This window comes from Salvia splendens, chromosome 17, assembly GCF_004379255.2.
Source record: "Salvia splendens isolate huo1 chromosome 17, SspV2, whole genome shotgun sequence".
Classification (NCBI taxonomy): domain Eukaryota; kingdom Viridiplantae; phylum Streptophyta; class Magnoliopsida; order Lamiales; family Lamiaceae; genus Salvia; species Salvia splendens.
In genome coordinates this window covers 14,606,396-14,678,484 of record NC_056048.1, presented here as the reverse complement: position 1 = coordinate 14,678,484, position 72,089 = coordinate 14,606,396, and positions in this window count along the sequence as shown.

Genomic DNA, 72,089 nt, shown 5'->3' with positions numbered 1-72,089 from the left:
ATTAATGTTTTGAGTTTGACTTATCCCTTATGTTGATCCTTTCTATTTGAGACTATTTTAGTCACGTTATAGCTACGCTCGCTATCACTAGGGAGTTGTGGTCGTGACAGTTACTGTAATATTATTGCACTGTCGTTCTGACTTGTCCCATCATTTGTAGGAAGTTAGGGTTTCCTGGAGATAGAATACTAGCTTTGCGAAGAAGCTTTAGCTCGTTTTTGTAACACCGTAAATTAAATACAATTAGTACATTTCTCATTTGAAGAGAAATGACTATATTTTGTAAATGAACATTTAATATCCATCTGATTTATAAATGCACATGGACAATTATTTTATCGCTTCATGTATCTTCTTCTTGCACATCAAAGTTCTTGATCAAAATTCGTTTCACATTGGCACTTAACTATCAATTAAAACCCATCAAGAATTTTAATACAACGAAACATAGGAGTTTAAAATACTACTTGCTTTCATACATTCATTTACTCTATAAACGTTTATTGACGTTAATTTGAGTGGGGTATTACAACTTTCCATTGAAATATAGAATACATCATTATTTTGGACTCTCTAGGGATTAAACACACCTCACTTGGAAGAAAATCAAGCGGTAGTATCTATATAGTAATAAAAATTAAAAAATTAAAATCGAATCATTATTTCAATGAACAATATTTTAATAATCAGCATTACAATAAGAGAAATGGAGTAGTAATTTTAAGATCTTACTAATCCACTTTGAGTGAAGTTCTTGTTTACATGAATGCAGATATCTTCGACCGCACACTAAAGGTAAAACTTGATGAAGCTTCTCCTTCAAATCTTGACATTTTATACTACAAAAGAAGCAAACACTGTTATACAAATAATTAATAGTCTACAAAGTAATACAATATGTATTTCAAGTTTGAATACACCAAACATTTAAGGTTATTTTCGTACAAAAGTTATATAAGTAATCCCTTTGAAATACCAATTTTTATAAAAGTTACAAAATCTTCCTCCAAAAACAAAACCATACGAAATAATACCTCTGTTTTGCCTTACTTTGAGTAGTAACTGAAATAAATCTTGAGAAGCACTATTGACTCTTACATAGAAAGAAAGAGGAGAAATTCAATTGGTCAGATTATACCGATATCATTAAAAGAAGACACAATTACAAATAATTTTAAATTAAAAAATAAACGTAACACCCCAACTCTTTATACCCATTTTATTTCTTTTAGTTGGGACCAATTTTGAGAAGCCCAAAAAAAATCTATTATTTATTTCAAATTTGTAGTCAACTACTTGGTCAAATATATTTCTCCAAACCCCATCACCAAACGATTTCCCCATATCTCCACTCCCTAAAATCTCTCAAACCACCAAATCCATCAATATCTATCAGTTTTGCCTATATATATATATATATATATATATCCAATCAATCCCACGATCTTTCTAAACATAAATTCAATACCAAGAAAAAATCGGGAACTAAAATTTAGAGAAAGAACCGAGTTGGAGAAGAGAGTTTTTCTATCGACTAAGAAGGTAACCACCGATCAATTCCTAGCATTAAATTCCTTGCATTCATTTAGGATAATTTTAAATCACCTTAGCCCTCTGTCTCAACTGAAAAATATAATCCCTGATAATCAAAGCAACATCGATTAAGAGAATTAGAATTAGAATTAGAATTAGAATTAGAATTAGAATTTGAATGTTTTGGGGGAGGAGACTTACCTACCGGAGAGAAAGAAAGAAGGGTAGAGACGGAGGAGGGACAGCTGCCGTTCGGCCGGAGACAGCGGCGACACCTGGAGCTTCTGTGGGCGACGAATCGGAGTCAGCAGCAGCGTCGACTCCGGTGCAGCGGCGATTTGGAGCAAGCGACGGAGTTCTAATCTTTTTTTTCTCATTCTTTCGGTGTTGCGATTTTGGGAGAGAGAGGGAGAGCCGACGGGGTTTATTTGTGGATGGGTACTGAGTTTCAAGTAGAGTTTTAAACTTCTGTTCAATGTTGGGGAAAGAACTCAGTAGAGAGAGAGAATAGCCTATAGTTTTTAGGAAGGAGAGTGTGTTGTTGGTTTCTTTTAAAATAAGAATTTTAAATTGTGTTTGTGAATGCTTGAAAGGGAGTACACGTGTGAATAGCCGATGAGGAATAATACGAGTACACACGTAGGATCCATGCATTCTAATTAGATGTTTTCTTGAGTTTGATGAGTTTATTTTTATTTCAAAAGGGTTTTCTTTCGCAAGCGAGTAAGGCGAAGTGAGAGTTTTCAAGTTAATAATATTAAGAGAACGAGGTGGGCTTTCTTTTTAAATAAGGACTATGTCCTAAGAATTTTATTTCAAGTACGAGTTATGTGATTAAATTTCAAATATATTGTGTCATGCCGTATTTTGTTTTTGAGGATGTGCCTATCTGATCGCCCTAGTGGGGAGTGAGTCCCTACTAGAAGTTATGAGTTTAATCGAATTCGGGTTTGTCTAGGGAGTGAGTCCCTATTCAAGCTAGTGTACACAGAGGGGATCGTGCGCTATCTTTCGAGTTGGCCGGTCCAGTGATCGAGAATGTGGCCACGTTCTTGTTTCACATATGAGGTTCAGATATGGTACGAGGAGAGAGAAAAATAGGCTGCAACCATACTTTTGAGCGAGAAAATGTTTTGGTGACTTGGTCTTTTATAAAACCCCGAGTTCACTTTTAAATGCTGACACAATATTTTATGAAAATTATTTTGGCATGTGTTCACTGGGTACATCAAGTACTCAGCCCTGCATTTCTTTTTAAATTTGCAGGTTGAGCGTGACAGGTGCGGCGGATGTTGAGCAAGACCGTTGAAGAAATTTAAGTGTTTAAAATGTGTCATGTCTTCACACGTGGCATATTCCTTCTCTCAAATGCTTCCGCTGAGTAGTTGTCATTCTTTTAAGTTCTTGTATCGCTGAGATAATATTCATTTTTGAGTTGTTGATTGTTGAGATACTCTGATTTTATTCGAGCTATTTTCATTTGTTTCGAGATATGGTCGATTTGTGTTGTTTTCCCCTTTCTTCCCCGCTTCTTTAACCCTCCCCTAGTCGCGATCAACTGTGTTTTCTATCCTTAGAAAATGCGGGCGTGACAATAAAAATCAAAAGATATTTTGACTCTAAAACTAAAACGGAATACAAATGTAAAAATGAGAAATAATGAACAACCAAATTTTGTAGTACAACCAAAAAGTGATATTAGAAACAATTTAATGTATTAATTATACATTATTAAAATAATAAATAAGGGGAAAAGTCGCTTAAAATTCCTCCCAAAACAACCGAGCTTTTAAGTATAGTATAAATAGATAGATTAATTATACATTATTAAAATAATAAATCGGGGGGAAGTCCCTTAAAATTTCCCCCCAAAACAACTGAGCTTGTACATATAGTACAGATAGATAGATGTATGTTGTTAGCAGAAAAATTAACAGACTTAATTAGCCTTCGGCCTAAATTTCAATTTTTTTATATTTGAATTGCCTTCTCTATTACTTTTCAAATTTGAATTAAAAAATGCACTAAACAATGTAAACCTATACTCACAATTTATGTCAATCAGCAATTAATGCAATACAAATCACTGCAAATGATATTTGTTTTGCATCAATTGGCAATATCCAATTTCTGCATAAAGATAATTATTAATTGGGTGATGATTTAGAGACATAATGTCTCCAAGACATAATACCCCTATGTCAATTTGACATAAACCAAATTATTATATAGACTAACATACCCTTATTTTGAATTAAATAATAATTGAATAAATAAATATATATCAATTAATCATAAAAGGAAAGGCAATTCATATCAAATTACTATCTTTTATCTAAATATACATCAATAAAATTATTATCTAAAGTCAACTCATATCAAATTACACTCTTTAACTAAATAGTAAGTCATTTGCATCAAATTATTTTATTAGTATTAAATAATTATTAAAATTCTATGTCATAAAAATGACTACATGCATATACATACTTAATTTCTTAGTGTTATCGTCCAACGAAATAGTAATAGTCATTCTCATAAAATTATTTTATTAGTAGTATTAAATAATTGTTAAAATTCCAAGTCATTAAAATGACTGCATGCATATACATACTTAATTTCTTAGTGTTATCGTCCAACGAAATAGTAATCGTCATTCTCATCAAATTATTTTATTAGTAATATTAAATAATTGTTAAAATTCTAAGTCATTAAAATGACTACATGCATATACATATTTAATTTCTTAGTGTTATCGTCCAACGAAATAGTAATCGTCATTCGCATCAAATTATTTATTAGTATTAAATAATTATTAAAATTCTAAGTCATAAAAATAATTACATGTATATATGCACTTAATTTCTAATTGTTATTATCCAACAAAATAGTAATAGTCATTCTCATCAAATTATTTTATTAGTATTAAATAATTATTAAAATTCTGAATCGTAAAAATGATTAGATGCATATACATACTTAATTTGTTAGTGTTTTCGTCCAACAAAATAATAATAGTCATTCACATACAATAATTTTTTTCTATAAATAATGTGTAAATTTCTAAATTGTAAAATAGTAGTAGTATAAATATGTTATAGACTTAATTTTTACTAGTTATCATCTAGTGAAATGATAATAGTCATTTGCATCAAATTGTTTTATTAATTATTATTAAAATTTGAAGTCATAAAATGACTACATGTATATATACTTAAATTCTTAGTGTTATTACCCAGCGAAATAGGAATATTCATTCGCATCCAAGTATTTTGTTATTAAATAATCGTTAAAGTTCTAAATTGTAAAAGACTAGTATAACGAAATAGTAATAGTCATTCTCATCAAATTATTTTATTAGTATTAAATAATTATTTAAATTCTGAATCATAAAAATGACTACATGCATATACATACTTAGTTTTTTAGTGTTATCATCCAACGAAATAGTAATAGTTATTAACGTCCAATTTTTTTGTTATTAATAATGTTTAAAATTCTAAATTTAAAATACTTTTAGTAAATAGATGTATGTATATATACTTAATTTTTTACTTGTTATAATCTCATGAAAGAAAGGGTTGTGTATAAAAAATGAAAAAAATTAATTGTGAAATATGACTATTAAATTTATATAGCTAAATTATTTTAGCTTTAGAAATTATTACTTAATTAAATTATTTTGACACCATCTGACAATTTAATTCTAGTATACATATTTAAATTGTTGTTCCCTAACATTTTGTCCATTAATAAATTAAAACATGTATAAATTTCAAATCTTAATTTTGATGCTCTAAGAACTCAAGCAATTAAATTGATTTATTAATTTTATACATATAAATTCTATATTCAATAATGTTTTGTAATGATAAAATTAAGATTGAGTATTAAATTTATTAAGTACATATAAGTTTAGAATTTTAAAAATATAATTGTATAATGTACTATTTAAATAAAGTTTAAATTCATTATTTAAAATTATATTTTAAAATAAAATTCGTGACTTAGCATCATAGGAGTATTTAATACACTTCATACAATTTGAGTATAATTTGCTTAAATCAAGCCATCCAAATAAATACACACAACTTTCCTAATCAAGTAATTGTTATATATAAATAAATGTTTTTATATGCATAAGGGTAGTATGGTATATATACAAAACATTTATTTAAATAAAAATATAAAACAAGCTAAAATGACTACTTTAACCTCATTATGTCTTAGACATTATGTCTCCAAAACATTTTCCTTATTACAAATTCAATCTATACGCACAAATTAACACATACATACACACATCTAAATACATAATATAGATTAACACATCCATACACACATCTCAATATTCTATCATAAATTTTAAATTAATCAAAACTTTAAAAAGTTGTCAATCAACAATAAATGATACCAGCTCAAAAAGAGTGATTTAGATTTTCTATGCAACCTTCAATATATACAAATAGGTATAACACATTCACAACTAACTTGCTAATTATTTTAATTACATAAATAAACTTAGACAATCCAAGAACATATCTGAAAATATATTCAATATTCAATACAAACATAAAAGTCCAAAAATAATACTTCTACTACATAACAAATTATGAGAGTTTGAAATCGAAAAAATAATGATTACAAAAATTAATATATACATACACACATATCAACATTCTATCATGAAATTTAAATTAATAAAAACTTTAAAAAATAGTCAATCGATTTTAGACAAGTACAGCTGATACGCTCGGATTTTGCACTGTTTTAAGGCCTTTATTTGGTCCGCTTTTAATGTCAAAATCACAATTCATGTCCATATTTTGCATATTTTATCTATTTTGGTATTTTGACATGTTTTGTGAGAATTGTGCATATTTGAGCCTAAAAAGACAACAAAAAGTCAAAGTTGGAAATCTGAAGCTTTCAAGACGCCCATCGGTCCACTGTAACATGCACAACGACTGCTGGGGTCCAACGACCTTTGAGCCAGTAGTGGTCTGCTCCGGAGAAAGTTGTGCTGAGACGAAGAACACGCCCAGCGACCGCTGGGAGTGCGCAGCGACCGCTCGAAGAGTTTCCGAAGCTAAGGGGTTATTCACAGCGACCATTGCAACATAGTGTAGTGACCGCTATCTAAGAGGCAGAGGCTACAGATCAACATGCAGCGACCGCTGGCCAAGGCGAAGCGGCCCGCTGGGAAATGCAGCCCATGAATTTGACCTACTTTCTCCCTAAGATTTACCAAACTTAGCCACCTTTTTCCTTATTTGTTGTTGCTCGAAATTTCCTCTATAAATATCACCTCATGCATCTTCATTAGGATCTTCTTTTTGCCATATAATTATAGAGCATAAATTTGAGAGAGTTCTTCATTGTGCAAGATGTTGAAGAAGGAGTCGAGAGAAGATCAAGGCTATAAGGATTCAACATTTGGGTTTTATTGCTTTAGTTCTTATGTTCTTTTTGTTTTCCCTTCATTCTATGTTTTTAGATTATTCAATTATGTGTACCTAAATTCATAGGATTCTAGGGATGTGTTAGTAACTACTTTGGTTATACAATTCCGTTTTCTATTTAATATCCATTTTGTTTTTACTTCGTTTCTTCCTTAAGTTGTTCCATAATACATATGTTTGAGTGACACATTCAGTGATGATTTAGTATAACTTGCTACATAATCGTGATAAGAGGTTGGCGAGTTAGATCCACTTAGTAGACACTACAACTAGTTTCCCTTAAAACGACACTGTTAATTGAGAGCGAGGACTTTTCAAGGGTCTTAGGAGCTTTTAGGAGTTACGAATCTAAGATTGACACCCCTAGTGTTAGTAATCTATGCTTGTACCGCATGAGCATAATTTATGTGGCTTGTTCTATCGAAGTATAAATTGTGCTAGGGTATTGTAGTTGGAATTCGTATACCATAATTGTGAACGCACATCCCTGGAATTCTCTTATCTCTCATATTTTACCTCTTTAATTATTTACAATTAGTTGTTTTATTGCTTTCAAACTGTTTTTAGTTTTCAAAATCTTCAAAACTTTTGGTTTTCCAAATAGTGAATGAAGCTTAGTAGAAGGTAGACAATCTGTGATTATTTTCCCTGTGTTCGATAACCGGTACTGACCTTTAACTATACTACATATACTCTGTATACTTGCAGGTTTATTTAGTGCTAATAAAAAGTGCATCAAGTTTTTGGCACCGTTGTCGGGGAATACATTCACTTTGTGATTGATATCTTCAAACGGACGAATTTGCTACTTTGAATTGTACTACTTTCATTTTCATTTTTATTTTTATTTTAGTCCAATGGATTTCTCCACACAAATGGAGAGTACATACAGTTACAGTGATGATCAGCAAGGAGGGTACTCCGAAGAGTGCTATAGCCCCGACCAAGAAGGATCTTATTATGACCCAGTCTGCTTTGATTTTTCATACGATGCACAAGATCATTATACTAATGAAAATTCTAAAATATGTGCAGGTATGGAGGAACAACCCCGCTCTAAATGGGAGGAACTGCTAGAAATTTGCATCATCGAGGTTCAAGAAAATAGGAAGGTGACTAATCAGAGGTTAATCAATTTGGAAGAAAAACACCGACCTTTTGGAGCAAGGATTGACGAGTCTAGCCTCACAAGTGGGGGAATTAAAATTTAACACGGGAGTTTTGGCCACTGCAATAGGGAGCAAGCACATTCTAGAGATCAATCCAAAGGGAAATTGTCATGCCGTGCAACTCCGCAGTGGTATCACATACCAGCCTCCACAAGCAGCGGATTTAGGCAAGGGAAGAAAAGAAAGGGAATAGGAACCAGTTGCTCACACGCCAGTCGCTGACCAAATCAAGCGGCCCGCTACACATTTCTACAGCGGTCCGCCGGATACTTCCCAGCCAGCCGAGCCTGAGTCAGACACTGATGCAGAGCTGCCGCCAGCGGCCGCTGCACCACTTCGCAGTAGTCCGCTACCCGAGAGCCAACCCCCAGATTAGCAGTTTCCCAGCACTACCACCATCCCGTATCCCCAGCGATTGAAGCTAGACGCCCAGTTTACCAAGTTCTTGGAAGCCATAAGCAAGGTCCACATCAACATACCATTAGTGGAAGCACTGCAACAAATTCCCAACTATGCCAAGTTCTTGAAGGATGTGGTGGCCCAGAAGAAAAAGTGAGGGAAATATGAGATAGTAGGCCTAATGGAGAATTGCAGTGCTATAATTCAGAAAGGATTGCCTACCAAACACAAAGATCCAAGGAGTTTTACTTTATCTTGTGTTTTGGGAAATAATGTAGAAGGTAAGGCATTGTGTGATCTAGGAGCAAGTATTAATTTTTTTTCCTCAAACACCATCACAGCGGGGGGTTTAGGCAGACCCCCAACATGTATATATCAAAACATCCAAGAAAAATACATCAACCAAGTCCAAAAGTGACTCGGTCTGCATGAGAGATACAAATCACAAGAGCTAACAAAGCTACTATGGAATCCCCACAGACCGAGTACTACCCATCTAACAATCGAGAAAACTAACATAATAAGCAAATAAATACAAGGATGATGGCCAAGGGCTGACCAACTCCAAAGGAACACATAAAAATCATAAATCAAAACCACGAGCCAAATGTAGTAGTCATCCATCTTGATATCTGAATCTGAAGTTCGGATAGCCCAAGTGATCCATCCAGATGAGCGACTTCAAATACCGAGGCGCTGAATCCGCATCGAAGAAGGTGATGGTAGGGGTCTGGACCCCCTACCTGCCAGAAAATCGGCTGCCCGGTTGCCCACTCTATAGATGTGAGAGAACATAACCTGCAGCTGTGAGAGCAAAGTGCGAATGCGAGCCATGTGGTGTCTCACATCCGCTGTTCCCCCGCGTCCTGAAGTGAACACCGCGACCACTGCTGCAGCATCCATCTCGACCCAAACCTGCTAGGAGAATTGCGTAGCCAATGTCAACCCGTGAAGAAGAGCTAAGATCTCCGCCTAAAAGGCCATCCCAGCTACGAGGGGCGTACAAAAGGCCCCCAAGAGAGAACCTTCTGAGCCCCGTACCACTCCCCCACCGCCAGCCTGTCCCGTCGAGGTGATAAAGGCCCCATCGGTGTTCAGCTTCACCCAAGGATCGTCGGGTGGATGCCAAAGCACACTCAGGGACCGTAGAACTCGCCGGCGAGGAGGAGCCAAAGGCATGAAGTCAACGGCCGGGGTGCAACCGCGCCAATGAAGGGGGACTAGCACACCCGCCGCCAACAAGATCCGCAGATGCTGTAAAACCTGCCAAATAACATGTGAAGAATGAAAAGAAATGCAGCGGTGCTTGCATCTATTCCTCTCCGTCCAAATAAACCAGTATACAAAACAGGGAATAATGAAGCTGATGTGCATGGCGGTGGCCCTGTGAGAGGACCTCCACCAAAAACCTAATCTAAGTGCAATATCAGTGCACGTGTGAATGGGTGTGCTAATGTAAGGGAACCAGCCATCGAAGTAATCCCAAACTGATCTCCCCAGAGGACTCGACACAAACAAATGCTGAAACGACTCAACTGAAAGAGAAGAGACACAACACAGACACTTGGATGCAAGAGAGATACCGCTGGCCTGAACATAACACTCAACAGGGACCCTCTGGAGGAGGAGGCGCCAGATGAAGACAGAGATGGTCGGGCTCAGCCCAGCATTCCAAACCATGCGAAGTCCGAAATGTCTAGGGGACCGTGTCCGGATGAGCTCCCAAGCTGAGGCCGTCGAGAACTCGCCATCGCCAGTGACGCTCCATCGCATCACATCCCGCCTGCCCACCTCAATCGGAACAGCCCTGATAGAATCCAACACATACAAAGGCACACCATACAAGGCCAAATAATCATGCAGTTTATCAACATGCCAAGTATGATCACGCCAAAACCTAGAAACCTCAGCGGCAGGGAGATCAGTCTACTTCATGTTTGAGTGACACATTCGGTGATGATTTAATATAACTTGCTACATAATCATGAGAGGAGGTTGGCGAGTTAGATAAACTTAGTAGACACTACAATTAGCTTCCCTTAAAACGACACTGTTAATTGAGAGTGAGGACTTCTTAAGGGTCTTAGGAGCTTTAAGGAGTTACGAATCTAGGATTTACAACCCCAGTGTTAGTAATCTACGCTTGTACCGCATGGGCATAAATTATGTGACTCGTTCTATCAAAGTATAAATTGTGCTAGGGTATTGTAGTATGAATTCGTATAACCGTAACTGTGAACGCACATCCCTGGAATTCTCTTATCTCTGATATATTATCTCTTTAATTATTTTTAATTAGTTGTTTTATTGTTTTCAAACTGTTTTTAGTTTTCCAAATCTCCAAAACTTTCGGTTTTCCAAATAGTGAACGAAGCTTAGTAGAAGGTAGCCAATCTGTGATTGTTTCCCCTGTGTTCGATATCCGGTACTGACCTTTAGATATACTATATGTACTCTGTATACTTGCAGGTTTATTTAGTGCTAATAAAAAGTGCATCAACAGCAACCAAAACACAAATTTAACCTATTTAATTTCATAAATAAACCTAGACAATCCAAACACAAATTTAACCTATTCACTAAAACATAGATAAATAAGTAATCAAATGTTGCAATATCTAATAAATTATTTTGAATTTCATGAAATTATAATTTTTGGAACATTACGATTGAACATCGCTTGAAAAATCACATGTTCTTAAATTTATTAGTTAATGTAGTATTTTATACAGAGTATCACATAGCAAAAAGTATTAAATTGTAAACAATATTTGTTAAGTAGGCGCTACAACCTAGCCCTATGGATTAATAAAGCCTTTGGGGATGGATTTAACTTCGATCAATTAGTGAACACTATGCTATGGATATAACTTCACTCACTAAGTAGGTACTACACCCTAACCTCATGGACTACTAAACCCTAGAGTTTTGTGTGTATTAATACATTCACATTAACACTATGAAAATATCGATGCAGCAAACTAATAACTACACTCAAAATAACTTTTGACATTTTTACAATATTATATGAAAGTAGGACAACAATCCACAAAATATACAACTGTCACGAACAAATGAAGTATCTGGTCAGACAAGTTAATTCATTTAATTTTATGGAGTATATTTAATTAACAATATATGCCAATTATATAAATTATCTACAAATGAGTAGTCACTACTTTTATGCGATAATCAATATTGCAAAATAATCACAATACTACACTCTGAAAAAACAAAATATCTTTTGCATTATTTGTAAAAATTAATTACTTGCAATTAAACAAAAAATTATATACTTTATCGCCAAAAATAAAATAAAATTTATTTTGCAACACACAAAATTTCATTCAACAAAATATCATCAAATTGTCATATATTCTAATAAAAGTGAATCTCCCAAAACATTATATCAATCATATAGTTGGATAATCGATGAACAAACTTAGTACATACAAATACATGGTTCTCAATGTTATTTCATTATTTGAACTTCCACTCATTGTTTAACATTCCACAAATTATACAACTGTTACACATAAAAGAAGAATAGAAAAGGCCCATATTCTCTTTAAAAAAAGCTCAAATATAAAATTAGGGTTTGTATCTATTTGTCCTATATATATGTCACGACCGCCCATACTAGGGGTACTACAAACGTGGCGATCGTGACCAAAAATAACGACAACATACAAGGATGACAGTTTATGAAAACTCAATTAGCTTAAAGGAAGAAAATATTTTAGTTTAAAGAAGTTTAATGTTATAAGTGTACTATTAATTAGAAACGACTTATGACAGCTATTTTTAAAAGAAGAAGCGGAGAAAATAAATATTAAAATTCAATTAACTTCTAAAAGAAAACATTTGGTTTAATCCACGGAAAAACCATTTTAGAGTAACAAGGTAAACACAAGGTTAAAGTCTAACACAACTAAACATGCTCAAACACAGTACGAAAAAGAATAAAGTCTTGAGGCATAGTTCAAAAATATAGCAGCTGAAATAAGGTTCAAAGAGAGTCAAGGATGACGCCTATGTACGAAGACACAACGCATCCAAAGTTCTTAGGCCAACTCAACATCCTCCGCAACATCCCGCTCAACCTGCACATAAAGAAAACATATGCAGGGCTGAGTACTTGTTGTACTCAATGGGCACATGCCGAAATTATTTTATAATAGTTATGTCATCCATACCAGTGATCTCGAGTTTTTATGTGTAGTTAAGAAGATATCACGAGAACACAAAAACATTTCAAAGTCTTGCCAGACAATTTATCTCCCCACTTTTCATCAATCCATCAATCACAATCATCATATCACAGTGCGACGATAGTGTGGCCACACTATTCACCCACGAGACCGGCCGACTAGCAAGGACGGCTCACGATCCCACCAGTGTATACAGCCTGATAGGGTTTGCGGCCCTACTCAGACCCGAATTCGTTTTCACAACACAACCATGTAGCCTAACGGAGCAAGCTCAGACGAACTAGGCATCAGGCAACAATCTCACAAACAAAAACAACATGGCATGACATAACAAGTTAAACCACCCTTATAACACCACCTCGTATTTTCGGAAAAATAAAGAGATTTGAAAAAGAAAGCCCACCTCGATTGCTTAACAACACAAAATCCAACTTATGGCAACTCTCGTTCCTCGAGCTCACGTATACACAATCACCCTTGCCAACGACAAAACAATCAGCCTTCCATCAATTTATATTATCATGCATGTCCTATCGTTCTTTTTTTTCAATCCCTTAAAATACCCGTCCCAACATTCATCAACATAAGGAAAAACATGCCATAATATTTCTCAACGTGTCACACATAATCACGTCATAGGATACCTTCTCAAATCATACATGCATAATATAATTCATTAAAACTTGGGAACAAGTGATATTTCCACATAACAATAAATCCGGCAGAACTGCGCGGTTGGTTAGTAGAAATCACTAAAAATCCAACCGACCTCATATGAAGCTAAACTTTGGTCAAAACACGGTAGACACATTCAAGTTCATCCAGTTAAAATTTCACACTCAAATCATGTCATTTGGTTAGTCAAAACATTAATGCAACTCTCCGGTCGGAACATAAAAATTCTGGCAGCACTGCGCAGTTCATTTGAAAATTCACCAAAACTTCATCCGATGCCCAATGAGGCTGAAATTTTCACACAACTCAGAAGACACTTCAAATTTTCATCTAGTTCAAAATTTACATCAAAAGGAGGTCATTTTATCGGTCAAATAGAAAACGGAACTTTCTGGGCGAGAACACAAGTTTCTGGAAGAATTGCGCAGTCAACTTCAAACATTTATTAAAACTTCATTTTTCGACAAAAAGGGCTGAAATTCACACGGAACACAGAAAACACCTTTAAGTTTAGTCAGTAAAAATTTCATGCCAAAATTCGGTCGTTTTATGGGCCAAAAATACGTCGGAACCCACTGTCTGAACACCACAGTTTTCAGGCTTCACAATTTCGAAATTAGGGTTTCTTCCTCATTCATCCAAATACAATTTTTCATGCTTACAACGCACAATCGTGCTTAAAAGGTTCTCACAATCATGTTTACATATAATCTCACATCATTCACCAATGATTCAATCAAACTTCACACATATTCATTCAAAATCGCATATTCACCAATGTTCTAATACAAACACAAATTCCCACCGATTAATTATGTGATCTAAGATTCTTACACTCACTATATGCATGAAGGAATCAAGAATAAGGTTTCAAAGGAGAAGATGAGGAAAAGATTCAATTATACCTTCTTGAATCGAAAACCAAACGGTAGAAGCAAGGATTGATGCGATTCGTCGGGAACTCTTGACAATCAAACTCCAATGGATGCAAGAACAAGGATTGGAAGGAATTTTGGAGAGGGTGAAGAGAGGGAGGAAAAATGTGTGGGGGAGGATGGAGGAGGCGTGTGAATTGTGGGAGAGATTAGGGTTAGTTTTTTTTTATATTTATAATCAAGGATTTATTCCTCCACTAAAAAAAAACAATTCAAAATTGTTGAAGGAGAATAGGAATTAAGAAGTAGGCATGTACTTTTGAGAGGAAAGGGGTTGTGGGATTTATTTTACTAATTAATTAGAGATATGGTTCAAATCAAATTTATTTGGAGAGACAGAATCCCACAAAATAGGAACAAAATATTAATCCCTTTAAAATATAGGGAGGGGTCAAAAATTATGATTATTTCCACAAGGAAATAATTTAAATCCTAATTTAAATAGACTAAGGAAAGATTTGGCAAGATATGGTAAGATTTAATTGGATTTTAATTCAAGAAAATAAACAAAGTACCAATTAAATCTACAAAACAATTCCTTCTCCTAATTAATAAGAGAATTTCAAAAATTTCAAGAGATGGGCAAGTGGTCGAAAATCATGTAGAATAACATAGGGACAATTTGGTTTGAATTTAATTTGGATAAATATCCATAAGCAATTAATTAAATTAAAGAAAGAGAATATAATTTCCAATAATTAAAGGGATCGACATTCAATAATTTGGCTAGAGCAAAAATGCATGATATCATTTATTTAATTCCCCACATTGGAAAATGTATATAACACTGTGTTCCACATCACTCGTGCCAATTTATTTCACATAACCAACTCGATCACATAGAAACAAATACATTTCATAAAAGAAATTTTTATTCGACATCCATATTAAAATAAAAGTCGCAAAATTTTTTGGGGTGTTACAATATACAGGGTAACAACTTTACACAGCTTTTCAATTGTCTCCACCGTCTTCCAAATCAAACTACGTTTTCGCCTGTTCAATTCTCCCCACCTTCCATCTTCTAACTCAATCTGTGTTAGCTCATTCTCAGCTCTTCCTACAAAGAACATAATTCTGTTGCGTATTTTTGTAATTTACATTTTTTGCTTTCCTTTTAGATCCAGATCTATAAGGTAAAATCATTTAATATCGACGAATTTCCTCAGTTCTATTGGTTTTCCTTGTGTAGTACTTGCAGTACACAATGGCGAACATCTGCGTAGAAGTTGAAGTCGATTTCTGCAAAAGGATTGAAGATATTGTAAAAATAATAAAAGAGTGTTTATATTTTTATCTTTATTAACATTACTTCTTTGTAATAGATAGGCTAATAAAATAAAATGAATACACAAACAAATGATTAAATAAATTAAATAAAAAAACAAAACGGAAAAGAAACAATACTAAAACCGACAGAATTAAACTACGAAGATTTCACCTTTATACTCTGTAAAATATGAAACCATTAGCATCTAATGAATTAAGGATTAATGAATAAGTTTTAAAAAATAAACATTAAACAAAACAATACTAAAACACGAAGAATAAATTACACCGATTTTACCTTAATTATCTGCAAAATAAGAAATGGTTAATAAGCAGAGAGTTATTCGAAATAAAAGAAAATAAGAAGTTGAAGAGAGATATATACGTAACAGTAAGAGCGTAGAGAGAGAAATAAGAACCTGGAAATTATAATTGAGTGCAATTGCAACTGATATTTATAGAGAAATTTCTGAGCATTTCAAATTCAAACTTTATTTCCCCTCTTTTTTGGCTCTAAGAAACTCTTCATTTTGAAGAGGGAAAACCCCCTCTTTTTTTGGGGGGGAAAAAGCTCGGTTTTTTTTGGGGGGAAATCCCCCTCACTATGCAATTGTTTGAGTTGTATATACATACAGATGATGTGTATATATGCAAATGATGTAATGTAAAAAGCTTTACAACTAAGTAAATTACTTTTAACCATCGGATTTTATGCATAAAAAGTGTGATGTCATTTAAACTATTGGTTAATACATGGAAGTGTGAGTTGGTGGCTGGTATTAGCAAAATTCCCCCCAAAACTGAAATTTGAAAACAAGGGGGGCAATCCCCTTATAATTCCCCCCAAAGAAACTGAGATTTTAAGTATAGTATATATTAGACTAGAAATAGAAAAATTCTAATCTAATACTGTAACGCCCCACTTTTCGAACCCTAAGACGATTTCTTTAATTTCTTTAATGTCGCGAATTAAATGACGAATTGTTATGTGATTCCTTTGGTGACCTAATTTTGATTTGACCGAGTCAAAATTGTTGATTTTATGACGTGGCTTTAATTAATTGACGCGGAATGAAATATATATATAGCCGTGAATTATATTTTATTTTGGGGAGTGAGAATTAAATAGGATCATCAACAGTACCTTACCCATTTTTGGAATTTTCGACCACTATGAATTATTGGAGAGGAATTCTATTTTTCTTGGATTTAATTATTTGCTTGGGATAATTATCCAGTTAAATCCAAAGACAATTATTCTTTATTTCCTCCATGGAAACTTCGACCCCTATGACTTGTCCATGGAGATTTCGAAATCTCCCAATTTTTGGGAGGTGTGAATTATTCTTTATTCATTTTGATCCCTTATATATTTCTTTCCATGATTTAATTGGAATATCCTATAAAATCTTACCTTACCTTAATTTATTAAAGATTTGGAAATTATTCCTTGTGGGAGAATTAAATCACATGCCTATTTCCATATTGTGGGAGGATTTTATTTAATTTTCCTGCTCCGTATTATTTTATTCTACTCCGTGAAATACCAAATAAAATCATAGGCTAATTAAATAGCCCATGATTTTCAAAAATCCTCCTTATTATCCCTCATATTTCACGCCAATCATCCCCATCAAATCTCCCCAAATCCTCCTCTAATTATTTCCCCCAAATCTTTGATTTAATGGTGAATATTCTATTCCTAAATTCTATATATGAAAGACTAAACTAAAACCTAAACCTAGCCCCCCCAAAACACACGCCTACACTCCCTCTCACACGCCCATCTCCCCTTCTCCAATCCTCTCCCCTTGTCTTCTACTCCACTCAAGATCATTTCGATTCGCCAAGAGTTTGTTGAAGAATCAAGAGTTATATTCGTTTCCACCGATTGTTTCGTTCAAGAAAGGTATAATCAAACCTCTATTCTTCATTCCTCTCCATCCAAACATTCTTTTGACTCCCTCATGCATCTAGTGAGTGTAGGGATTTTAAATCTAAGGATTTAATCGGTGGGGAATTTGCATTTGTATGTGTGTATGCGTTTTGAATGCAATTTCGTGAAGTCTAAATAAATCATTGGTGAATGATGTGCGATTTTATGAAAACATGAGTGTGAGGACTCTTTTAAGCATGTTTGTGTGTTCAAAGCATGAAAAGGTTGTGTTTGAATGTCGAATTTTGAAACATGAAAAACTGTGAGTTCGGACAGTAGATTCCGACACGTTTTTGACCAACCAAATGAACTCCTTTTTGTACGATTCATTTTTCTGAGTAAACTTCATGGTGTATTCTGTGTTGTGTGTGAATTTCAACCTATTTGGATGAAAGATGAATATTTGGTGAATTTTTAAAGTTGACTGCGCATTTCTGCCAGAAACTGTTTTCTCGACCAGTAAGTTACGTTTTCTATTTGACCGACCTAAAAAGGTTATTTTGACATGATTTTTTAAACTGGAAGTTATTTGATGAGTCTACTGCGGTGTGGTAAAATTTTAGCCCCAACGGAAGTCGTGTGAATTTCTAGTGATTTTTACAAAATGATATCGCAGTGCTGCCAGATTTCTATCTTTACAAAAGCAACTATGTTGTTATGTGAAATGATATACATGATTTATATAAGTGTTTAAGAACCACTCTATGATGAAGTGATCTGTTATTCGTTGATGTGAACAATGGTGTGTTCCCTTGTGTTGATGAACGTTTGGGAATGGGTACATTAAAGAGACGATGGAAGGAACGATAGGGCATGCATAATAATTTATTGTGATAAAAGGCTGATTGGATTGTGGTGTTGATAAGGGTGGTCGTGCGTACGTGAGCACAAGGAACGGGGTTTGCGTTGAGTTGTATATTGTGATATATAAGCAAGCGAGGTGGGCTCTCTTTTACTAAACTCTGTTACGTTTAAAAAGTATGATTGTGGAGCTATAAGGGTGGTTTAAAGTGTTTATCATGCCGCGATTTGTTTTAACGTGCCTATCTGATGTGGCTTTTGCCACTATTATTTAAATCGAATTCGGGTCCTCGTAGGGCCGCAAACCCTACTTGGATTAGTGTACACCTATGGTAGACTGTGTGCTAGCGTACGGGCTGGCCGGTCTAGTGACCTGGTTTGCGGCCGCATTCCTTGTCATGTATTGGCAGATATGGCTAACGTCTATGGGAAAATGACTGATCAGTCGACTTTTACAATGGGAATGATTTTGAGTGCCTCGGGCCTTTCTAATGCTAAATCCCGATGGTTACTTACGAATGGCATGATAAACTATATCTTTATTGAAAATATTTTCGGCATAAGTCCACTAAGTATTTTTATAAGTACTCAGCCTGCATGTGTTTTCCTTATGTGCAGGTTGAGCGGTGACGAGCGTTTGGCGGTGTTGAGCAAATTAAACAAATTGATAGTATAGTCTTGAAACTCCGAGTGTCGTCGTGTTTTCACACATGACTTCACTCTTTCTCTTGGTCGGTTTCCGCTGCGATAGTTCTTTTACTTATTTGCTGTTGGGCTTGAACTTGAATTTGTTCGGTTATTGGATTTTTTTAAAGTCTTGTTGGATAATGTCAAACTTTTAATCTTTTCCTTGAATATTAATGTCCGGCCCAACTCATTATTTAAAACCGGGTCCTCATCTTGTTTTATACTTAATTGCTCATTTAATATATTGGTCAAACCTCCTTGATGAAACCCTAGTCTATTTTCCTTGTTATATTTAAGTCTGTTTAAGTCGCGATCGCCGCATTTATTATACCCTAGAAGGGCGTTCGTGACAAATACACCCTCCGTCCCGGCTAAGATGACACATTTCTTAGCCGGCACAAGATTTTAGGAGTTATTGGTTAATGTATTTATTTGGAGAGAGAGAAGATGTGTGTAAGTAATAAAATAGAGAGAGAAAGAAAGATGAATATTTAAATAGGAGTAAGAAAAAGTGGTTAAATGTATTAATTGGAGAGAGAAAGTTACCAAAAAATGAAATATGTCATCTTAGTTGTGACAAACTAAAAAGGAAAATGTGTCATCTTAAGTGGGACGAAGGGAGTAGTACTGAATGACCAAATGATGAGCGTTGGATAAACGAAGAAATTCTGAAATAAGTAAAATGCGTTATGTAGAGATCATGCCATTCGGGATTCACTCTTTATTTACATTGCAAGTCGGAGATGATCAATCTCCTAAGAACAAACCAGATATAATCAAAGAAAGAATAAGATACAATCTACAAGTAACCAAATACTCCCTTCATTCCATAGTAGTAGAGTCATTTTTCCATTTTGGTACGTTCCATAGTAGTGAAGCCATTTCTCTTTTTTGTAAAAGTCAACACTTTTCTTCTCCCTTACTTTATTCTCTCTCCATCTCTTTACCTTTTCAATTTTCTACTTTATTCTTCCTTTACCTAACTCACTTAACACAATTTTTCTTCAATCTCGTGCCGAAAAGAAACGCCTCCACTACTATGGAACGGAGGGAGTACAAGGTATTGAACCCTAGCACTAGTCAACAACCTTGATCGGCTTTGACTCCAAGCCAGTCACCCCTTGCAACAACCTGCGCACTCAGTGAAGCTGAATAGTAGACAAGAAAATCAATCCTAAGAGAATCGAGTAAAGGCAAATTAGAAATTCCAAGTAAATCAGAGATTAAGAAATTGTGGCTCAGGTCGCACGCAACAACTTCACCCAGGCCAAGGACCTCATCTAATCTCGACCAACTTACCAAAAGAGAGCACCATGGAAAACACCAGAACCAGAAACCCTTAAGTTTCACCGACTATGAGTCACCCAGGCCAACTCACACTGGAATCTTTAAGCACACACACGAGAACTCTCACACGAACCGCCAGATTGTCAGATCCACTCAGACCTCTAACACAACAGATCAGACCGAAATAGTCAGATCTATGGTCAGACTCCACAAGGTAACCGAAGAGGTTGCCTCTACTTGTGATTGCACTTTTCTTTATTTAAGCACACTACTTTTATAACTTTCCTCCTTATTTCTCCAATTCCTCTACAAAAGATAATAAAAACTATACTAACCTAAGGAATTGTCCCCATTTTTTGTCTTCCAAAGAATAGGCTTAAAAGCTCAAAATTGGCTTCAAAGAAAAAAATTGAAAGGGTCGAAAATTTGGGATATAAAAGTAGCTAAGAAAAGATGGTCTAACATTCTCCTTCACAACTTAAACACTATGTAAACTTAGGCAGACTAGGAGCAAGTTCTAGAACCATATACATGCATGCAGATAATTCACATAAGAAAGAATTAAGACTCAAATCTCACAAGGTATAAGCATGATTCAAGGCGAACAACCAATTCACTAATTATGCACCTTTTCACCAAGCCATCAAATCAAAACGTCAAGCCATACTTAATCAAAGATGAAAAGAACTTCATATCATTGGCAACTCGGTCTAATGTGTCCCTACACATGCGTGTTTCTAAGTTCTTCATGCTATGTTCATGACATGGATTCACCTTCGGGTTTTTAAAACAAAGTGTAAAATAAGTTTGTAGAGTTGGTAGGGACGTGAGTAAACTATGAACATAGAAAAGATACCTTGAAAAAATTCAAAAATTGCGGCTGGAAAAATTGTAAGTGTAAAATTGCGACTGGAAAATTGTAAGTGGACAGCGGTCGCTGGGAGCTCTCCAGCGGTCCATGTTTAAGAGTCAAAACATTCTAGTGAGTGCCCAGCGGGCCGCTGCGCGCGCGTCAGCGGTCGCTGAGGAATGTCCAGAACCTGCGAAAAATTCCAATCAACACAAAAACAATAATTAAACTTAAAAACTTAAAAAACTTAAAGAAAAATTTGTTCAAACATAAAAATAAAAACTGTTTTCAACAAAAACAAAAAATAAATATGATACAAATGCTCATTTAAAGTCATGAGCTTGACTCTTCATTCTTCATTCTTGAGGAGGAGGGAAGCGAGTGTTAAGGTCATCGAAGGCGCCAATGAGATAGGCAATGTCATTACTCATCGTTTGGCGCTCCTCTTGAGCCTCAGTGACCATCCTTTGGAGCTCGGCGATTTGTTGACGTTGATTGACATCTGTTAACCTTTTAGTCTCCCAAAAATCTTGCTCCGCCGTCCGCCAATCACCTTTTGCCGCCCAACCTTGACGGTTGAAGGCATTCTCTTGTTGTTGCTCCGCCCATCGATTGTCCCAAGTGCTGGACATATTTTGCATGTAGGAGAACATCTCTCCTAAGCGGGCGGAGGTGTCGGCTTGGAACTCCTCATTGGCGTTCGGCCTTCTGCGGCGACGGTGGCCCTCGACTTCTTCCTCTTCTTATTCTTGTTGTGGTTGCGGTACCCCACTCCCATGAGCACGTGAATGCTCCCCGCCTTCATGATAGTTCTCGATGGCGTCAAAGGCGGAGTCCTCCTCGGAGTCGAAGGCGGGGATACGCAACGGGACATTCCTTTTCCTAAACTCCCCTTGAATGGGATGTTTGCTTCAATGGCTCTTCGGTGGGCGGGAGTATTTTTATAAGTACTCAGCCCTGCATGTGTTTTCCTCATGTGCAGGTTGAGCGGTGACGAGCGTTTGGCGGTGTTGAGCAAATTAAACAAATTGATAGTATAGTCTTGAAACTCCGAGTGTCGTCGTGTTTTCACACATGACTTCACTCTTTCTCTTGGTCGGTTTCCACTGCGATATTTCTTTTACTTATTTGCTGTTGGGCTTGAACTTGAATTTGTTCGGTTATTGGATTTTTTTAAAGTCTTGTTGGATAATGTCAAACTTTTAATCTTTTCCTTGAATATTAATGTCCGGCCCAACTCATTATTTAAAACCAGGTCCTCATCTTGTTTTATACTTAATTGCTCATTTAATATATTGGTCAAACCTCCTTGATGAAACCCTAGCCTATTTTCCTTGTTATATTTAAGTCTGTTTAAGTCGCGATCGCCGCATTTATTATACCCTAGAAGGGCGTTCGTGACAGTTTGGTATCAGAGCCTCAGTTTCTTTCCACTCTGGACCCAAGAGTCTTGTTGAGTCAAAGTCTTTTCATGTGTAAATTGACTAATTGATAATCGTCGAAGGCTCAACACCACAACTCGTCTCCGCCCAACCACGAAGAATGAGGTAACAAGTATCTCAATTTATATTGATCCGAACCTGTGAAATGTTGGAAATTTCGATGGGGATATTCCTCTGGTGGAAAATGAAATTATTTCGATGGGAACCGAAGATAATATGACGTCTTCGAAAATGTTGTTTGAAGTGTAGGATGATGAAAATACATGGATATGAAATTGCTTAATACGACTATGCCAAAAATGATGAATACTGTTGTGCACACCCCGATAAGAAAAATCGGCGAATATGTGATTGGACTTCTATGAGTTTGGATAGATGAAATTCTAAATGATTGAAAATTTCATGAATTGTGAAACGTGAAGTATGAGTGTGATTACTTGATTATACTATGAAACACCTATGGGAAATAAGTAAATACTATGGCTTTTAGAAAATGTTGTGAAGATATGAACCGTGAGACACTATGAGATTATACAATTGCTTTTGTTTAACAGTGAGGCATGATGGCGTTGAATGTGTTAGATATTGAAGTATGATTGTGAACTTGTATTGGTTGATGTTGAGATTTTCTATTACGTCCACGAAACTGCAAATTTTTACTTGAAGAAAATACATGTTGCTTCCATGAACGACAAAACTTTTATGCCTAGGCGGTTAAAATTTCATGACTATGAAACTGTGAAATGCAATGCATGATACGCGTGTAGTTGCGAGTTGTGATTGTGATACAGATGAGCATGAACTGCATGATTTATGAAATGCGATTCCATGGATGATTGATTGACTGAGTGTTACTATTCACATATATTAATGTACGATGTTTGTTATGCTATGGAACACCAAATGATTTATACGAATAAATGTGTTGATTGTGCAATATATGTATGACGTTTATTCATGACCGGTGAAGTACAAGGTATCGTATAGAACCACTATTAAAGTGAAATGTGGAACTTTTGAACTTAGTTGCAAACATAGGAGCCATATGAAGCTTGCTTTAGGTAATGATCAGATATACGTTGAAGTACGAGGCTTCAAGCTATGCTTGAAATTATAGAGTGCCTAAGAGGTAGGCCAGACTGAACGTGCTAGAACATAGTTGTAAGTTGACAACTGCAATATCACTTTCCTGAGTGATAAAACCAACGAAAATATATATTTCGAACTTTGGTGTATCCTCACAATGGCGAGATCATACCTAAAATCTAATAAAACTATGCAGTCTTGCATACCATGCCAAAGTGGCGATGCGACACAAATACGATGACGTTTATGACACCTTAAGACCACGTGTACAGCGGCAATGCTTTTCGAAAACTACGTGGCATGGCAAGAAGACTTTGAAGATGCGACCATAAAAAAATGTTATTAATTTTGACTATACGATGAATCTCAACTAGGAATCCACGATTTCATAGAACGATGTTACCATGTTCGGGCTCGCGAAAAATGTGCGAGGGAGTGTGACCCTTGTAGCTAGACTGAACGATTTTTAAATCAACAGTGCTTACTTAGATTATAAATTCTTTTCGGGACGTTTTGAATAAACATGAGCCCTTGTCTATTTAAACACCTTGGTTGACTCCCAATTTGCAAGTAATGTCCATTATCGAGTCATGACTCGCTTTCAGTTCTTGAAAATTTGTACTTGCCTTCGTGACCTTGGACATCTTGATTAGTCGTCTTCTTTGATTCATCTTTCGTAAGGACAATATCTTGACCTTGTGAACTTCCGTCGTTGAACTTCATTCCTAAGGTTGTTTGCATTTATGACCTTCAGTATAATCACACCTCCAGACATGTTGTCTTCAAAGGATGGAATATTCTTCTTGGAACTACTGGTTCACCTCTTTATTTTGTAACCATGTATGTGGCAAGTTCTTTCTTGCAGAAGTGAAACTCTTTTTAGCTCGGTTTCACTATATATTGCTTCATACTCAATGATTTTTCTTTCTGCAACACCAAGTTAAGGCTATCTTGTTCTCTTCTTCCTTAACGGGTTGATCGTGTTAAATTTCTGAAAAGTTCCATTCACTTTGAGTTGTCTTTAACAAACACGCGATCCCATTGATGTGAGTTCATCTTTTTCCAATACCATGATGTTGTTGAACCATCATTTGTACTACTTCATGACATTTGTCTATATTTCTAAATCCTGCCGCGATTGATTATTTTAGGCCTTGACCCGTTTGAACGATATCATTCATTGTTGTCCGGAATTTTTGTAAATTGTGATCTAGCAGTCGGCTATGGAAATTTGAGAATTTTTGCAGTTTCATCCTGTTTCCATGACCTATCTCATGTTCTTTCGAGCTCTCATCAGAAGTAAATTCTCAAATCTCTATGGGTTTTATTTGATACCTCTAAACCATTTGATTCTCAGAATGGACGGGTTGAGTCCAATGGAACTCAATCATTGCATGGTTGTTCTTGTTTCTTTGATTAATTTTGGAGCCTTCCCGACTAAAAACATCCTCAGCCATGTTGCAACAATTTGAAATCTGTTCATATCCAAGTAAGAGTGTTGGGTCAAATTTCGAATCCTTGTTACTAGACGGTAGGGAAATGCAGTAGTCGACTCGGATATACACAAAGACTAAGTTTCTATAGTCAGACATGCTAAAAAATGACACACCAACCAGAAGCGCCGGCATAACCGACGTGAACGATCGATCGAACGATAAGCGAATAAAGAATATGAGAAGATGTATTTACGATCACCATCGTGCGAGGAAATTGTAGAGGAAGTACAAGCCCCTTCGTAGAGTTCATTGCACAAAATAAATATCGTCAACATGAGAGAACATATGAAAGGTGACGAGAGAGAGCCACGAGACGGCGATACGATCGAGAAAAGAAATGGGTGATAATACCATGAATATAAGAAAATTTTGTGGGAGTTGGGAGACAAAACGAGGAGAGTTAATAGAAATTTTCATGGGAGAACCTAAGTTAGTCGCTCACAAGTTGTAAGTTATGGCGATGAGGGATATCGACGTAATTCTAGGAATGGTTTGGTTAACCACGAATTTTTGCGACAATTCGTTGCAAGGAGAGAAAATTTTCTCTGCAAGCCCCAGGGAAGGTACCCACCATATACTATGGAATCTCGATGAACCGGTGAACATCTATCATCTCCGCGCTCCAAGCTAGTACGATGGTAAGAAGGGGCGTCCCGCCTATCTTGCCTATCTACAAGGAGAGGAGGTAGGAGAAAGGAAAGTGAAAGATGTTGCCGTTGTACGAGAATTTCTCGACGTTTTCCCCGAAACATTGCCTGGACCACCGCCAGATCGACAACTAGAGTTCACAATCGACCTAGAGCCAGAGTCGGCGCCTGTGTCCAAGGCACCATACCGAATGGCGCCTAAAGAGTAGAAGAACTCGAGATACAACTTCAAGAGCTTATGGACCTGGGTTTCATTAGGCCCAGTGTTTCACCGTAGGGGCTCGCCTGTGCTCTTTGTGAAAAAGAAGGATGGATCGATGAGAATGTGTATCGATTATAGGGAGCTGAACAAGATGACCCTCAAGAACAAATATCCACTACCGAGGATAGATGACCTATTCGATCAACTTCGAAGAGCCGCTGTATTCTCTAAGATGGACTTGAGGTCCGGGTACCATCAGTTGAGGGTCCGAGGAGAAGATATACCAAAGACGACCTTTCGTACGAAATATAGTCGCTATTAGTTAGTTGTAATGTCGTCCGGGTTGACAAATGCACCCGCAATATTCATGGATTTGGTGAACCAAGTATTCCACCTATACTTGGATAAATTCGTCTTGATCTTCATACATGACGTGCTTGTCTACTCGAAGAATGAGAAGGAGCACGAGAAACATCTACGCATCACCTTAGAGACATTGAGGACCGAGAAGCTATATGCTAAATTCAACAAGTGTAAATTTTGGCTGAAAGAAGTAAACTTTCTTGGACACATTGTATCGGCAGAAGGAATCCAAGTGGATCCCGCTAAAGTTGAGGCTGTGCAATAGTGGAAAGCACCTTCAACACCAAACGAGATTCGGAGTTTCCTAGGTTTGGCGGGATACTACCGAATTTTTATAGAAGGGTTCTCCAAGATAGCGAGACCCATGACACAACAACTCAAGAAGGGGGTAAAAGTCAATTGGACTCCCGAGTGTGAGGCTAGTTTTCAACTCTTGAAGGAGAAGCTAACTAGTGCACCGATCTTAGCTGTACCAGAACCTGGAGTGAACTACGTGGTATACACGGACGCCTCGAAGGTGGGACTTGGACGTGTGTTGATGCAAAACAACAAGGTGATTGCTTACGCATTCCGACAATTGAGGCCACACGAGTTGAACTATCCAACCCACGACTTGGAGTTAGCAGCAGTGGTACACGCCTTAAAGATTTGGAGACATCATCTCTACGGAGTTCGATGTGAGATTTTTACGGACCACAAAAGCCTGAAATTTTCTTTAAACATGCGACAACGAAGATGGCTCGAATTGGTGAAGGACTACGATTGTGGCATCAACTACCACCCTGGCAAGGCAAATGTAGTGGCAGATGCCTTGAGCCGGAAGGGTCATTCCCAACTAGCCACTTTTCTCACCAAAGAAGAAAGCTTGGTCCGCGAGTTTAGTAAGATGCGCTTGGTAGTGGTGAGAGCACCGGAAACAGTGGAAGCACGAATCGCCACTTTAATGGTTGAACCTAATCTAAGAATGAGAATCGTTGCAGCACAACGAATGGATACGAAACTTGGAAAATTTCAAACTAAAGTGAGAACTGACAAATCTGGAAGTTTTAGTGAGGAATCCGACAACGCCCTCACTTTTGAAGGGAGACTGTGCGTACCAAACAACGTGGAACTCAAGAACGAGATCATGAGTGAAGCTCATGAGACTCAAAACACCGCTCACCCGGAAAGCACGAAGATGTATCAAGACTTGAAAAAGTCCTTTGGTGGAATGGTATGGAGAGTGACATCGCGGCATTTGTGGAGCGCTGCTTAGCCTGCCAGCAAGTGAAGGCTCTACATCAACTACCGTACAGAAAGTTGCAACCACTAGAAATTCCCGAGTGGGAATGGGAGCACGTCGCCATGGATTTTGCGACAGCATTGCCAAAGACGCAAAAAGAGGAATTATGCCATATGGGTGATTATAGACCGACTCACCAAGTGTGCGCATTTCATACCGATTCTCGTAATGCATGGATCGAGCAAGCTAGCTCAGATCTACATAAAGGAAATAGTGAGACTACATGGAGTCCCAGTGACAATCACGTCCGACCGTGACCCGAAATTCACTTCAAGATTTTGGATGAGTCTGCGACGCGAGCTTGGAACTCGATTGAATTTTAGCACGACGCTTCACCCGCAGACCGATGGACAATCCGAGAGGGCGATCCAAACTCTCGAGGACATGTTGAGAACCGTGGTGCTCGACCGCGGAGGAAGTTGGGAATCAGTGCTACCGCTGATCGAATTCGCTTACAACAACAGTTTCCAAGCAAGGATAACCATGGCGACGTACGAAGCCTTGTATGGAAGAAAGTGTAGATCGCCGCTCTATTGGGACGAAGTTGGTGAACGAAGAGCACTTGGACCTAATGCAGTTAAAGACACGATTAAAATTGTTCGACAAGTTCGTGAAAAGATCAAAGAAGCTCAGGACCGACAAAAGTCGTACGCGGATGTCCGACGAACTGACTTGCAATTTCAAGCCGGCGACAAAGCTTTCCTCAAAGTATCCCCGTCGAGAGAGATAACGCATTTTGGTGTTAAGGGAAAGTTGAAACCGCGATTTATCGGGCCTCATGAAATTCTACAAGGAGTAGGACCTATTGCGTACCGACTGGCGCTACCGCCAAGTCTCGGAAATGTGCATAACGTCTTTCACATATCACAGTTGCAAAAATACATGTTCGACCCAAAGCATGTGATTCATTATGAAGAAGTTACGTTGAATTCCGACTTGAGCTACGAGGAGAGACCCCAAATGATCCTGGACCGAAAGGTTCATAATTTGAGAAATAAGTCTTTTGCTTGCGTAAAAGAAATGTGGAGAAACCACGGGCACGAAGGAGCCACGTGGGAGCTTGAAAACAAGATGATGAAACTGTACCCAAAACTCTTCCCATGAGAGTACCAAATTTCGGGACAAAATTTCTTTTAAGAGTGGTAGGATGTAACGCCCCACTTTTCGAACCCTAATTTTCGAACCCTAAGACGATTTCTTTAATTTCTTTAATGTCGCGAATTAAATGACGAATTGTTATGTGATTCCTTTGGTGACCTAATTTTGATTTGACCGAGACAAAATTGTTGATTTTATGACGTGGCTTTAATTAATTGACGCGGAATGAAATATATATATAGCCGTGAATTATATTTTATTTTGGGGAGTGAGAATTAAATAGGATCATCAACAGTACCTTACCCATTTTTGGAATTTTCGACCACTATGAATTATTGGAGAGGAATTCTATTTTTCTTGGATTTAATTATTTGCTTGGGATAATTATCCAGTTAAATCCAAAGCCAATTATTCTTTATTTCCTCCATGGAAACTTCGACCCCTATGACTTGTCCGTGGAGATTTCAAAATCTCCCAATTTTTGGGAGGTGTGAATTATTCTTTATTCATTTTGATCCCTTATATATTTCTTTCCATGATTTAATTGGAATATCCTATCAAATCTTACCTTACCTTAATTTATTAAAGATTTGGAAATTATACCTTGTGGGAGAATTAAATCACATGCCTATTTCCATATTGTGGGAGGATTTTATTTAATTTTCCTGCTCCGTATTATTTTATTCTACTCCGTGAAATACCAAATAAAATCATAGGCTAATTAAATAGCCCATGATTTTCAAAAATCCTCCTTATTCTCCCTCATATTTCACACCAATCATCCCCATCAAATCTCCCCAAATCCTCCTCTAATTATTTCCTCCAAATCTTTGATTTAATGGTGAATATTCTATTCCTAAATTCTATAAATGAAAGACTAAACTAAAACCTAAACCTAGCCCCCCCAAAACACACGCCTACACTCCCTCTCACACGCCCATCTCCCCTTCTCCAATCCTCTCCCCTTGTCTTCTACTCCACTCAAGATCATTTCGATTCGCCAAGAGTTTGTTGAAGAATCAAGAGTTATATTCGTTTCCACCGATTGTTTCGTTCAAGAAAGGTATAATCAAACCTCTATTCTTCATTCCTCTCCATCCAAACATTCTTTTGACTCCCTCATGCATCTAGTGAGTGTAGGGATTTCAAATCTAAGGATTTAATCGGTGGGGAATTTGCATTTGTATGTGTGTATGCGTTTTGAATGCAATTTCGTGAAGTCTAAATAAATCATTGGTGAATGATGTGCGATTTTATGAAAACATGAGTGTGAGGACTCTTTTAAGCATGTTTTTCTTATGTGCAGGTTGAGCGGTGACGAGCGTTTGGCGGTGTTGAGCAAATTAAACAAATTGATAGTATAGTCTTGAAACTCCGAGTGTCGTCGTGTTTTCACACATGACTTCACTCTTTCTCTTGGTCGGTTTCCGCTGCGATATTTCTTTTACTTATTTGCTGTTGGGCTTGAACTTGAATTTGTTCGGTTATTGGATTTTTTTAAAGTCTTGTTGGATAATGTCAAACTTTTAATCTTTTCCTTGAATATTAATGTCCGACCCAACTCATTATTTAAAACCGGGTCCTCATCTTGTTTTATACTTAATTGATCATTTAATATATTGGTCAAACCTCCTTGATGAAACCCTAGCCTATTTTCCTTGTTATATTTAAGTCTGTTTAAGTCGCGATCGCCGCATTTATTATACCCTAGAAGGGCGTTCGTGACAAATACACCCTCCGTCCCGGCTAAGATGACACATTTCTTAGCCGGCACAAGATTTTAGGAGTTATTGGTTAATGTATTTATTTGGAGAGAGAGAAGATGTGTGTAAGTAATAAAATAGAGAGAGAAAGAAAGATGAATATTTAAATAGGAGTAAGAAAAAGTGGTTAAATGTATTAATTGGAGAGAGAAAGTTACCAAAAAATGAAATATGTCATCTTAGTTGTGACAAACTAAAAAGGAAAATGTGTCATCTTAAGTGGGACGAAGGGAGTAGTATTGAATGACCAAATGATGAGCGTTGGATAAACGAAGAAATTCTGAAATAAGTAAAATGCGTTATGTAGAGATCATGCCATTCGGGATTCACTCTTTATTTACATTGCAAGTCGGAGATGATCAATCTCCTAAGAACAAACCAGATATAATCAAAGAAAGAATAAGATACAATCTACAAGTAACCAAATACTCCCTTCATTCCATAGTAGTAGAGTCATTTTTCCATTTTGGTACGTTCCATAGTAGTGGAGCCATTTCTCTTTTTTGTAAAAGTCAACACTTTTCTTCTCACTTAACCTTTTCAATTTTCTACTTTATTCTTCCTTTACCTAACTCACTTAACACAATTTTTCTTCAATCTCGTGCCGAAAAGAAACGCCTCCACTACTATGGAACGGAGGGAGTACAAGGTATTGAACCCTAGCACTAGTCAACAACCTTGATCGGCTTTGACTCCAAGCCAGTCACCCCTTGCAACAACCTGCGCACTCAGTGAAGCTGAATAGTAGACAAGAAAATCAATCCTAAGAGAATCGAGTAAAGGCAAATTAGAAATTCCAAGTAAATCAGAGATTAAGAAATTGTGGCTCAGGTCGCACGCAACAACTTCACCCAGGCCAAGGACCTCATCTAATCTCGACCAACTTACCAAAAGAGAGCACCATGGAAAACACCAGAACCAGAAACCCTTAAGTTTCACCGACTATGAGTCACCCAGGCCAACTCACACTGGAATCTTTAAGCACACACACGAGAACTCTCACACGAACCGTCAGATTGTCAGATCCACTCAGACCTCTAACAAAACAAATCAGACCGAAATAGTCAGATCTATGGTCAGACTCCACAAGGTAACCGAAGAGGTTGCCTCTACTTGTGATTGCACTTTTCTTTATTTAAGCACACTACTTTTATAACTTTCCTCCTTATTTCTCCAATTCCTCTACAAAAGATAATAAAAACTATACTAACCTAAGGAATTGTCCCCATTTTTTGTCTTCCAAAGAATAGGCTTAAAAGCTCAAAATTGGCTTCAAAGAAAAAATTTGAAAGGGTCGAAAATTTGGGATATAAAAGTAGCTAAGAAAAGATGGTCTAACATTCTCCTTCACAACTTAAACACTATGTAAACTTAGGCAGACTAGGAGCAAGTTCTAGAACCATATACATGCATGCAGATAATTCACATAAGAAAGAATTAAGACTCAAATCTCACAAGGTATAAGCATGATTCAAGGCGAACAACCAATTCACTAATTATGCACCTTTTCACCAAGCCATCAAATCAAAACGTCAAGCCATACTTAATCAAAGATGAAAAGAACTTCATATCATTGGCAACTCGGTCTAATGTGTCCCTACACATGCGTGTTTCTAAGTTCTTCATGCTATGTTCATGACATGGATTCACCTTCGGGTTTTTAAAACAAAGTGTAAAATAAGTTTGTAGAGTTGGTAGGGACGTGAGTAAACTATGAACATAGAAAAGATACCTTGAAAAAATTCAAAAATTGCGGCTGGAAAAATTGTAAGTGTAAAATTGCGATTGGAAAATTGTAAGTGGACAGCGGTCGCTGGGAGCTCTCCAGCGGTCCATGTTTAAGAGTCAAAACATTCTAGTGAGTGGCCAGCGGGCCGCTGCGCGCGCGTCAGCGGTCGCTGAGGAATGTCCAGAACCTGCGAAAAATTCCAATCAACACAAAAACAAGAATTAAACTTAAAAACTTAAAAAACTTAAAAGAAAAATTTGTTCAAACATGAAAATAAAAATTGTTTTCAACAAAAACAAAAAACAAATATGATACAAATGCTCATTTAAAGTCATGAGCTTGACTCTTCATTCTTCATTCTTGAGGAGGAGGGAAGCGATTGTTAAGGTCATCGAAGGCGCCAATGAGATAGGCAATGTCATTACTCATCGTTTGGCGCTCCTCTTGAGCCTCAGTGACCATCCTTTGGAGCTCGGCGATTTGTTAACGTTGATTGACATCTGTTAACCTTTTAGTCTCCCAAAAATCTTGCTCCGCCGTCCGCCAATCACCTTTTGCCGCCCAACCTTGACGGTTGAAGGCATTCTCTTGTTGTTGCTCCGCCCATCGATTGTCCCAAGTGCTGGACATATTTTGCATGTAGGAGAACATCTCTCCTAAGCGGGCGGAGGTGTCGGCTTGGAACTCCTCATTGGCGTTCGGCCTTCTGCGGCGACGGTGGACCTCGACTTCTTCCTCTTCTTATTCTTGTTGTGGTTGCGGTACCCCACTCCCATGAGCACGTGAATGCTCCCCGCCTTCATGATAGTTCTCGATGGCGTCAAAGGCGGAGTCCTCCTCGGAGTCGAAGGCGGGGATACGCAACGGGACATTCCTTTTCCTAAACTCCCCTTGAATGGGATGTTTGCTTCAATGGCTCTTCGGTGGGCGGGAGTGTTGAATTTCCACATGGTTTGGTTGTCCCACGTGTTGACCTTGATCAAGTATGGAATAGGAAGGAGAAAGTGATCCCACTCCACTTGGAGGAAGAACACTTGACCACTAGAATCAGTCTTCAAAAGCCCGACCGAAAACAACACCTCGTAGGTGATGTTCCACTCCCCCATATCCATGGCAAAGTCCGTAGTCAGGATCTCAATGTGTTCGGCAATCGCCGCGATCAATCCCCCACAAAAAATAACGCTCCCGTCCTTCTTGGAGATGTGATCGACGTAAGTAGTGAAGAGGATTCCAAATTAAGCTTAATTTAGGACACTCCTCCACCGTCAATCCGAGCAAACATCAATGGGGTCATAGCTCGGTGGAGGTACCTCAAGAAGAGGTTGCGGAAGGAAGAAGACTTGGCGTAGGCCGGGACAAATTCTTCCCCTTCCACGGTCATAGCTTCCCAAATATCGGAGTAGTCATACTCAACTTCTTCACTAGGAGTAGGGTTGAAGCAATGGAACACCTCGCATAGATCTTCCATGGAGAACGTGTAGCTGCGGGTACCGATGCAGAAGTCTATCCTCTCGGGGATGCAGGAATGACGGTTCTTGTGCACCTTGAGTGCACTAAGGAACTCAAGAGTGAGTCTCCTATATGATGGCCATCTCCCTTGGAACATGTAGATTAGGCCATTCCCTTCCCCGACGTTGCACAACGCCCAAAAATCCTCCAAGAACATATTTAAGAAATGCCTATATTGCTCTTCAAGCTTGAACTTCCTCTTTGGCTGAAAAGGGAGTACAATCTGGTTGTGCCGCACGAGTTCCTTTTCGTGGGTGCTTCTGCCTCTTAGGCAGCGGCCCGCTGCTGCGTGTGCAGCAGTTCGCTAGGAGTCGGATAGACCCCATAATTCGTTCCGGAGGTGCAGACTTCATCCTTCTTCTATTTAGCAACCCACTTTTTGTTGATATCGGCCACTCGTGTTACTGCCTTTTCCTTGTCCTCCTCTATCTTTTGTTGGACTTGGTCCATTTGATTTGTAATGTTGGTGATGGTGGAGGCAATGGTGTTAATCCCGGCTTCGAGGTTGTTCAACCTTGCTTCAATGACTCCAATCTTGGTGTCATTGGTCTTCTTATCTTGCACCAGCACTTCTAAAATCTTCATTATCCCTTGATCGTATTTTTCCTCCTTCTTGATTGGCTCAACTACACAACCTTTGCTCACATTAAATCCTGCAGGAGGTTGCAAGAAATTATGGTTAGAATACGAAAGGTTGGGATGAGGAGGGTTTCCATTATAATTATTAAAACTACCGCGCCCTGACTAGGGCGATAATTGTTGTATGGCCTGTTGAGACCGCCTCCTTGTTGAACATAGTTGACGTCCTCGGTCAGAGCAGGAGGAGTGTCGGGCTTGGTGACCGCAATGACGGAGGTCGGTGGAACCAAATCCTCTCTTCTTGATGTGTCCATTTGGTCAACCTTGACTCTAAGCTCGGCCAATTCCTTAGCAAAGGAACTCTCCCCGGCCTCTACAATGGCTTCTACTCTTCGCGAGTTGTGCCTTTCCTTCGACCACCCCCTACTGCTGGTGGAGAACTCCTCTATGACTGTCATGGAATCCGGTCCACTCTTCCGCAAAAATCCTCGGTTTGCCCCTGAATCCAACATAGCACAAATTTTCTTATTAAATCTATTATAAAGTATGCCTACCTGATGGTCCACGGTGAAACCGTGGTTGGGGCATTTGCAGAGGGGGCCTTTGAAATGAGCAACAGGCTCGTAAAGGGGCTCGTCATGGTCTTGCATGAATTGGAAAATCTCACTCTTGAGCTTTAGGATCGTGCCCGACGGATAGTACATATCGAGGAAGGCTGCCACCATATCTTTCCACGTGGATACTTCCTCTGTGGGCAAACACTCAAACTATTCTTTAGCAAAATCAATCAAACAGCATGGGAAGAGTCTTACCCTAATGGCGTCGTCGTTGACAACATTCAATTTCAGAGTGTTCGCAATCTCCACGAACTTCGAGAGGTGACGGTTGGCATCTTCAGTGGCCATGCATGCAAAAGGATACTGCTCAACCCTTTGTATAAGGGGCATTTGCAGTTCAAAATTGTTAGCATCAATACGAGGGCCTTTGGGAAAAGTAATCATGTTCCCATGATTGAACATATGCATCACGGGCAATATCTCCTTGTTTTTCTTTTCTTGCTCCTCGCTGGCAGCCTTCTCTGTAGCCCTCTCATCCATCAACTCTTTGACTAAAGCCTGCAGCTTCTCTATCTCAGCTCTATTGTTGTCCCCTATCGTACTTTGTTCACATCTTGTTTTTCTACGTGTCTTTTCAAGTTCGAGATTGAGCGGCTCTAAGATGTTCTTCCCAAACTCGTTCGCATACACAACCGGAAGAAGACAAAAACAAAATAAAACAAAAATTAAAGACACAAAGTAATTAAAATCCAAATTAGCAAAATAATCATTTTGAAGATATAAATCACGTAGGGAATGTTATCCCCGGCAACGGCGCCAAAAACTTGATACACTTTTTATTAGCACTAAAAATACCTGCAAGTATATAGGGTATAAATAGTATAGCTAAAGGTCAGTATCATATATCAAACACAGGGAAAACAGACACAAATTGGCTATCGTCTACTAAGCTTCTTTCACTATTTGGAAAACCGAAAGATAATTGAATTTTTGAAATTAAAAACTTTAAAAAGCTAATTACACAATTTAAGCAGATAACATACAAAGACAAATATATGAAATAAGAGAGTTCTAGGGATGTGCTTTCACAGTTATGGTTATACAAATTCCAACTACAATACCCAAGCATAGTTCTTACTTCAGTAGGACGAGTCACCTAAGTTATGCTCATGCCATACAAACGTAGATTACCTCACTAGGGTTGTCAATCCTAGATTCGTAACTCCTAAAAGCTTCTAAGACCCTTGAAAGTCCTCACTCTCAATTAACAGTGTCGTTTTAAGGGAAGCTAATTGTAGTATCTACTAAGCAGATCTAACTCGCCAACCTCCTCTCACGATTATGTAGCAAGTTATATTAAATCATCCCAGAATATGTCACTCAAACGTGAAGCAATCATCCAACACATAGAACAGAAACGAAGTAAGGACAAAACGGATATTAAATAGAAAACGGAATTGTATAATCAAAGTCGTTACTAACACATCCCTAGAATCCTATGAATTTAGTTAAACATGATACAATAATCTAAAGACATAGTTTGTAGGGAAAACAAAGGGAACATGAGAACTAAAGTCAATAAAACCCAAAAGTTGAATCCTTGTAGCCTTGATCTTCTCTTTATTCCTTCTTCAAACTCTTGCACCTTGATGAACAAGTAAGAACTCTCAAATATATGCTCTGGAATTATGTAGCAGAAAGAAGATCCTCATTTAAGAGGTTTGAGGGGGTATTTATAGCTGTAATTTCGATCCTCATCAGTTTAGGCAAAAAGTGGCTAAGTATGGTAAATCTTGGGGAGAAAGTAGGTCAAAATCATGCGCCGCATTTTTCCAGCAAGCCGTTGCACCTTGGCTAGTGCTCGTTGTGGGTTGATCCGTAGTTTCTGCCTCTCGAACAGCGGTCGTTGGCAATCGGCCCGTAGCTTCTGGATCGTTCAGAACGGTCGCTGGGCGTGTTCTTCTTTTCAGCACAACTTTCCCGGAGCGGACCGCTACTGGCTCAGCGGTTGATGGTCGCCAGCGGTTGCTGGCTCGGTTGCAGTAGACTGCTAGACGTCTTAAAAGCTCCAGATTTCCAACTTCGACTTTTACCTATCTTTTTAGGCTCAAATATGCACATTTCTCACAAAACACGTCAAAACGGACAAAAAAGTGGCCTTTAAACAATTCAAAATACGAGCATATCACCAGGTTGCCTCTTTGGCACTGAAGGACCAAAGTCGATTAGCCTTGAGGTCTTTACCCTTAGACATCAGTGCACCACTTAAGCAAGCTGACTCCTGGGCCATTCGCACTTAGAACGTGCATGCTACCTACATTCAGAGCGCAAATTTTTTATGCAAGATAACAACTTTTCCACAAACAAACACCTGGTGCCCATATGTGCTGGATTTTGATAAGTATGAATTTTGTGCAGAGAAATTTCACCTTTTTCAACAATATCTCTAATAAAATGAAACATAACATCTATACGCTTTGTACATCATGAAAGACATGGGTTTTACACAACTGAACAACTGATTGACTGTCAAAAAACACAATGGGCATGGTTTTAAGAGAGTTCAGTTCAGCAAGCACTCCCTTTAGAATCCACAAAGCCACATAACTCAACACCAGAGAGTAGCACAAACAATACTTGAAAATATGTCTCAAGTATCTCAAGAACCATTTTAAAGTTTCCTAATGCAAAGGGTCAGGATTAGACATGTATCTACTGAGCATAGGAACAACATAAGGAATCAATAGCATTTGCAAAAGGAATCTTTTTCATGGTAGAAATATTAGTATCAGACTAAGGGCATAGATCTGTACTCAGTAAAAAATGAGCAGCTAAAGTAACATAAACAATTTTAGAAGCATGCATTAAACTTTTGTAAAATCCTATGCACATAGGGTTCTAGTCAAGCACTAGGATAGACTCCTTTCTATACCTGAAGATATTGATCCCTAATATCTTCTATGCATCACCTAAGTCCTTCAAATCAAAGTTCTCACTCAAAGTAGTTTGCACAGATTTTATAGAATTAATACAGGGTCCCATAGTAAGAATGTCATCTACATAAAGCAACAAAAACATATGAACACTTCCAAGATTTTTAACACACAGACAAGAGTGAGGAAAGACACCCTGTGCTGCTTACCTAAAACACATGTATCACATAATGAAAGGAAGATCACTTCGAAAATCATTTGGGGAGAGATGTTGGTCTTTCTTTAAAATTTTCAAACCCTTAGTGTCCAAGCCTATTATGCCATAACAAAGTTTTAAAATCATTTACTCCCTCCGTCCGCCATTAGGAGTCACATTTGAATTCGGCACGGGTTTTAAGAAAAATAAAGAAAAGTGGGTGAGAAAAGATAGTGGAATGTGGGGCCCATTTTTATGTATTAGTTTTATAATAGAATGTGAGTGGAATGAGTTAGTGGAAAGTGAGGTGTGCCTAGAATTTATAGTAAAATTGAACCAGGACTCCTAATGGCGGACGAAATAAAATGGTAAACCGGGACTCCTAATGGTGGGCGGAGGGAGTACCAGATTTGCACAACTATTGTCATCACATAGGAACTGAGCAGTACACTCACACAAGTTGAACTTTTTCACAGCTTTGAAAACACAGAGACCCCTTACAGATTTTCAAAACACTCTGCCCCCATTTTTCTCAAACCCTTCTTTTTCAAAGTGAACAAGTTTGAAATCAGAAAAAAGTTTGAAATCAAGTTCCTAAAGGAGAAATATGAAACGTGTATCATGAATTAACCAGTCAGTTTGGGTAAAAGTGCAATCAGAGGCAGAATTAACAGACAAGATGTCATGATTCATAAAGCAAACCCCTTTAGAATCATTATTCTATGCTAAATTAGCAAGAGCATCCCCATTCTCATTATAAGTTTTAGCCTTTTTAGATCTAGTACACTCTTTCTTATAATGACCAACTTCACCACAATTAAAATACTTTCTATTCCCTTTGGGATTTTTACTCTTGGACCTAGACTTGCCTCTCTTTGACTTTTTCTCCTTACCATCATTATTCTGCATGCATTGTTATCCCCCCTAGTTTTGGATCTGCCTCTAACATTCATGGCCTTATTATCGGAGGACTTAAACTCATTATTTTCCTTAATTTCAATTTCTTTAGATTTTATGGAACTAATGATCGAATCAATGGGGCACTATCCCTGCCATACTTGATGGCGGTCTTCACAACACTTTATGAATCAGGGATAACATTCATTAGAGCAATGTTGGGGTACTCGACAATGGTTTTATCACCAGCACGTTTAATGTCCTGAACAAACTTATGAAACCTATCCACATAGTCATCTATCTTTAGTAAGATCAAGTTCGAACTTAAACAATTTTTCAAGAAGATACATCCTAGCAGACATAGATGTTTTCGTGTATAAGCTTTCAAGTTTTTTCCATGACTCTGTAGCAGAATCAATGTTTCCATCATTCGTTATGACAGAATCACTTAGGTTGAGAATTATGGTTGACCTGGCCAACTCATTCACTTTAGCTTTCTTTTCAGCAGATTCAGTTTCAGGAATTGTGTTTACTATAGCCTTAAAAAAATTTAATGTTTTAAATTTGCATTTAGTTTTCAGTTTCCCAATACTAAAATCATATTTTCCATTAGATGGAGTAATCTCAATAACAGGTGCAACCATTTTAGAAAAGAAAAATTTGACAAAACTAATGAAAAAACAAAACAAACTGACACAAAGAAAACCCTTTAGCAAAGCACAGAACCCTGCACAATCAAGAGGTGGACTGGAAAATCCACATAAGCAAATAAGTGCACCAGTAAACAGCAAAGCAATGATTTCCTATCAACTAGGACTCCACAGATGCAACTAGGCACATAAAATCACACTCACACGCATGTATACACAGGTAGTTAGCATAGAGAGTGTTCAATCTGAGTATACTAAGTAAGCTTCTTCAAGAAGCTTGATAAAGTTATATATCCTCCCTATCTGTCACGAGTACCCCAACAAAAGAATTTCCCAGTTCGCAAGCACTCAATGTATGAGGGCGCAGGGTTCACTCAAGGCGGTTAATATCACTTGGTAGATAGGTAATTTTCTTCAGGTGGCAGTATACTCACTAAGACCCACTTTTGCTAACACTTAACAACACCAGATCACACACAACGAAAGAAAATTAAAGAAAGCAGTAAGCAATTGTGAAAGCAATTAAAACCTAGTTAAACATATGCAAGAAAACAAGAGCACATAGCCTATGTCGTGGCCAGCGAAAACAACGAGCAACAACAGCCCAAACCTAAAACTAGAAAGTGTAAAAGTTTAAGGGAATAAGCCAATTTACCAGAACAGGTATCATAAGGAATACCCGTCTTACCTCAGGGCCTGTACCAGAGGCCAAGCCTTACTCTGACGAGCCCACCTCGATTAAATTACCGACTCGGCATGCTCAAAATGACCCATCGTGGCTCTGATACCACTTATGGATTAGACCGTTCGGGATTCACTAAGTACCAAGACCTCTTTGATTACATCGCAAGTCGGAGATAGTCAATGTCCTAAGAACAGACCAGATACAATCAAAGAAAGAAAAAGATACAATCTGCACACTCAGTTAAACTGATTAGTAGACAAGAAAATCGATCCTAAGTGGATCGAGTAAAGATAAACAAGAACTACCAAGTAAATTAGAGATTAGAGAACTGTGGCTCAGGTCGCACGCAGGCTATAGACCTCCTCTAATCTCGACCAATATACCCAAACAGAGCACCATGGGAATCACCAAAATAAGAAACCCTCAAGTTTCACCGACTACTAGACACCCAAGCCAACTCAACACTAGAACTTTGAAGAACACACACGAGAACTCACACACGAACCGTCAGATCGTCAGATCTGCTCAGATCTAACAGAAACACTACAGAATGACCTCCAACACAACAAATCAGACCGGAATAGTCAAATCTATGGTTGGACTCCACAAGGTAACTGAAGAGGTTGCCTGTGCTTGTGATTGCTTCGATTAGAACACACAATAATAACCAGAGAGTGACCGGAGAAGATGATCGGTGAAGGTAGAGAGAGAGATCTAGAGAGAAGTGAGAGATAGTGAAAACCCTAGCCGCTAAACAGATAGCGGTCCACTTCGGGAAAGTTATGCTAAAAAAGAGAAACACGCCCAGCGACCGCTCCAAGAGATCCAGTAGCTACGAGATGATTGCCAGCGACCACTGATCAAGAGACAGAAGCTACGAAACAATACACAAGGACCGCTGGACAAGGTGCAGCGACCCGCTGGGAAAACACGGCGCATAGATTTGACCTATTTTCTCTCCAAAAATTACCATATTGTACTGAATATTTACCATAATTATGGTCCACGAAAATTAGGCTATAAATACCCCCTCAAGCTTCATCAATAAGGATCTTTTTTTTGCTGCATAATTCCATAGAATAATACTTGAGAGTTCTACATTGTTAATCAAGTGCTTAAAGAAGGATTCAAGAGAAGATCAAGGCTACAAGGATTCAAGCTTTGGGTTTTATTACTTTGGCTCTTATGTTTTCATTGTTTTCCCTAAAAACTATGTCTTTAGATTATTGAATTATGTGTAACTAAATTCATAGAATTCTAGGGATGTGTTAGTAACGACTTTGGTTATACAGTTCCTATTTATTTAACATCCGTTTTGTTCATTACTTCGTTTCTATTCCAAGTGTTGGATGGTTGCTTCACGTTTTAGTGACAAATTTTGTGATGATCTATTGACTCGCTACATAATCGTGAGAGGAGGTTGGCTAGTTAGAAGAGCTTAGTTGACACTACAATTAGCTTCCCTTAAAACGGCACTGTTAATTGAGAGTGAGGACATCTTGAGGGTCTAATTGAGCTTTTAGGAGTTACAAATCTAGGATTGACGCCCCTAATGTCTGTGATCTACTTTGTGCTGTATGGGCAATACTTATGCGACTCGTTCTAGTGAAGTATGAACTGTGCTAGGGTGTTGTAGTTGGAATTTGTATAACCATAATTATGCAAGCACATCCTTAGAATTCCCTTATCTCATCTATTTTTTCTTTGTGATCTATCTGCAATCGTTGTTTTCTTTGTTTTTTACAAGTTTTTATTTTCTAAAATCCAAAACCTTGTGTTTTTCCAAATAGTAAATGAAGCTTATTAGAATATAGCCAATTTATGTTCGTTTTCTATGTGTTCGATATCCGGTACTAACCTTTAGACATACTATATATAATGTATACTTGCAGGATTATTTAGTGCTAATAAAAAGTGCATCAGAGAACTCAGAGGTGAACATACCAAAATGTGAGAGTGAGAAACTCATCGGGTACTAGTGAGAAACTCATCGGGTAAGTACCCTCACAGAATAAACACACTCCGAATCCAACGGCTCAAACTCACAATCCGAGTGGAGTACCTGGTGTCAGCAATCGGGACACTCACTGTAATTAATGGATCAATGCACTTGGGCCACTAATACAAATAGGATTGGGCTACCCATGTAACAATTAAATGAGCCCTGCACACATTTGTCCAACAATCCCACACGTTTAACTTCTCAAAACGATCCAACAATCCCACACGTTTGACTTCTCAAAACGATCCATTACTTTTTTTTATTTTATTTTTACTAGTTTTTTATTAGTGTATCTATTATTTTACAAATTCATTTTATTCATATTTTATTAATCTTTCTATCCCACTTTTTGTGGTGCATTTACTTTTCACCACGAGATTTTATATAGTATTATTTTGTAAGTTAAGTGAAGAGAATAATATAAAAGAGAAGAAAAAGTAAAAACGGTGATGTTTCTAGAAATCATATTACTCTATAATTATACAAATGTGTCACTTAAGGTGGGATGGAGAAGTATTAATTCTTTTTTCATCCACTATTCTAGAAATCATATTACTCTATAATTATACAAATTATAAGAATAAATCAATATATACAAACTATATTATTCATTAATTTTTTTTCCATATGTAATATATTTAACCAATAAATTTCATATTTTATAAACTATATGTTAGGGTTTGTATACTAGAAATCACCTTTCGAGTGATTGAATACTGTAAAACTCTAATTATTATTTTTCAATGAATGCAACAGATTATTTTTGTCATAATGTTGTTATGTTTTACATTTAATGGATGTTTATTGCATATTTAAATGTACAAGCGAACATAACTGACTCAACTTTATTTTACCCAATTAATACCCGCATGTGTACGGGGTTATTGTAGCATTTAGCAAGCAAGAGTATATCGTATCCCACAGAGACAATTAAGTGTAAACCTAAGTACCACGAACAAATTTCAACTACTATCCAGACAATCAGGAAATTTTGGGTTTTGAAACTACCAACTACTAAAAGCATATAAATTCAAAGATTAAATTAAAACACTTAAACAAGAAAACAATTAAGCAAGTTGTATACGATGATGGAGAAATATGCAGAATTCCGGGATCCGATGCGCAACTCATAGCACACACTACATATACTATCACAAAATACACTATTTATATACTATACAACAAATATACATATAAAATACACAATTTATTCACACGTGGCACATACTTCAAATATTAAACACAATATAAATAACAAACACACACACACACAATACTCAAATAAACGTACTACACACTATACAAAAAATAACTAACACCGCGCACCATATACATACTATACATCATAGCTCACACTACACATTATACACAAGGTATATACACAACACAAATACGCACACTTTCACACATATATATTAAACAAAGACTACACATTGTATACGAGATACATATAGGAAATACAAACATTATAAAAACCCCACACTCGGTATATATACATATGCGACACATAGTACAAACATTAGACATGCTATAAACAAAATACACCAACACAATATAAATAAAATACACTATACACATACTGAAGACGCTACACAAAAATAACAAACTTTACGCACATTATATAGAAAAAATACGCACTGCCCGCACAAAGTACACAATACACACACTGCACCATGCACACTCTACACACTACACTCAGTATACATATGCAGTACATACCACAAATATTAAACACACTTTAAACAAAATACACAACACATGTAATGCAAACATACATACCTACATTGAACACACTGGAGTCACTAACACAAAATACACAATGTATATACTATACCACAAATATACTCTTAAAATACACAATTTATACATATGTGGCACATCTACAAATATTAAACACAATATAAATAAAATACACAAACACGATATAAATTAAATAAACAAACACTAAATGGATAGTACATACTACACACGAAATACTCATACTAAAGACGCTACAAAAAATAACACACTTTACGCACATTGTATAGACACAAAACACACACTGCCCGCACAAAATACACAATACACTCAGAGTGTCATTTCGACAATCAACAACTTAAAATGAATATTATCTCAACAATCCTTGAAATCGAAAGAAACAACAATCAGCTGACACATTCGAGAGAAGAATCATATTATGTATGAAGACATAATATATTCAGAATCTTTTATTAACTATCTTCTTCACTTTCATGCTCAAAATAACACACTTTACGCACATTGTATAGACACAATACACTCAGAGTATCATTTCGACAATTAATAACTCAAAATGAATATTATCTCAACAACACTTGAAATCGAAAGAAACAACATTCAGCGGAAGCATTCGAGAGAAGAATAATATTATGTATGAAAACATAATATATTCGGAATCTTTTATTTACTATCTTCTTCACTTTCATGCTCAAAATAACACACTTTATGCACATTGTATAGATACAAAACACACACTGCCCGCACAAAGTACACAATAAACTCAGAGTATCAATTCGACAATCAACAACTCAAAATGAATATTATCTCAACAATACTTGAAATCGAAAGAAACAACATTCAGCGGAAGCATTCGAGAGAAGAATAATATTATGTATGAAGACATAATATATTCAGAATCTTTTATTTACTATCTTCTTCACTTTCATGCTCAAATTAACACACTTTACGCACATTGTATAGACACACACTGTCCGCACAAAGTACACAATACACAGTGGTGCACCACACACACTATACACACTACACTCAGTATACATACACGGTACATACCACAAATATTAAACACACTATTAACAAAATACACAACACATGTAATGCAAACATACATACCTACATTGAACACACTAGAGATACTAACACAAAATACACAATGTATATACTATATAACAAATATACTCTTAAACTACACAATTTATACATATGTGGCACATCTACAAATATTAAACACAATATAAATAAAATACACAAACACGATATAAATTAAATAAACAAACACTAAATGGATAGTACATACTACACACATTATACACGAAATACTCATACTAAAGACGCTACAAAAAATAACACACTTTACGCACATTGTATAGACACAAAACACACACTGCCCGCACAAAATACACAATACACTCAAAGTATCATTTCGACAATCAACAACTTAAAATGAATATTATCTCAACAATCCTTGAAATCGAAAGAAACAACAATCAGCAAACACATTCGAGAGAAGAATCATATTATGCATGAAGACATAATATATTCAGAATCTTTTATTAACTATCTTCTTCACTTTCATGCTCAAAATAACACACTTTACGCACATTGTATAGACACAATACACTCAGAGTATCATTTCGACAATTAACAACTCAAAATGAATATTATCTCAACAATACTTGAAATCGAAAGAAACAACATTCAGCGGAAGCATTCGAGAAAAGACTAATAATATGTATGAAGACATAATATATTCGGAATCTTTTATTTACTATCTTCTTCACTTTCATGCTCAAAATAACACACTTTACGCACATTGTATAGATACAAAACACACACTGCCCGCACAAAGTACACAATAAACTCAGAGTATCATTTCGACAATCAACAACTCAAAATAAATATTATCTCAACAATACTTGAAATCGAAAGAAACAACATTCAGCGGAAGCATTCGAGAGAAGAATAATATTATGTATGAAGACATAATATATTCAGAATCTTTTATTTACTATCTTCTTCACTTTCATGCTCAAATTAACACACTTTACGCACATTGTATAGACACACACTCTCCGCACAAAGTACACAATACACAGTGGTGCACCACACACACTATACACACTACACTCAGTATACATACGCGGTACATACCACAAATATTTAACACACTATAAATAAAAAACGCAAAACATGTATTGCAAACATGCCTACCTACATTGCACACACTACATATACTAACACAAAATACACTATTTATATACTATACAACAAATATACATATAAAATACACAATTTATACACACGTGGCACATACTTCACATATCAAACACAATATAAATAACAAACACACACACACACACTATACTCAAATAAACATACTAAACACTATACTAAAAATAACTAACACCGCGCACCTTATACATACTATACATCATAGCTCACACTACACATTGCACACAAGGTATATACACCACACAAATACACACACTTTACAAACATATATATTAAACAAACACTACACATTGTACACGAGATACATATAGAAAATACAAACAATATAAAAACCATACACTCGGTATATATACATATGTAACACATACTAAAACATTAAAAATGCTATAAACAAAATACACAAACACAATAAAAATAAAATACACTATACACATACTGAAGACGCTACACAAAAATAACAAACTTTACGCACATTATATAGAAAAAATACACACGTTGCCCGCACAAAGTAAACAATACACACACTGCACCACACACACTATACACACTACACTCTGTATACATACGCGGTACATACCACAAATATTAAACACACTATAAACAAAATACATAACACATGTATTGCAAACATATATACCTACATTGAACACACTAGAGATACTAACACAAAATACACAATTTACATACTATACAACAAATATACTCATAAAATACACAATTTATACATATGTGGCACATCTACAAATATTAAACACAATATAAATAAAATACACAAACACTAAATGGATTGCACATACTACACACATTATACACAAAATACTCATACGAAAGACGCTACACAAAAATAACACACTTTACGCACATTGTATAGACACAATACACACACTGCCCTCATAATGTACACAATACACTCAGAGTATCATTTCGACAATCAACAAATCAAAATGAATATTATCTCAACAATACTTGAAATCGAAAGAAACAACAATCAGCGGAAGCATTCGAGAGAAGAATAATATTTTGTATGAAGACATAATATATTCAGAATCATTTATTTACTATCTTCTTCACTTTCATGCTCATAATAACACACTTTACGCACATTGTATAGACACAATACATACACTGCCCGCACAAAGTACACAATACACTCAGAGTATCATTTCGACAATCAACAACTCATAATGAATATTATCTCAACAATACTTGAAATCGAAAGAAACAACATTTAGCGGAAGCATTCGAGAGAAGAATAATATTATATATGCAGACATAATATATTCAGAATCTTTTATTTACTATCTTTTTCACTTTCATGCTCAAAATAACACACTTTACGCACATTGTATAGACACAATACACACACTGCCCGCACAAAGTACACAATACACTCAGAGTATCATTTCGACAATCAACAACTCAAAATGAATACTATCTCAACAATACTTGAAATCGAAAGAAACAACATTCAGCGGAAGCATTCGAGAGAAGAATAATACTATGTATGAAGACATAATATATTCGGAATCTTTTATTTACTATATTCTTCACTTTCAAGCTCAATATAATACACTTTACGCACATTGTATAGACACACACTGCCCGCACAAAGTACACAATACACAGTGGTGCACCACACACACTATACACACTACACTTAGTATACATACGCAGTACACACCACAAATATTAAACACACTATAAATAAAAAACACAAAACATGTATTGCAAACATACCTACCTACATTGCACACACTACACATTGTACACGAGATACATATAGAAAATACAAGCATTATAAAAACCCTACACTCGGTATATACGCATATGTGACACATTCTACAAACATTAGACATGCTTTAAACAAAATACACAAACACAATATGAATAAAATACACTATACACATACTGAAGATGCTACACAAAATTAACAATCTTTACGCACATTATATAGAAAAATTACACACACTGCCCGCACAAAGTACACAATACACACAATGCACCACACACACTATACACACTACACTCAGTATACATACGCGGTACATACCACAATAACATGGTGTAGATGAAAATGAGATGAAGCTGAGTCTACTGATGCCTAAAGTGGAGGAGGATTTTGGGAGTTGTTATAGAATGCTTACAGAGAAAATATGGCTTGAGCTTAATTACATTCTAACAGCTTATGCTGGACTTTTTGAAGAGCCAAATGATTACCTCCATAGAGGGACCAAGATCACATAATAATACTCAAAGAAGGGGCAACATCAGTGAATATTGGACTTTATAAATATGATGCTCAGCGAAGGATATCACTGAAACTGGAGTTATTCGACATAGTAAGAGTCTCTAATATTCACCCATGTGAATGGATACATGAGCATGAGAATAGGTTAGAAGATTTGTGGTCGAGACAAAATCCTACACATGGAGAAAGTTCTAACTACGTCGATCCTTTGGAGGATCAAGAGGTAACAATCCAACTTATATCAAATATGCATGTTTTATGTGTTTTTGATGTGTTTATCATAGATCTACGTAAATTGCATGAAAATTGGATTTAATCCGCTCCCATTTCGTGTAGGACACGAAAAATATCAAGACTAAACCTTTTTCAAGTCAATAACTACCCCATAACCTAACTCGTAATATTTAGAGTAAAAGTCAATTTTTGTCCTAAACATATGACCAAAATACGAATTTGACCCAAAATATTCACTTTTTGAAAAATGGGTCCATAACAAATGAAAATATCGCCAAAGTAGTCCCTCTTTTTTACGGTTCCGTCAAAAAACTAATGGTCAATGCTAATTGCATAGTGGCATGACCGTTGGTTTTTTAACGGAACTGTCAAAAAAGACCACTCCGACAAGGATTTCATTTGTTATGGACCTATTTTTCAAAAAGTGAATGTTTTGGACCAAATTCATATTTTAGTCATATGGTTAGGACCAAAATTGACTTGTACTCTATTATTTATCTCAAAGCCTACAATCATTCCCACTCTCTAAGTTCTTTCATCCCATTTTCCATATATAATTCTTCCATCTTCCACTTGAGTTGATTAGAGTAATCGGGAGACGAAATATTTGACTTGGAAAAGGGATAATTCATATTTTAATTCAATAGAACCCGAGAGAGTTAGGATTTCACGTGAGGTCTTTAGTTTTTATTGTTTTAGGGAGTTAGATGTTAGAGACTTAAAGGGACTTTGATCTTAACACCTAATCTACGAATTCTCACCTCGGGAGGGGTTTTAATCTAATAGAGTGACCGACTTAATAACTCTGGAGATCGTACTTCAAGGAAGTTGATTGGATAATAGCTCGTGATTGTGTCTTTCGATTCTACAATTCTACATTGTTTCGCCTGCATTGTATCATTTACTTTTATGTTTTATGTTATTTGTTTATTTATTTATATCTAGTTTATAAATCAAACCCAAAACTTCGAGTCTCTAAATAGTATATGACGCTTATTATATGGTAGTCAGTTGCAATCTTATTCCCTATGTTCGATATCCTGGTATTGATCTTTAGCTTTACTAGATCTACCTTGTATACTTACAAGTATTTTTTAGTAATAGTAAAAAGTGTATCAAGTTCTTGGCGCCAGTGTCGGGGAATATTATTGCTTTAAGCTGATATATTAGAACGATAGATAATTCAAATTTAGAGTGTAATTTTGTGTAGTTTACTTTAAAAAAAATTTATCTGTTTTGCAAGATACAATTATATGTTACAATACTTAATATGCTCTGTAGAGCGTGGGTAAGATTTAAAGTTAGCAACACAAGAAATAGTAAAGCATATCTTAACATTCAACCACAAAGGATTTTGATGAATCTTCAAGTGTAGATGAGTGATCACAAATGAAGTCTTTTTCTTACAAATATGATTCAAAGCTGCCCAAAAACAAATGCTAGTATAGTATTTATACTAGGATGGGAAATTTGTAGGCCTTTGTCTTGGGATTGGAGCCGTAACTATAGATAGTACTTTATTTCATTTTACTAGTTGGTTGATTGCATATTTTTTAGACTTGAGAGATTGTTCTTCCCTTTTTGTGAGTTTATCCAATTGTTGTCTATTAGGTTGTTTGATTAATCAATTGTTAGTCAAGTATGGATCAAATAGAGGTTTGCATCATGGTTTGTAGATCCTTAATTGTGTAGCCATAGATAGTATTAGTATGGTGTAAAAGTTTTCCTTAAGCTTTTCCATCAATGGTATTATCTTCATTTCCATGTTCTTCCTTGCCTAATCTTCCCATTTTGATCTAATTTTTGTGGTTAGATCCTACACTATCTTTGTTTTTCCTTGTGTTGATTTGTTTTAATTTGAAAGATCAAACACTAATTTGGGGTTAATCTTGGGTTAATGGATCTCAACATACATGGATCCATATCACTCCTTATATGAGAAAAGTATTGAATAATAATAGTACTCTCCCTCCGTAGCCATTAGGAATCTCATTTGAGTTTGGCACGAGTTTTAAGAAATATAATGAAAAGTGGGTAAGTAAAGATAGTGTAATGAGGGACCCATTTTTTATATATTAGATTTATAATAGAATGTGAGTGGATAGGATTACTTCTTCTTTAAGAAATATATTAGTCTAATTTATGTAGTATTAGTACAATTGTATTTTTCATAAATTATGAATTACTAGATACTAAATAAAAGCAGAAGGTGGATAGGATTACTCGCCGAGAGAAGGACATTCATGCATCTTTTTATTCTAGTTTCATTTAAAGTAGAGTGTGGTTTTTTATAATTCATACATAATATTGCATTAATTGTGGTAATGAATGGTAATGATAAAATGCAAACTCTATATATTCTAATAAAATGCAAACTCTTTATATATTGTACAAAGTCTAAACTATGATATAATTGTATTACTTCTTCTTTATTTACTGCTAATTTGTATTTTTTTCATAAATTATGAATTACTATACAACCAGAGGGTGGACATTCGTGCATATTTTTATTCTAATTTCATTTAAAGTAGAGTTTGGTTTTTGAAAATTCATACATAATATTGCATTAATTGTGGTAATGAATCATTGGGTAATGATAAAATGCAAACTCTATATATTGTACAAACTCTAAATTATGATCAATGTCGTTAGAAAATGTCAATAGATGACCAAATAATAGCAACAAAAATGTCAACACAACCGTTGACACTGTTGTGTTGACAATTTTTGTTGTTATTTTCTACCGATTTAGTTATTTTCGAAAGGACGACATTTGTTTAAGCCGATTATCAAATTAGGCTCTTTTGTCGAATAAGGGAAAATTTTACGTTCATGGTGCTTAAGGAAACGATTTCGAGTTATGTATAGTACGTGGAATAACACCAAGTATTATAGTATTGACTACATTGCGCGATTCAATTTTGTTGGGAACGAGACAACGAGATTAATTAAAGTTTTCCATGAACTTTAATTAATAAAAATTTTAAATGCAATATATAAAATAATTACAACTTGGGCATCACAATCTTTTGAGTCCAATTAAATTAAATATGTGGGAGATGTTTCTTGAGCCCAATACTCCCCTCCACGCTACACGTTTGTTGCAGCAGTTTGACTCATTCTTCCAGTGTAAGTAGGCAAAAATCTTCAGTAATTTCCCTTCATTTCATAGTTGTTACCTGCGAGGAATTAAACCACCAAAGTAATCCTAATCATGAGGATTTATCACAATTAAATCAGTCACTAATTACAAATCACCAAATTAATTGAGATTTAATCTCAATCAATTCCCAGATTTTTACTCCTTCATAATCACACGGTAGTCTCACCCTTCCTCCTCACTTTCACAATCTACAATCACTAGCAAAAACAAATTGAGAGAGAACCGAGAGAGAAAGAGAATAGAGGAGCTCTTGGTTTTTCAAGTTTCTACAACCACAAGTCACGGTAATACCCTTTCTTTTTCCTTTGATTTCCAATTGTTGGTCTCAACCAAGAACTCATCTCGTTCACATGAAATTCACGGCCGAAACAGAGAGGTCGAGGAGCTGCCAAATTTCTAATTCAACTTTCTTTCCAAATCATAGGCCCATGGCAGAGGGTGGTGTCACGACCCAACTTTGCTAATTATAGCAAGGTTCCATGTACCGTGGAAACTGGCACAAAGGGGACGGGGTCTTATCAAAGCAACTGGTTACAAGGGGACAGATATCGTGGTCACAACTAGGAAACACTCGGAGATGTCAATGTTCTGGTGCAGGTTGGGTGGGGTTGATGTCTGGATTGCCGTTGGGATCTTCTTTGGAAGTATCCTTCTCGAAGTTTTTATCAGCATTGGTCATAGTCGCGCTACTCCTTCTACGTGCCATTTGGGCTTCAGTTGACTTACGCTAGTGAGGCTCCATGTTTTCATTAGAAGCAATCTCATCGAAATGCTTTTATTCCTACTTGGAGTTCGAGGGTGCATTGGGTTCCGGCTCAAGGAGATCCGTCCAAGGGGACTGTGGTCTAGACTTTCTACCAGCAAGGTTTGGGGAGGCATCCTTCTTGTCTATGTAACATCCCAAACTTTTGTGACTTCTTTTTATGTAATTGGAATTTTGGGGAATTCTGAAACGTTTGATTCTATGTGATTAAGTGCTTTGTGTGAAAAAAAAATTGACGTGGTTATTGTGGAATGACGAGCTTGAGATTTATGTTATTCCAATGTGGGGAAATAATTATTAAGATCATGCATTTATTCTTTCTCAAGTCAATTCATTGAAAAATTCGGTCCTCCCTAATTATTGAAATAGTACTTCTTTTGTGGATTTAATTAATTGCTTTGGGACATCTTTCCAAATTAAATCCAAACCAATGGACCTTAAATTACACTACATGAAATTCGAACTCCATCCTTTTATCCTTGGGAGTTTCGAAAATCTCCAATAGGAGATTGGATTATTTTTCATTTGATTTAATTGGTGCTTTATTGACTCTCTTCTTTTAAATTAAATCCAATTAAATCATGCCACATATTATTTCTTCACCCAAAATAAATAGAGAGTTGGAACATTTCCTTGGCTATTTTAGCCTAATAATTTTCGGCCCCTCCAATAAAATATGGAGGATATTTTATTTGTTCCTATTTTGTGGAACCCCCTTTTATTCAAATAAATTCTCATGTCTAATTAATTGGGGATGTGAATATTTTCCTTCTATTTTTCCTCCATATCACACGCCCCTTTGCATTATTTTTCCTTGTGGGAATTTAATGAATTGTTGCCTATTTTATGGGAGCCTTTTTCCTATAAAGAAATTTCTTTATTTAAATCCTATTTTGTTTAATTGGGGATTTAAATAATTTCCTTGTACAATTTCTCCTTAAATTTTTGGCCCCCTCCTATTATTTCCTACTTGGAGATTTAATTTAATTGTTCCCTTGTATTCATTATTTTTATTTCCTAAATTATGAATATATTCTCTCCAAGTAAATATTGCTATATTTCCTTGTAATTAAATCAGCAAATTTTGGAATTAATCCCCTCAAAATACACGCCTACTTTGTGATCTAATTGTGGGATTTTTATTTAATTTATTCCTCCCACAATTTAATTATTACTTGGGTGTGAATTAAACCTAGTACATAAAATAGAATAAATCCTAACCCTAGCCACTATTTTCACACGCCTCCCTCTCCCTCATTCTCTCCTCACACGTTTTGCCTCTCCTCTCCACTCTCCCATCTCCAAAAATCTTCCATTCAAGCTTATTCTTGCATCCATTGAAAGTACCTTCGAGAGTTTCCGTCGGATCGCTTCGTTCTTCTCTTCTACCGATTGGTTTTTGTAAAGGAAGGTATAATTGCACACTTTTTCTTCTCCTTCTCTTTTGAACCATGTTTTGAGTCCTACATGCATGTAGAGAGTGTAGGTTTGATAGATCGCAAGTTTTAACGGGAGGGAAGTTGTGTGTTCGTAAGAACTTGTTTGATTTTTTTTACGTTGCTGATTGGAATCATGTGTTTTGGATCGAAATATTTGTGAATAATATGAGGTTGTATGCAAATATGTGTATGAAGAACGTGTAAGCATGATTATGTGTTTTCGAGCATGAAAAATCGGTGGTTGTGTTGTGGAAGTTTAAAAACCCTAATCCCGAATTTGAACCAGAAATCTGTGATGCACGACCAGTGACTTATGATCTGTATTCGACCCATCAAACGAACGAATTTTGCTACGAAATATTTACTGAGTAAACTTCAAGGTGTTTTCTGTGTCTCGTGTAAATTTCAGCCTGTTTTATCGAAAAATGAATTTTTAATAAATTTTTGAAGTTGACTGCGCAAATCTGCCAGAAACGTGAGTTCTCGCCATGAATGTTTCGTTTTCTGTTTGACTGACCAAATGACCTCCGATTGATGTGATTCTTGAACTATATGAAAATTTGGAGTGTCTTCTGAGTCGTGTTAAATTATCAGCGTTTTTGGGCATCGGATGAATTTATGGTGAATTGTTCAAATGAACTGTGCAATACTGTCGGAAATTGTATGCTACGACCAGAGAGTTCAATATGTGATATGACTGACTAAATGACGTGATTTTGGTGTGAAAATTTTCATGTATGAACTTGAATGTGTATTCTTTATTGTGACCAAAATTTAGCTTCTTTTGAGGTAGGGTGAATTTATAGTGATTTTTACAACACGGTCACGCAGTTCTGCCAGTTTTCTGCCTTGTTAAAATATCTCTTATTTTCAAGTCTAAAAGTATTGTATGATGCATGTATGTCCAAGGAACGTGTCTAAATGATGTGATCACGTGTGATAAATTGAAATGTGTTACGATGTGTTCTCCCATCTTTGTGACGTATGTTGGGTCGGGGATTTGAGAAAAACGACGAGAGAATCGATAGGACATGCATAGTAATATGTTGTTGGGGGAAACTAATTGTGTTGTCTTTGACGAGGGTGTTGTGTAGTCGTGAACTCGAGGATCGAGAGTTGCTAAGTGGGTTGTGAATTGCTAAGAGAACGAGGTGGGCTTTCTTTTCAAACCTCTTTACTTTTCCGAAAAATATTATGTGGAGATATAAGGGTGGTTTAACTGTTTTGTCATGCCATGTTGTTTTTGTATGAGATTGTGTGCATGATGCCTAGTTCGTATGAGTTTACTCCGTTAGGCTATATGGTTGTGTTGTGAAACGAATTCGGGTCCGAGTAGGGCCGTAAACCCTATCGGGTTGTGTACACTGGTGGGATCGTGAGCCGTCCTTGCAAGTCGGCCGGTCTCGTGGGTGATAGTGTGGCCACACTTTCGTCGCACTGCGATTGTGATTGTTGGATTGATGTGAAAAGTGGGGAGATAAATTGTCTGGCCAGACTTGAATATTTTTGTGTTTCTCGTGATATTTTCTTACTACATAAAACTCGAGATCACTGGTATGGATGACATAACTATTATTAAAATGTTTTCGGCATGAGCCCATTGAGTACAACAAGTACTCAGCCTTGCATATTATTTTCTTATGTGCAGGTTGAGCGGGATGTTGCGGTGGATGTTGAGCCGGCTTAAGTACTTAGGATGCGTTGTGTCGTCATACATAGGCGTCGTCCTTGACTCTCCTTGAATCGTATTTTCTGCTGCTATAACTTGAACTATGACTCAAGACTTAATCTTTCCATTATGTTTTGTGTGTGAACATGTATGGTGGTGATGAGTTTTAAACTAGTGTTTACGTTGTCTTTTTAAAATTTTATTCTTCGAGATTTAAGTTAAGTATTTGTTCAACCTTAGTTAGTTAATGTATTTCTTAAGTCTAATTTTTCCCGTTGTCCTTTTTTAAAAGTATTTTACCTTATGTCTTTTCAAAAAAAAAAAAATTTAACTTTAAACTCTTTAAACTAAGTTGTTTTCTTCCTTTAAGTTAATCAAGATGTTCTTTTAAATTGTTATCCATGCATGTCGGTCACGATCGCCGTGTAGTGGTACCCTTGTATGGGCGGTCGTGACAGAGTGGTATCAGAGCTTTGTTCTTTCGCTCTGGTCCGAGAGTCTTCTTTCACTTTAACTCTAGGTTAGTGAACCCTTATTTGACTAGAAGTGTCACGAAGGCTCAACATCCAAGCATCACGCTCAACCGATGAAAGTGAGGTATGTTTAAATTGTTGAAAGTATGCAAGATAGATGCATGAAATGGATGATGATATGATATGACGTTGACAAGTTTATACGTGTGAATGAATGATATGCATGAGGTTGAGTTGTAATGGAGTTATTATATGAGCATACTGGGTATGGTAACTTAAACACGTATTATGTGCGTAAATATGATGTTGTAATAGCATGATTGCATGGAATACGAGAATGATTGACATGGTAAATAAAACATGCCTTGTGTGTACAAACGTGATATTGATATGGTATGAATATGTGCGAGCATGAAGTTAGTGATGTTCCTAGATGTGTGTTATGCGCGAAAATACTACAACAATAGCATGCAAAGATATGAAACGTTACGACAAACTTTCAAACTACGCGTCAAACTTAAGAACTTTTTCGAACAAACAATAATACTTTTGGTGTTTTAAAGAAACTTTCGTCTTCACATAGATGGTGCGAACGAAACGAACCGCGCTTAAGAGCAGTCAGTATAGTGCCAGAATGTGACAAGCGATATACGATTACGACCACTATGAGAGAGAGGAAGGCAAAGCCTTGAGAGAGGTTGTTGCCCGTTTTGAGACCCTATGGCGAGATGTCTGCGGGTACCATGTAACGGCCTATGGTGGCATAAGGAGACTAATTGAGTTGATGCCCGACAATTGGGAGCCTTGGATGGAAACAACAGCCAGTCGGTTCACGTGGTACGAACCAAGAAACCAGATGATGGCTGGCGACATGAAGGGTTTTCTAAAGGCCTTAACGTGTGCTTTGATTGACTCACGTTCCGAGCGACCACCATCGACACAAGAAGGAAAAGATGAAATGGTATGGGAAGACAAAGACGTGATCGAGGTTAAACCCACGGCAGAAAGAGAAGCCGTACCACAAGAAGGCATGGTTCCGGGTTTTGAGGATGATTATGTGGAAGATAGCATGGATATCGAAGAAGCCCTCCGCATGGTCGACGAGTATCACGTAGAAGAGGAAGAGGACCCGGAAGAGGAAGAAGACCCGGAAGAGGATCTAAACACTAGATAGATGAGTGGTGTTGTTTCTTTTTTCTCCTTAAGTTGTTAAGACGATGGAAGTAGTACCTTTTGTTTTCCGATCGAATGTTATGTCTTTCTTTTCCTACGTTGTTTATGGAAGCTTCCCTTTTCACGTGCTTTTAAGTACTTGTGTTTTTATCGTATCGTACACGTGCATGAAAGCGATGATGTTTTATTAACGATGTACTCACAACGGTGCTAACCTGTGTTTTAGATCAACATGCCCCCAAGACGTAGACGTGGTCAGCATGTGGGGAACAATTTGGGGGAACAGACGGAAGGAAGTGTCGGGAATCCGCCCCCGCCTCCACCACCACCTCTACCCCAACCAAACGAAAGGGAGTACATCAAAGCCTTTCGGAAAGGGAACCCACCCAAGTTCGATGGATTGGGAGAGCCCCCGAAGGCGGAGGCATGGGTACGCGACATTGAGCGTGTCTTTGAGTTTATGGGATGCACGGACAGAGAACGCCTGGCCTGCGTGGCGTATCAGCTGACAGGACCCGCTGACTTTTGGTGAGAAACGAAGAAGAGAACTATGGACCCCGCTCGCCGTGAGGCGCTTACTTGGGAGGAGTTTAAGGAAGAAGTTTACAATAAGTATGTTCCCATGAGTTACCGGCGGGCGAAGGTAGTGGAGTTCCACACCTTAAAACAAGGAAGTATGACGGTCACGGAGTACGACCGCGCCTTATGTGAGATGACTCGTTATGCCCCAGAATTGGTGGATACAGACGAGAAGGTAGCCGCGAAGTTCCGTTCCGGCCTTAGGCCGGAGATAAGGGTAGAGGTGGCTAGTCGCAGGGGAATTCCTTATTCCGAGGTATTGGGATGTGCCTTAGATGTGGAGGAAGCACTGCCCAAGAATGAGAGGACAACAAACCCTACCCCATCTGCACCCCAAGCGAACTTTAGAGACAAGAGGAAATGGGAGGGAAACCGAGCTCCTTTTGACAACAAGAGGCGTTTCTCCACTTTTCGGCAACCGCAGAATCATGGGCGCCAAATTGTGCCACATCAGAGGGGACACCCGCAGAGAACACCCTACTGTAATCGGTGCTCCAAGCATCATGTTGGGGAGTGCCGAGTTGGAGGCATTCGGTGTTATGCCTACGGTGGAAACGGGCACATGTCTCGAGAGTGCCCAAACAACAACAAAGGTGGAGTGAAGAATGGGCAAGGACAGAGACCACCACAGCAGCCTCAACCAATCCGACAAGTGGCCCCACAGCAAGCAAGGGCATATGCACTCAAAGGGAATCAAGGGCAGGAACCCCAAGCCAGCAAGGGCAAAGAGAATTTGGCAGGTATGGAAAAGCTCCAACAACTGCCTATTATTGTGCTGTTTGATACGGGTGCTTCGCATTCTTTTATTTCCATGTCATGTGTGAATGCCTTAGAACTCCCTACTGCTATGCTTGAATCGAATTTGAATGTATTTTCACCGGTTGGAGGATTGATTGATATTGTGAGAACTTGCTCGAACATAGAGTTTGTGTTAGGAGAACTAGGAGTAGTGGCCCAACTTTTGCACGTTATGCCCTTGGAGAATGTAGATATAATCTTGGGAATGGATTGGCTTACCGAGAACCACGCAACGATTCACTGTAAAGAGAGACAGATTTCTTTTCAAGCCCCGGGCGAAGAGCCGGCTATCTTGTATGGGATCTCCATGAACAGACGAACCTCCATAATCTCTGCTTTGCAAGCAACTACGATGATAAGAAAAGGGCGTCCGGCATATCTGGTGTACTTGAATGGGGAGGAAAAGAAGGAGTTGAAAGTGGAAGACGTGGCAGTAGTGCGAGATTTTCCCGATGTGTTTCCAGAAGCTTTGCCAGGACCGCCACCCGACAGACAAGTGGAGTTCACTATTGATTTAGAACCAGGGTCGGCGCCAGTATCAAAGGCGCCATACCGAATGGCCCCTAAGGAGTTGGCCGAGTTGAAGGTTCAGTTGCAGGAACTGTTAGACTTGGGTTTCATTCGACCCAGTGTGTCACCATGGGGAGCGCCAGTTTTGTTCGTTAAGAAGAAGGATGGAACGATGAGGATGTGCATCGACTATCGTGAGCTTAACAAGATGACTTTAAAGAATAAGTACCCACTGCCAAGGATTGACGACTTGTTTGACCAACTTCGAGGAGCGGGCGTATTCTCAAAAATGGATTTGAGATCAGGGTATCATCAACTAAAGGTCCGACGAGAGGATGTGTCTAAGACTGCTTTTCGCACTCGTTATGGCCATTATGAATTCGTCGTGATGCCATTTGGGCTGACCAACGCCCCAGCCGTTTTCATGGACTTGATGAACCGAGTTTTCCACGAGTATCTTGACAAGTTTGTGTTAGTCTTCATCGATGACGTGTTGGTATACTCGAAGAACGAGGAGGAGCATGGACAGCATCTACAGACAGTGTTGGAAACATTGCAAAAGGAGAAACTTTATGCCAAGTTCAGTAAGTGTGAGTTTTGGTTGACTCGAGTGAACTTCCTTGGTCATATTGTGACGGCAAATGGGATTTAAGTAGACCCAGCAAAGGTCGAGGCCGTACAGAATTGGAAATCGCCGAAAACGCCAAGTGAAATCTGCAGTTTCTTGGGATTGGCAGGATATTATCGACGATTCATTGAAGGATTCTCCAAGATTGCGAGACCGATGATGCAACTACTAAAGAAAGGAATCAAGGTGGTTTGGACGCCAGAGTGCGAGGCGAGTTTCCAACTATTGAAGGAGAAATTGACTACAGCACCAGTCCTAGCGGTACCAGAACCCGACAAGGACTTCGCCGTCTATACGGACGCGTCGAAAGTAGGACTAGGATGTGTGTTAATGCAGGATGGGAAGGTGATAGCATATGCTTCCCGACAGTTGAGACCGAATGAGTTGAATTTTCCGACGCATGATTTGGAGTTAGCAGCAGTGGTGCATGCACTGAATATTTAGAGACATCATCTCTATGGAGTGAGATGCGAAATCTACACCGATCACAAGAGTCTCAAGTACTTCTTCGAGCTGAAGGAGCTAAACATGCGACAACGACGTTGGTTAGAGGTCGTGAAAGACTATGACTGCGGTATTAATTACCATCCGGGCAAGGCGAACGTGGTCGCCGATGCTTTGAGTAGGAAGAACCAACTTCAACTGGCTTATTTCCTAACGCAAGAGGAAGCGTTGATTCACGAGTTCGACAAGATGAGTTTGGAGATAGTGAAAGCGCCCGAGACAGTGGGTGCAAGATTGGCGACGCTAGTGATTGAGCCAGACTTGAGGACCAAGCTCATAGAAGCCCAGCGACGTGATGGAAGGTTGGAGGAGTTACGTGCGAAGGTGAGAGCCGAGAAGCTTGATCATTACCGTGAGGAGGCGGATAATGCTTTGACGTATGATGGACGATTGTGTGTGCCAAGCGATGAGGTGCTAAAAGAGGAGATTTTGAGTGAAGCGCACGACACGCCTTACACCGCACACCCCGGAAGCACGAAGATGTATCGGGATTTGAAACAACAGTTTTGGTGGAATGGAATGAAAGGAGACGTAGCATCATTTGTGGAACGATGTCTAGCATGCCAACAAGTGAAGGCCTTACACCAACGGCCATATGGGAAGTTACAACCGCTCGAAATTCCCGAATGAAAGTGGGAGCATCTAGCTATGGATTTCGTGACGGGTTTGCCAAGGTCACAGAAGGGCAACACTGCGATCTGGGTGATCATTGATCGACTTACTAAAAGCGCACACTTCTTACCGATTAAGATTACTTATGGCGCGGACAAACTAGCAAAGCTCTACGTGAACGAGATTGTGCGATTGCACGGAGTGCCAAAGACCATTGTATCCGACCGCGATACGAAGTTCACATCAAAGTTTTGGATGAGTATGCAACGCGAATTGGGCACTGCATATCACCCTAAACCCTAAACTTCAGCACTGCATATCACCCGCAATCGGATGGGCAGTCCGAGAGGACGATTCAGACACTTGAAGATATGTTGCGAGCAGTTGTCTTAGATCAAGGGGAAAGTTGGGAAACGGTTCTACCATTGGTTGAATTTGCCTACAACAATAGCTATCAAGCGACGATCGATATGGCTCCGTATGAAGCTTTGTACGGCAGGAAGTGTCAATCCCCACTTTATTGGGATGAAGTTGGCGAGAGAAAGATGGTATGACCCGACGCCATAAAGGAGATGACCGAAATTGTGCATCGAATCCGTGCAAGGATCAAGGAAGCTCAAGATAGGCAGAAATCATATGCTGACGTACGTCGAACAGAAATCAAATTCGACGTTGGTGACAAAGTATTCCTGAAGGTGTCCCCGACGAGAGGAGTTGTGAGATTTGGAGTGAAAGGCAAGCTGAAACCGCATTTTGTGGGACCGTACGAGATCATCGACGAAGTAGGTCCTGTAGCGTATCGATTGGCGTTACCTCCCAGCTTTGGGAACGTGCACAACGTGTTCCACGTGTCGCAGTTGCGCAAGTACGTGTTCGACCCCAAACATGTGATTCATCAAGAGAAAGTGATCCTAACCCCCGACATGAGCTACAAGGAAAGGCCCGAAGCAATACTAGATCGGAAGGTACAAGAGCTTCGAAACAAGTCGATAGCGTCCGTGAAGGTGTTGTGGAAGCACCATAGTCCCGAGGAAGCTACGTGGGAGTTAGAAGGGAAGATGAAAGAAAAGTTTCCCGAGCTGTTTGTGTGAGATGTTTAAATTTCGGGATGAAATTTCTGTTTAGAGGGGAAGGATGTAACATCCCAAACTTTTGTGACTTCTTTTTATGTAATTGGAATTTTGGGGAATTCTGAAACGTTTGATTCTATGTGATTAAGTGCTTTGTGTGAAAAAAAATTGACGTGGTTATTGTGGAATGGCGAGCTTGAGATTTATGTTATTCCAATGTGGGGAAATAATTAATAGGATCATGCATTTATTCTTTCTCAAGTCAATTCATTGAAAAATTCGGCCCTCCCTAATTATTGAAATAGTACTTCTTTTGTGGATTTATTTAATTGTTTTGGGACATCTTTCCAAAATAAATCCAAACCAATGGACCTTAAATTACACTACATGAAATTCGAACTCCATCCTTTTATCCTTGGGAGTTTCGAAAATCTCCAATAGGAGATTGGATTATTTTTCATTTGATTTAATTGGTGCTTTATTGACTCTCTTCTTTTAAATTAAATCCAATTAAATCATGCCACATATTATTTCTTCACCAAAAATAAATAGAGAGTTGGAACATTTCCTTGGCTATTTTAGCCTAATAATTTTCGGCCCCTCCAATAAAATATGGAGGATATTTTATTTGTTCCTATTTTGTGGAACCCCCGTTTATTCAAATAAATTCCCATGTCTAATTAATTGGGGATGTGAATATTTTCCTTCTATTTTTCCTCCATATCACACGCCCATTTGCATTATTTTTCCTTGTGGGAATTTAATGAATTGTTGCCTATTTTATGGGAGCCTTTTTCCTATAAAGAAATTTCTTAATTTAAATCCTATTTTGTTTAATCGGGGATTTAAATAATTTCCTTGTACAATTTCTCCTTAAATTTTCGGCCCCCTCCTATTATTTCCTACTTGGAGATTTAATTTAATTGTTCCCTTGTATTCATTATTTTTATTTCCTAAATTATGAATATATTCTCTCCAAGTAAATATTGCTATATTTCCTTGTAATTAAATCAGCAAATTTTGGAATTAATCCCCTCAAAATACACGCCTACTTTGTGATCTAATTGTGGGATTTTTATTTAATTTATTCCTCCCACAATTTAATTATTACTTGGGTGTGAATTAAACCTAGTACATAAAATAGAATAAATCCTAACCCTAGCCACTATTTTCACACGCCTCCCTCTCCCTCATTCTCTCCTCACACGTTTTGCCTCTCCTCTCCACTCTCCCATCTCCAAAAATCTTCCATTCAAGCTTATTCTTGCATCCATTGAAAGTACCTTCGAGAGTTTCCGTCGGATCGCTTCGTTCTTCTCTTCTACCGATTGGTTTTTGTAAAGGAAGGTATAATTGCACACTTTTTCTTCTCCTTCTCTTTTGAACCATGTTTTGAGTCCTACATGCATGTAGAGAGTGTAGGTTTGATAGATCGCAAGTTTTAACGGGAGGGAAGTTGTGTGTTCGTAAGAACTTGTTTGATTTTTTTTACGTTGCTGATTGGAATCATGTGTTTTGGATCGAAATATTTGTGAATAATATGAGGTTGTATGCAAATATGTGTATGAAGAACGTGTAAGCATGATTATGTGTTTTCGAGCATGAAAAATCGGTGGTTGTGTTGTGGAAGTTTAAAAACCCTAATCCCGAATTTGAACCAGAAATCTGTGATGCACGACCAGTGACTTATGATCTGTATTCGACCTATCAAACGAACGAATTTTGCTACGAAATTTTTACTGAGTAAACGTCAAGGTGTTTTCTGTGTCTAGTGTAAATTTCAGCCTATTTTATCGAAAAATGAATTTTTAATAAATTTTTGAAGTTGACTGCACAAATCTGCCAGAAACGTGAGTTCTCGCCATGAATGTTTTGTTTTCTGTTTTACTGAGCAAATGACCTCTGATTGATTTTATTCTTGAACTATATGAAAATGTGAAGTGTCTTATGAGTTGTGTTAAATTTTCAGCCTTTTTGGGGATCGGATGAATTTATGGTGAATTTTTCAAATGAACTGCGCAATACTGTCGGAAATTGTATGCTACGACCAGAGAGTTCAATATGTGATATGACTGACTAAATGACGTGATTTCGGTGTGAAAATTTTCATGTATGAACTTGAATGTGTATTCTGTATTGTGACCAAAATTTAGCTTCTTTTGAGGTCGGGTGAATTTATAGTGATTTTTACAAAACGGTCACGCAGTTCTGCCAGTTTCTGCCTTGTTAAAATATCTCTTATTTTCAAGTCTAAAAGTATTGTATGATGCATGTATGTCCAAGGAACGTGTCTAAATGATGTGATCACGTGTGATAAATCGAAATGTGTTACGATGTGTTCTCCCATCTTTGTGACGTATGTTGGGTCGGGGATTTGAGAAAAACGACGAGAGAATCGATAGGACATGCATAGTAATATGTTGTTGGGGGAAACTAATTGTGTTGTGTTTGACGAGGGTGTTGTGTAGTCGTGAACTCGAGGATCGAGAGTTGCTAAGTGGGTTGTGAATTGCTAAGAGAACGAGGTGGGCTTTCTTTTCAAACCTCTTTACTTTTCCGAAAAATATTATGTGGAGATATAAGGGTGGTTTAACTGTTATGTCATGTCATGTTGTTTTTGTATGAGATTGTGTGCCTGATGCCTAGTTCGTATGAGTTTACTCCGTTAGGCTATATGGCTGTGTTGTGAAACGAATTCGGGTCCGGGTAGGGCCGTAAACCCTATCGGGCTGTGTACACTGGTGGGATCGTGAGCCGTCCTTGCAAGTCGGCCGGTCTCGTGGGTGAATAGTGTGGTCACACTTTCGTCGCACTGCGATTGTGATTGTTGGATTGATGTGAAAAGTGGGGAGATAAATTGTCTGGCCAGACTTGAATATTTTTGTGTTTCTCGTGATATTTTCTTACTACATAAAACTCGAGATCACTGGTATGGATGACATAACTATTATTAAATTGTTTTCGGCATGAGCCCATTGAGTACAACAAGTACTCAGCCCTGCATATTATTTTCTTATGTGCAGGTTGAGCGGGATGTTGCGGTGGATGTTGAGCCGGCTTAAGTACTTAGGATGCGTTGTGTCGTCATACATAGGTGTCGTCCTTGACTCTCCTTGAATCGTATTTTCCGCTGCTATAACTTGAACTATGACTCAAGACTTAATCTTTCCATTATGTTTTGTGTGTGAACATGTATGGTGGTGATGAGTTTTAAACTAGTGTTTACGTTGTCTTTTTAAAATTTTATTCTTCGAGATTTAAGTTAAGTATTTGTTCAACCTTAGTTAGTTAATGTATTTCTTAAGTCTAATTTTTCCCGTTGTCCTTTTTTAAAAGTATTTTACCTTATGTCTTTTCAAAAAAAAAAATTTTAACTTTAAACTCTTTAAACTAAGTTGTTTTCTTCCTTTAAGTTAATCAAGATGTTCTTTTAAATTGTTATCCATGCATGTCGGTCACGATCGCCGCATTGTGGTACCCTTGTATGGGCGGTCGTGACAGTCTAGCTTCACCTTCGGTCGCTTCATGTTTCCCATGGAGGTCTCTTCCAACGGCGGGCTGCGCCTTGCTCGAACTAGGGAGGGGCGTGGGTTATCGAGGATTCGTAAAGCAAGCATTCCAGTGTAAGTTGCTCGTGGGATGGAATTCTTCTTGGGCTTCAACTTTACTGCCGCCTTGCCCCGTCGGTGTGCCTCGCACATAGCCTTAAGTTGTTGATTGTTTGCCGTTATATCTATGGACTTATCACTATCGGATAAAGTTGATGACGATGATTAACTCTATGTTCCTTTGAGATGGTCCTGCTTCATTCGTTTTATTTGTTGGTCGTATTTGGATGGTTGTTGAAGGTTTCTTCTGAGATTGAGGAGTGCCTCGCACATAGCCTTCTTGTCTAGCTTCACCTTCGGTCGCTTCAGTAGGCTGCTTTGCTGCTTGTTTTTCTATTGCTGGGACTGGATTTTCAGGTCGAGCTCGGGGTCCTTGGGGAACCTGACCGTATACGATGTACGTATAATGGACTTCCCCGAGTAATCCAAGCAGGTCTCCTATTAGATCAAACTAGGGTCCATGTAGCCAATGTATCGGTATGCAATTCCTGCAACCCATAACTACCAATCCACTGGTAGTAAAAGGATCAATCGATAAATCCCATCAAAGCATGTTACTCCGTACTGGTAGGTATCGACTCACAGTCGGCAATAGTGTGAAAGGAATTCCCCTAAATCGTTATTGGGACTGGGAGCATAGTTCCGGTATCATGCAATCACGCGGGCAGATCGTGCGATGTTACGTTTACGTTCAACTCTTTCCTTACTAGTCATCTGTAGAAAACACTCGTTCACCATATATTGCATATAGAAGAAATCTAAGAGGGCTTAGATTCTTAATCATTTATTATTTTCAAGCATCGGAAAATGCTTGGGTGATACTCTAAGGTATCATATGTGGTATTTGCATTTACATAATAGTCGATTTGAATTTTTCATATGGCTAGAATACTTGAAGCATGTCTAGCAACGCCGTTCACTTATTTTATTCATCATTTGTTTCCCGGTCAGGAAAGCGAAAATGAATTCTTTCTATTGCATATAAAATCTCTAAATTGTGTGACTAACCGATTCGGAAATTCCTCAAGTTGATTCGTTAATCCCCTTGATAGAATTACCATTCCTAATAAATTCTCAGGATGAACTGGAGGGGTCACGTCTGTCCCACTTAATTCCAGACTCCTAGACAGAATTTATCAGCATGGTGTAGTTGTCACTATTAAGGCCGATGTAGTAAAAACACACTACTTCATTCAAGGATTCACTTTAAAGAGTATGAGTTACTTCATTCATTTATTATGCACACAAATAGAGCAAGAAATCTCTATTACTCACGTGTTTGAATATCATCAACTTTACTTTGGAAAATATCGACTTTACCTCTTTCTTGGTTGAGCGTAATGAGTTGGACTGCTGAGACCTTATTAGGCTACTGGGTTAGTCTAGCAAAACGATTCTAGACTATGGTTGAAAGAAGACTCTCGGGTTCAAGCCTGAAAAGAACTGCTCTGAGCTATCACGACCCAACTTTGCTAATTATAGCAAGGTTCGATGTACCGTGACTGGGGTGGATATTAAGAATGTGGGTTGAGTACGAAAAGAAGGATTTAATGGTTGGACTTTCTGTCTGTAGAGTATAAACGGTGAATACATGAATAGAATGGCTTGATCACAATGACTCGAGTCAGGGACCATACAATATACTGGCTAGTTATCAGAGTGTTTAGAGACATAAAGGATTTCACTTGCTTCAATGCACAGCGGAAGGAACTGAACGCGGTTCCATGTATGAAGACACGAACCTCCGAGAGTATTGAATGGAAATATAAGTAGGTCTGGTTTAGTTAGCACCCTACACTCCATCACAGCTCAACCTGCACATTTAGAAATACATGCAAGGCTGAGTACAAAGGTACACAGTGAACATGTTGCCAAAAAAATACAAATATACATTTGAAAATATTGTCAAGCCATTATCACAGTAACACTCAGGGGTTTTATTAAAAAGACCCGAGCTTACTAAAAACCATTTTTCGACTCCACGGTCTAAGTTCTTTCTGTTCTTTGCCATATCTGAACATCTTGTGCCGTAGAGATGGTGTTCTCCTACGGTCACCTTAACATTCATGTGCCGGGAAAGTGGCCACTTTCCATGAGCACCAGACCGGCCAACCCTCTCGATGACACACGGTCCACGTGTACACTAGTCCGAGCAGGGACTCTCCCCTTGCTGGGACCCGCATTCGATTTCTTACTTTATTTGGCACAGCACATTCGGTATAACCAAACAGATAGGCATCATACATAAAATAAATCATTTATGGCAAGACAACATCATTTGCATAAATATATATTATCTCAAATATACTTCATATTTTTATCCACATTTGTATGTAGGATAGAAAAGTTCACCTCGTACGCTTCCAACTCCGTATAACAATATACTCACTTAGGGTTTAATTCCGTGCGATGGACCTTGTCTAATAAAAGATAATAGTCTATTTAACGTCGAGAAATAAATAAAAGTGGATGACATGCTCCTAGGATATGCATCATATTTTCTTTTCTCTTTCATAAACTCATTCACTTTAACTAAATCCAGAGATTTAGTTCTTGGCATCAATTACTCAAGAGATTAATTAACTGGATAAATTCAAGTATTTTAACTTGAATAAAACTTGCAAGATATCTCTAAAGTAATTCAAGGGAACTTAAGCCCAAGTAATTAATTCATTCGATTCATTAGCTAACTTAATTGTAGCTATAGTTATTGTCTTGGCCCAATTAAATTATACTATCCCACAAGCACATAAATTAAAATTGGTCTTTGTTACCTTAATTACTATAACTGGCCCAACAAAAGAACCCAATAAGAGAGCCCAAGTAAAAAGATAAAAGCTTCCTCAACCCCATACACGTGAATTTTCCTCTCTCTCTCTCTCTCTCTCTCTCTCCTCACCCCCTCACCCAACTCTTTATCTATCTCCTTTTTTTCATTTTCGCCAAACAAGAGAGTCTTAGTTTCCTTCACGATCGGAGGTCCAAATAATATCCGATCGTCATGAAATTTTAACCAAAGGTGGATGACTCATAATCATCATTCCTACTGAAGGAGATCAAACTTTAACTGTTAGATCTTCTATTGTATGTAAATTAGGCTCAGCATAGAATAAAATGGTTTCATACATGAAGTTGAAAAGACAGAGTTGAAAGATTGCTTATGAAACATGCTTAGTTGTGATTCTATGTTCTATATGAATTCATGCTAACATGACATGCTTGAAAAGATTTAACTTGTGGTTTGTAATTATTACCTCAAAAGAATGATAAGAGATTTCTATAATGAGTACTTCAATTTGAAATTCTCCTTCTTAACGAAAGCTTGAAAACTTGGTATTGGAAGGTTGGAAAGTTTTCCGTCTACTTGCTTGAAAATAAAATTTGGAGGTGAAAGAGATTTTGGGTAGACGTTGATAATGGAAGTTGATACTTTCTTTTATACACTAACTGTAACATCCCAAATTTTGTGACTTTTATTTAAGATATGTCGATTGGAAATTTCATTTATGAAATTTAAATTGTTGCTACGTGATTGAGTTTGATTATGTGAAATAAATCGCCATGGGGAAATTGGAATGAAGTGCTAGTTATATTTAATGTGGGAAATCAATTTAAATAAAGATCATGCATCTTGTTCTAGCCAAATAAAGTGGCTATTGTCAGTCCCTCCAATTATTGGAAATTTTCTTGGATTTAATTAATTGTTTTGGGATATTCATCCAAATTAAATCCAAATCAAATTATCCCTAAATTGTGCTACATGAAACTCGAACTCTAACCTATTATTTTTGTGAGTTTCGGATATCCTCTACTTGAATTAAGAGGATGAATTAGTTTCTTTGATAAAATTGGTACCTTGTTGATTCCTTCATTTATTTTAAATCCAATTAAATCTTGCCACATTTTATTCCCTCACCCCAATTAAATTAAGAGTTGCATTATTTCCTTGTGGCTAATTAAGCCAATTTTCGGCCTCCCTATTTGTAGAGGAGAATATATTTGTTTCCTATTTTGTGGAATTCTCTTTATTCAATACCAAATTAATACCTAAGCCAAATTAATTGGGGATGTGAATATTTTCCTTCTATTGTGTCTCCATCCCACACTTTGTTTTAGCTTAATTTCCTTGGGGGAAATCTATTTTATTGCTGCCTATTTTATGGGAGTCTTTTCCTATAAAGAAATTACCAAATTTAAATCCTATTCTATTTAATTGAGGATTTAAATAATTTCCCTGTGCACACCATCAAGATTTTTGCCCCTTCCCTCATTATTTCCTACTTGGAGATTTAATTTACTTTGTTCCCTTGTTTATGGAATATTCATTGATTTATTTCCTAAATTGTGAATCTATTTCTCCCCAAGTAAATACAAAATAAATTCCTTATTGAATTTATTAACCTAATTTTCAAAATTTTGCCTTCTTTTTAATTGTGGGATTATATTTATTGGCCTCTATATTATTCCTCCACAATTAATTAATTAATTAATTAATGGGATTAAACCTAGGACTATATAATCACCTAAACTAAACCCTAGCCCCCATTCTCCCTCATAATTTTCGTGCCTCACCTCTCCTCCCTCTCTTCAACCTCTCCAAAATTTCTTCCATCCTTGTTCTTGCATCCATTGAAGTTTTATTTTCAAGAGTTCCCGACGAATCGCATCAATCTTTGCTTCTACTGTTTGGTTTTCGATTCAAGAAGGTATAACTAAATCTTTTCCTCATCTTCTCCATTGAAACCTTGTTATTGATTCATTCATGCATATAGTGAGTGTAGGAATCACAGATCGCAAAATTAATCGGTGGAAATTTGTGTTTGTATGAGAAAAACTGTGAATATGCGATTGTGAATGAATATGTGTAAAGTGTGAATGATTCATTGGTGAATGATGTGTGGTTATATGAGAACATGATTGTAAGAACCTTTTGAAGCATGTTTGTGTGTGGGAAGCATGAAAAATTGTGTTTGGTTGAATGAGGAAGAAACCCTAATTTCAAAATTTTGAGACCTGAAAAGTGTGGTATTCGGACAGTGGATTCCAACGTGTGTTTGACTGACCAAAGTATCTTATTTTGGTTCTACTTTTTAACTGAGTAAACTTCAATGTGTTTTCTGTGTGGTGTGTAAATTTCAGCCCCTTCTGACGAAAGATGAATTTTTAATAAATTTTTGAAGTCGACTGCGCAATTCTGCCAGAAACTTGTATTCTCGCCCAGAAAGTTTCGTTTTCTATTTGACCGACCAAATGGCCTAATTTTGATGTGAATTTTGAACTGGATGAAATTTTAAGTGTCTTCTATGTTTTGTGAAAATTTCAGCCTCATTGGGCATCGGATGAAATTTTAGTGAATTTTTCAAATGAACTGCGCAGTGCTGCCAGAATTTTTATGTTCCGACCAAAGAGTTGCATTAATGTTTTGACTGACCAATCGACATGATTTGAGTGAGAAATTTTAACTGGATGAACTTGAATGTGTCTACTGTGTTGTGACCAAATTTTAGCTTCATATGAGGTCGGATGGATTTTTGGTGATTTTTACAAACAAACCGCGCAGTTCTGCCAGATTTGTTGTTATGTGGAAATATCACATGTTGCCAAGTTTTAATGAATTATATGATGCATGTATAATTTGGGAAGGTATCCTGTGACGTGATTATGTGTGACACGTTGAGAAATATTATGGCATGTTGTTCCTTAGGTTGATGAATGTTGGGATGGGTAAATTAAGGGAATGATAAAAGGAACGATAGGACATGCATGGTAATGTGAATTTATGGAAGGCTGATTTGTGTTGTGATGATTGGCAAGGGTTATTGTGTGTACGTGAGCACAAGGAACGAGGGTTGCCTTAAGTGGATATTGAATTGATTAAACCAACGAGGTGGGCTTTCTTTACAAATCTTTTTATTTTCCGAAAATATGATGTGGTGTTATAAGGGTGGTTTAACTTGTTATGTCATGCCATGGATTGTTTTGATTGAGATTGTGTGCCTGATGCCTAGTTCGTCTGAGTTTACTCCGTTAGGCTATATGGCTGCGTTGTGAAATGAATTCGGGTCTGAGTAGGGCCGCAAACCCTATCAGGCTGTGTACACTGGTGAGATCGGGAGCCGTCCTTGCTAGTCGGCCGGTCTCGTGGGCGAATAGTGTGGTCACACTTTCGTCGCAGTGTGGATTGATGATTGTGATTGATGGATTGTTGAGAAAATTGGGAGATTATTTGACTGGCCAGTCTATGAAACGTTTTTGTGTTCTCGATGATATTTCTTTACTACGTATAAAACTCGAGATCACT